Here is a 55,541-nt window from a genome sequence, read left to right as displayed (position 1 = left end):
TTTCAAAACTTAACATCTATTTTTTTCTCAAGTCTATGCATCTTATGTCGAGATGATCAATTTGATGATATTTTGGTATCAAGACAATCTCTTCTAGGGAAATTTTTGAGGTAGGCTCTAATTTGATTGTTTAGAGCCAAGGCTTTAAGTAAACTTTTCCCATTTCAAAATATATATATTATAGTTTTTAGTTTTAGAATTTATTTCTAAAGGTCTTTAGGTTTTTAGGAATTCTAGGGGTTTTATAGTTGTTTTATTTATTTTATGAGTAATATTCACAAGTACTACTCATGAGTACTATTCATGGGTACTACTCACAGGGGTAAATTTGTTATTATGAAAATTGAGTTTAAATTAAGATATATAGGTCATTTTAATTATTATATGGACATGTAATGTCTTTAAACATTGAATTACAATATGTGAGATGTGTGTGAGGTCTTTAGAGAGTCAATTACAAATGATTTTTTGAAATTGAAAGAGATAAAGCTTAGGTTTTTGGAACCCAAGCTTGTGTATGGAGAAGAAGCCCTAAGTTTCTTTAAATTATGTTTATATTTGGTTTTTTTCCTGCTGATTTTATTGTTCCCTCAAATTCTCTTGCATCAAACAACTAGAATTAATTTTAGGACTCCAAATTTTGGAGATGTAACCTCTTCAACCAATAGATTAACCTCAATAAAAAAAAAAATCATAATTGTAACCTCTATGCACTTGAAAAAATAAGGTTTGATAGAGACCTTCCTATTTTTAAATTGTGGTATCTAAGTATTAGAAAGTTTTTTTCTTTTTTAGGATAGTAGTAATTCTTAAGTTATAAATAAAATTTTATGCTGAAAAAATCCTCCCCACTAGGTCTTATGATAGAGGGAGTAAAGTATTCATTTTGACTTAGTATTTTACTTTGTGTCCACATTTATTATGGGACAATGTTTCTATGAGGCCAGCCCGCATATTGTAGAAATGCGGGCTTGACAATAATTATATTTTTTAAATATAATTTGATCCAAATTTTTAGAGAATATATAATCTTTAACATGGAGATCATGAATATGAAAAATAAAAAATAAAAATAAAATAATGAAAACTAGAAATATATTAATATTTTTTTGATCACTAGTTAAAATTTCATTTAGATGGACCACCTATTTACATCCATCTTTAAGATGGACGCTTTATACCTCTTGACCGTGCAAATTAGAGAAATGCGGTTCAGCTCGCATGAAACAATTTTCCTTTATTATGACAACAAAATAATTATTTTAATGGCGATCTTTTGCTAATTGGCACTAAATTGGTAGGAATATTAATGGCATCATATAATGCGAACTTATCCCTATGCCTTCGACTCTTAACAACATTAAATGGCTGGGATTTCATCTTATCGAATATAAAGGGTCTTTATTTAGACGACCGAGCAAATCAATTTCTAGTACATTTACTGAGGAAAAAGCTTTTATAGAGCCGAGGTTCTAAATAATCAAATTAAAGCCTGCATCAAAATTTTCATTAGAAAATATTGTTTTGATGTCTAAATACCCTCAAATTGATCAGCTCAACATCAAGATGCTTGATCATGGGACAAAAATGGATTTCAAGTTTCAGAAATAGTTCATCTTGTAACGCATTTTTAGACTGTCATTTTTCAAGATTTTCAAACTTTTATACATCTGCTTGACCTACAGTATTTTTGAAGTTTTAAATTTTATAATTAAAGATGAAAGTATATTTTAAGACTATCACTTAGATTTCTAATATTGAAACCACTTTATCGATGATATTTGAATGTGCGCTTTACTTTGATTGTTTATAGCATTGGCTCTATAGAAACATCACCCATTTACCAAAGGACACGGTTAGCGTGTGGCCAGGCCGCATATTCTATTTTTTAGAGTATATATAATCTTTAACATAGAGATCATGAGTATGAAAAATAATCTAGACCGTTAGTTACAATTATTTTTAGATGGACCACCTATTTGCATCTATATTTAATGTCAATGCTCTATAACTTGGTCCTAGAAATGCGGTCTAGCCCGCATGAAACAATTGTTCTTTACTAAAGGATGCGGTTTTGATTAGTCAACCGACTCACAAAAACATGTGCATCTCCTCATGCATCACGCGTCCATCGTAGATGGGCGTTAAAACAATGGTGCTTCTATTATACCTCAAAATAGATGGTAGAAAAATATATTAAAATAATATTATTATTATTTTTGAAAATTAAAAATTCTATACTCATAATCACTATAATAATTGGGATTACCGAATTCCAAAATTTTGGATCCAAAATCCATCATAAAGATGAGTTTTGAAGGGGCCGCACATCTACAGGTGAGTCGGCTAACTCACCAAATTCTTTTCTTTCACCAAATATTTATATCGATTCTAAATAGGTTTACCCTTGGCAATTTACGTAATTACTTTGCTCATCTTTGCTATTGAAAAAAAAGGGAGATACAGCTAACCTTGGCCCTACTTTCTAAGCATGTTCCCCCTCCCCCCTCTCTCTCTCTCGAAAAAAAAAAAAAAAAAATTATATAAATCACACGACTGACCCAAAAACTCTTTATTTTTCACCTCCCCTAAGTAAAAAAACTAGTTTCTTTTAGGATAAAAATACTTTTTTCATTAGGCATGTTTCTCTCACCGATCTTGTTTTTCTAAATGATGCCAGTCAGGTACAATGTATGTCAAACTGGCTTCAAGAAGCCCGTCTGGCACATTGTGTGCTGGCCCAATAAAATTTTAAAATATGTACCAGTCTGGCACATGATATGCCAGGCAAGCTTCATTTTAAACAATATGCCAGTCTGGAACACATTATATTGGACGAGCTTTAAAATAAAACCAGACCAGCACATTGTTTAAAAGAGAGCCGGTCCAGCACAAATTGTGTCAAATTGATTTTATTTTTAATATACATTGTAAGGGGGAACTTTTTTTCTAAATAAGATTATTTTTAAAAAATTGGTTTGTTGAAAAAAAATAAATAGTTTTAAGATTAGTAGTATGGTTTACAAAAATAAGTTGTTGTTTCTTTTGTGGTGGGGGCTGGGGTGTACATGCCTAGAAAGCACGATCAAGGGGCTATCTATTTGGAAACTTCTCGGCAGAAAAAAGATAAGATTAATTTCAACATTTGTATGCTAGAGATAGGTGTACTTAACATGCAAACAACCCCAATATGGTATGTATGAACTGGAATGCACCACACTTGTGCCTATAAAAGTACTTTACCTCTTCTTTACTTATCTGCTCTCCCTTCCATTTACAAGTAAATGGCCAAAACACTTACTTCTTCATTGCCTTTTTATCCAGCCCTAACCTTTCATATTGCATAGCCTTCCCATGGTTACTGTTAATATTGCATAGCCTTCCAATTAGAATCCCATGGGCAAAACACTTCTTCTTTGCCTTTTTATCCAGCCCGAACCTTTCATATTGCATAGCCATGTAGAAGTAAATGGCCAAAACCTTTCATATTGACCATCCATGGTTACTGTTAATTTTGGTGGGAGATAGTGGGATACTAGTTGTGCAATTCTCGGCATCTCAACCCTTCAATCACACCCTCAACTATCAATCACAGTTTCTTCTTTTCTCCCATTTCTGTCTATATGATTTGTGGTTTATTTATGCATTTATTTGATTGTTTTGTAGTTCTGAGTTGCTTTTATTTGATATATTGTAGACCCATGTCTCAAGAGCTCTCTTTGAATTTTAGGATCTTGACCTTAGTAGCACACTGCTTAGTGTAAGGCTTGTGACTGTAGTTGCTGCTCTTTCAAGTTATGGACTGGTTAAATTATGTAAATTACCTGGGCTTAAATAATTCATTTTGTAAAAGAACTAGCAATCAGGTATAGGTGGAATCGGAAAATAGGGGCGTGGTGGAATGCGTTTGGAGCTCGACATGCATCTGGACTCGGGGTGACTCGTGGATCGTCCGTCCAAAATCACCTTTAAAAGGGTTAGTTATCATTGTGGTTTGTGCGCATCCTTTGAATGCAGTTCTGGAATTGTGCCTTAGGCTGCTGCCGCATTGTGCTTCAGCTCAATGATCAGATCTGAGAAGCACGCTGAGCTTGACAACCTTTGCTTGTGCTCAACATCGGCCCAAAATTTTCATCGCCATCTCTGTCACTATGGTGGCTTCTTCACTGACCTGGAACTTCCAAATTACTCGGTGTATGCTCCTCATTTACCACCTACAGTCACCTAATGGTGTGCCATGGTCAGCTTAGGATCTGCTGTCGGAGCATTAACAGTAGCAGCCGATGAACTGAAAGAAGAATACAATAGTGTAAAAAGAACCATTTTGTCACATTCCATAAAAAGAAGAAATTGACCATGTTGTTGGCTTAGGATTTACTCCATTATATCACTACAGGTTTTTCTGTAATGTACCAATCTTTGAGAGGAGGAACATATAAATTTCTTGTAGCCTCTTTTAGTGGAATTAACCTCCCTATCTTCTCTTTTATTTTTCTACGCAATACATTTCTCTCCGGGGGTAGCAATGAGGTCTGGTCAACCCGCCAACCTGGTGGGTCAACCCAAACCGGTCCAGGTCCATGTGTTGGAATGAATCCGGGTATCAATTTAGCATCGACCCTATCGGGTCTAGTGACCCGGTATGAAATACATAAATTATATGTGCTAAAGTTAAAAGAAAAAAGAAAAAAACAATCTTTTAGGGAAAGAACCCCGGCTTGATTGGTTAGCGCTTGACGATTTGACGGCTATTTCCGTCAACTATATATATATATATATATATATATATATATATAAATAAGTCTTCCCAACGCCTATAGGTAAAAATGAACGTTCAAAGTTCATTGCACGGTCACTCGTCCAGTAGTGTTTTATTATTCATTTTTTTTCTACAAATTAGAATGATATGAAATTTGGAGCGTGTGTACATCTTAGTTAGGCGCACCTAATAAAAATATAAAACAAATAATTCACAAAAAATAACCAAAATACCCCCTAAACTTTTCGGGGTTATTTTGGTCACTTTTTTCAAGTAAAATATTTTTTGATATTTTTCATAAATTCGCCCCTTTTTATAAATTCGCCTATTTTTTATGAACCACGTTCCAAATTTTAGGTCACTCTGATTTGTAAAACAAAAATGAAATATGAAATACGAAATACTACCTAATAATTGTGGCCGTACGATAAACTTTAGATGGTGATGATGGTAGGTAAAATCACTGTTCATTTTCGTCTATAGGCATTTTGTAGTATCTTCATATATATATATATATATATATATATATATATATATATATATATATATATATATATATATATATATATATGAGAAATGATCGTATAGGACCCTCCCGCATCCATGCGTGTAGGACCTCAAAAGATCACTATTAAATTTGGCACGAATCTATAAAAAAGTCAAATCCCACATCCATGTGATAAATTTTTAGAGATCCGTGCCAATTTTAATGGTGATCCTTTGAGGTCCTGTACATATGAGTAGGGGAGGATCCTATAGGATCATTACTAGGCTCTAAACAATCAAATTCGAGCCTACCTCAAAAATTTCACTAGAAGTGTATGCCCAAATATCCTCAAATTCATCATCTCTACATCAAGATGCATGGGTATGAGAAAAAAATGGATTTCAAGTTTTGGAAATAGTGTCTTTTGTAAGGCACTTTTGGAGAGTAAATTTTCAAATCTTTATAGATATCTCGATCTACATTATTTTTGAAGCTTTAAACTTTATAAAATAAAGATGAAAATATATTTTAAGGCTATCAAAAAGATTTCCAATCTTGAAACCATATTTCTCGACCTTATTTGATGGTAGGCTCTAATTTGATTGTTTAGAGCCTAGGCTCTATGCAAACCGCACCCATATATATATATATATATATATATATATATATATATGGAGTACCTGCTGTACAGCCACTGTACACCCATACACGAATGGCCCAGATTGAATCTGAACCATTTTGTGGCAAATCTGATGCTTACGACCTCATTTCGTGTTTAAATTTTAATTTTTTTTTCTACAAATCCAAATCACTTGAAATTTTAGGTGTATGTTTTTCTCATCAAGACGCACCTAATAAAAATATAAAAACAAGTAATTCATGAAAAACAATTGACCAAAATATCTGTAAATGTTTTGGGGGTATTGTGGTCAATTTATTTAATATAAATTTTTTTTTGATATTTTTCGTGGATTCAGCTATTTTTGAATAACAGAGGCTTAAAATTTTAAATGATTTGGATTTATAAAAAAAAAGCTATAATTCAAATACTATCGAATATCAGTGATCGTCAGATCGGCCCAAATTCAATCTGGACCGTAAATGTTTACTATAGCAATATGTACCTAGGCGCACATAATCTTTTCCCCCATATATATATACTATAAAATTTTAAACTATTTAATTTCCGGACCCAAGTCCAGTCGTGATCCGGCTGACTTGGACTCGACCGGGTCGGTGTTAGGTATGGGCTCATGTACAACCTAGTCAGATTGTCAACTCGAACGGCACCCAACCCATTGCCCCCACTCTCTCTCTCTCTTGCAAAGATGGGTACGTACTTGTGTACCTTCAAATGGAAATATAGAGATCTATAACGTTTGTGTACCTTCAAATGGAAATATAGAGATCTATAACGTTTGATACAAATGGCTAGCTAGCTGGAAGAATTCTCATGGATGAAGGAGCTTTTGGTATTTGGGAAAATAAATGTTACAAATAATAATCGAACCACAATAGACTATAAGTGGAGAGAGAGAGGAGTACGCATATGATCATTTTTCAGTCCATAGAATTCCAATATTTATTACAGAGTAAAGCACACTTCCAATATTTTGCTGGAAAATACCTTTTGCTATTTCAAAATAATATCTCCATTGCTTCCTAAGGTTTTGAAAGTACAATTTATTGAAAATGGTATTTTGTTTTATTTGTAAAGACAGAAGTGCTCGGTTACATATCTTACATTGAAGGCCAGGTTCATGTGATTTGTTGAAATAAGTGGATAGCCTCTACGGTTGCATTCGAAGTACTCAAAAGAGAAAAGGCCTGTGTCGAGGATACAAGCACACAAATGCGTGTGTAAGGGTATAAAGACACTTGATGATGTACTTTGCATTTGGTACGTTATATGCCCCTCACCGGAAAACGCGTCCGGGTCTCGCTTTCCGGGTCTTGACTTGTATTTCTTTTTACCACGCCACACTTTTCCTCCAGCTGATTCAGACCCCTCCATTGGATTGGTGCCTAAAGGATGCCCACCTGTGCGGGTTTAGCTAGTGACTCGTCTTTCCTTTTACCACACCACATAAAGCCTCCCTCTAGTGGATTGGTGTCTAAAAGGCATTCAAATAAATTGGCTCCAGTGCTTCACTGCACACCAATGAAGAGTACCGTGCCAGTGAAGGCGCACATGCGATGTGTGTCCTCTAGTAGATTGGTGCACTCTGGTGATTTTGTTACTATTTGATATAAACCCGTTGGCAAAGCCCATGAGACACCGATTGACTTACGGGTCGTGCATAAAAAGTGTAACGAGTACTTACCCAAAACTCGAAGAGTTACTGCATAACTGTTGGATATACGTTGTGTGCCACGTTGCAAGTAGAAATTTCAAGAGACGTAATTCTTGACTTCCGGTGCACAAGGTGAAGGTGACAAGGCACTTTGTCTTGCTATAAATAACGCGTTATAACCTCCGATCCTCTATATAGAAGCAATATGATATCCTAAGCGTTTTGTGTGAACTCTCTCTCTCATAAATGCAATTCTAATAGTATTTTTTATTTTAAAAAGTACTTGTGTGTATTTCAAAAAAATAATATGGTTTTTGTGATTTTTTTTAAGCTGTTTTTTGTAGAGAAAAAAAGCTATGGTTTTTTGTCCCACGTTAACGAGGCAAGAGTTAATTGAATAGTATTTAAGAGTAGGCATTTCCATGCCTTATACTCTTAGTACAAGGTGAGAGAGATGGTACATGTGCCGACCACGTGAAGCTTGCAACACGCACACATAGGTGCGAAGGTGAAGGCGTAGGCCCGAGGGTACTTGATGGCGCACTTTGCACTCTCCCATCAATGCATGAGGGTACTCGAAGTTTTGCCTCACCAAAAGCTAATCCAATAAAAGAGTAAATTAAAAATGCTCCATTGTGTCTTAAAGTTTACAGAAGTATAAATGTGTAAAGTGTAAATGATGAATTCCATGTATAGAAAGTAGTACAAAACCAAAATACCACCGTACGTACCTTGACAAGTATAAAGAGAAGCACAAAAAGGCAATACCTACCTACTGTCACATGGGTCAAAAAGTCCAAAATAAAAAGATATAGATGGTTTTTGAAAAAATTAGAAAAAGAAAAAGTTTTACATTATCCCTCTACCATGTTTTTTATCACAACTTTTACCTTCAAACTGACTTTTTAGCAAAGACCCCCCAAGACAAAAATCATATTTAAAAGAAAAAAATACCTTTGTTGGACCGAGAGCCACTATTGCCGGATTGCTTGCTTTATGCACCGAACCTCATTTACGGTATGTCGGACCTCTTGGTCTATATACCTGACCATTTGTTCAAAAAGTACCTTCCTGCCACAATGGGTAGCTGGACTGCCACAATTCACTGTCAGCCACCACCATAAAGTGCTGGACCGTCTTTGATGAGTGAGAATCTGCAAGAATGTGACAACTTCATGTACGAGCACGAATATTTTTGTCCTTCAAAATATGACTTTTTGACTTGGAAGTGTTTTCTATAAAAGGTAATTTTGAGGTAACGTTACGATAAAAAAAGTTGAGTCATGGGGGTTTTTGTAATTTATTCATAATTTTTAAATTTAAAAGAACTATTAAAATACTTTTCACTACTATGCTCCTAACTCCAAGGCTTCAAAATTAGTAGTATTAACATATTATTTCAATTATTTTATTTAATATCAAATATAGTAATAGATTTATATATTATTATTTTGTATTTTTAAATAAAAATTATATTTTTATTTATTTTAAAATTAAAAAGAATCGAAATCTTTTCTCGAATCAGCCGAAGTACCGAATTGCTTTATTTTTTTAGACCAAATTGAAACAGGCTCTGAAACGAATCTAACCACATTGGTTGGTGGTGCTTGTAACCACAACTATAATAAGTATAGAACCTCCTTATAACTCTATAATATGGAGTCTTTCTCGCATACAAGATAGAGTTTTTTAATGCCTTTTACTTATCTCGCAATACATCTTTCTCTGTGATTATCCAGGGAGCATAACATAGCTGTCATATCTCTTTCTACTCGATTTTCTCTCTCTCTCTAAATCTTCATATGTCTCTCGTGTTTATTGTGGATTTTCATGCTCAAGTGTAGAGCTTTGGAACATCAAAAGAGACATATCTGTTTTTCCGTATCCTGATAACAAATTGCCCATCTTATTACACATCTTTTACAGTATTGAAGGTGGCAAATATCATTTTGAAATAGCACTCTTGTGTGCCCGAAAACAAAAAAGAATCGAACTTTGATTTTTTCAAATCGTGCTATTTTTTGCCCATTTTCACCCAACCCAATTTCCAACAACTCTAATACTCTAGTTCTCACATTACTTTGTGCTTTTGTATTGGCGAGATAGTTTCATCAATCATCAGCTCCCTTATATTTTAAGGATAGTTTTGCTTGGTAAAAACTAGTTACACAATGATTTATATTAGTAAATGACAAATATTATTTTGAGAAAGTGATATAACATGCATGGGATAAAAAAGATTGAAACTTCTTTTATCCTTACGTCATTTAAGTAGCATTTGATAACATTCTCTGCAGTTTCTTTAGTAAAAACCCTACAACTGATTTTCCTGAATTATGTGAGGAAGGTGACAGCTAGGAACCTTGTTTGGCATTGGGAAAGCTGGAAAATGCCTATCTTAACTATTCACTATATATTTCATTGATTTGATAAACGAAATGCATATTTTGAATCTTGTTGCATCCTATATAATACATTTCTTATAAAATATTAGTACAACATATGCCCAAGGCATAAATATAACCTCGGATTTCAGCCACTTACACAAAGAAAAAGACTTTGTAGGTTTGGGGTTTAACAAAAAGTGCAAGCAAAAAAAAAAAAGCACAAATATAACCCATCAATTATGATAACATGATGGGTGTGGTTTTTATATGGTTGAAACCATAAACAATCCAATCAAGCCGCACCTCCAAATTTTATCAAAACATGTAATTTTGGTTTAAAAATTCTTAGGATTTTTTTAAAACTATTTTCATAACTAATTATAAAATTTTAAACTCCAAAAATAGTTAAAATCAAGTAGATCTATAAATATATGAAAATATTGAAAATGGATGGTCTAGATAATGTGTTGCAAGATGCACTATTTTTGGGACTCAAACTCTTTTTTTTTCTGTCTTTTTCATATTCGTACATCTCAATGCCGAGATGATCAAGTAAAGCGGTTTTCATAAGTAAAACAACCTTTTTCGAAGGATTTTTAGGTGCATCTTTAGTTCCACATTTTGAGGTTACAACCATATATAAACTTTTTTCTAATATGATAGTTATACAAAAAAAATAGCAAAAAGAAAAGAAAAAAGAAAATATAAAATCATAGCAAAGTACCACCAAATCAGAAAAAAATCAATTAACATGGCAGTTTGAGATTATCTAAAAAAAAACAAAAATTAAATACAAAAAAAAAAAAAAAACCCTTTGAAGATTGGTTTTTTTTTTTTTTTCTGACAATCAATAAACAATCACAAAATGAGCATCTGTTTTAGAAAGCTCTAATTTTGTAACCTCATGAATGATCGTGATTAACAATGTGCATCAACATCTACTCGATAAGAAAGAATACTAATGCTGAATACAAATAAACAAACACTATGTTTTTATAGCAAATTGCTAAATAATTTATTTAATTTTTGCACCTATTTTGATGTTAGCAACATTGAACCGTCCATATTTTTTAATTACTCAATTTTCGTCATCTCTGTAGTATGAAACTACTAAAATCGAACCTCCATATCTATGGCGCAGTTCTACTATCAATATCAAACAGCTCTATACTTAGAATTTTTTTTATATGTGGAGTGGTTCTACACTAGCAATATCGAATCACTCTATTGAATTTTTTTTCTAAATATGGAGCGGTTTTACATTAGCAATATCACACAAATTCACACTTAAAAATAGTTTCCAAGTATGAAATGGTTCGATATTGCGTATATACTAGAAAAGTTTCTAAGTACAGAGCAGTTAAATATTGCTAACAAATATATTTTATTTCCACAAGAGTAGAATGTCTGTTTACTCCCTCGGATAAAACCCCAATTAGAATTAATTTTAATACTCTAAATTTTGGCGATATAACCTCTTCAACTCATAGGTTGAACTTCAATAAAAACAATTTCCTGATTGTAACCTCTATGCACTTGAAATAATAATGTATTGTGGTTGAATAGATATTATCCTATGTTTAGATTGTGGTATCTAAGTGTTTAAAAAACTTAATTTGTTTTTTTTGGGATAATCATCTAATAATTCTTATGTGATTACCAAAAAATTTTGTTGGAAAAATCCTCCCAAATTGGAGTATCTATTTTGACTTAGTATTTTACTTTGTGTCTATATTGATTATGACAGGAAAATAATTATTTTGATGGCAAGTAGGATTATTAATGGTATCATATAATGAGAACTTATCCTTTTGCCATCCACTCTGAACATTAAACGGCTGGGATTTCATCTTATCAAAATATAAAAGGTCTTTATTTAGGCTGCGGAGCAAATCTATTTTTACTTCATTTACTAAAAGACGCGGTTTTGGTTAGTCAACACACTCACCAAAACATGTGTGTCTCCTCATGCATCAGGCGTCCGTCTTAGAGATGGACGTTAAACAATGGTGCTTCTAATATACCTCAAAATGGATTGTTGTAAAACATATTCAAAAAATATTATTTTTATTTTTAAAAATTAAAACATCTAAATTTGATCGCTATCATAGTTGAGATTAACAAATCCCAACATTTTGGATCCAAAATTTCAACTTAAAGATGAGTTTTCTAGGGGGCTGCACATCGACAGATGAGTCGATTAACTCACCAAACCCTTTTCCTTCACTAAATATTCCTATCAATTCTAAATAAGTTTACCTTTAGCAATCTTATCGTAAGTACTTTGCTCATCTTTGCTACGTACTTACTTTGCTCATGTCCCCCCTAAAAAAAAAAAATCTTTGTAAACCACACCTCTAACTTTAGAACAATTTATTTTTTCACCCCCCTTAAGTAAAAAAACTAGTTTCTTTGATGATGAAAATACCTCTTTTATTGCGCATGTTTCTCTCACAGGTCATGTTTTTCTAAATGAAGCCAGTCTAGCATAATGTGTGTCAAACCGGCTTCTAGAAGTCAGTCTAGCATATTGTATGTTGGCAAAACATCATTTTAAATCATGTGCCAGTCTGGCACATGATGTGCCAGTCTGGCACACTAAAGTGCCAGGCAGATTTATTTTAAACAATGTGCTAGTCTGGCACACATTATGCTGGACCAGCTTTATTTTAAAAAATAAAACTAGATCAGCACATCGTTTAAAATAGAGCTATCCAGCACACATTGTGCCAAATTTATTTTATTTTTATCTTTTTTTCTTTAGATAAATATACATTGTAAGGTTGTATTTTTGTCCTAGATAAAAGCTTAAAAAGCTTTTTTTTTTGGGGGTCAAGGCTGGGGTGCAAGCACGGTCAAGGGGGTATCTATAATTTTCCGTTGAAGAAACTTTTTGAGGGTTAATTTTAGGACATTTCTACAAATGGCAGAAAAAAGATAAGATTAATTTCAATATTTGTATCCCAAAGATAATGTAATGACCATGCAACCAACCTTACTATAGTAAGTATGAACTGGAATGCACCACACTGTGCCTATAAACGTACCTCCCCTCTTCTTTACTCATCATCTGCTCTGCCTTCCTTTTAGAAGCAAATGGCCAAAACACTTACTTCTTCCTACCATTGCCTTGTTATCTAGCCCTAACCTTTCATGTTGCATAGTCTTCCCATGGTTTAGCTTTGCCTTTGCTTGGTCCTTAGTAGTTAGGATGCTTTTCATTGACCATCCATGGTTTCTTTTTTGTTTTGGTTGGAGATAGTGGGATACTAGTGGTACAATTCTCAACATCACAACCCTTCAATCACACCCCCAACTATCAATCACAGTTTCTTCTTATCTCCCATTTCTGTCTATATGTTTCTAGTTTATTTATGCATTTATGCGATTGCTTTTGTAGTTTTGAGTTGCTTTTATTTGATATACTGTAGACCCATGTCTCACAAGTTCTCTTTGAATTTTAGGATCTTGACCTTAGTAGCACACTGCTTAGTTTAAAGGTTGAAAGGCTTGTGAATGTAGATACTGCTTGAAATGGTTATGGAGTGATGTAAACTACTTGGGTTTACATAATTCATTTTGGAAAAGCACAAGCAATCAGGTATTGGCGGATTCGGAAAATAGGGGCATGGTAGATTGGGTTTGGAGGTTGACAAGCATTTGTACACACGGTCACTTGTTGGATTGTTCGTCCAAAATCAGGGTTAGTTATGTTAGTGGATTGTACCCCATCTTTTGAGCGTAGTTTGAAATGTGCATGAGAGACGGGTACAATCATGTTATGTGTTGCGAATAGCCTTCACTAGCGAAAGCAATGTCGTAAACCTCCTCTACCCAAAGGTTTGAGAATAAGGCTGCTGCAATTAGCACCCTCAAATTTCAGGCACGCCGAAGAATAAGAAATTGTGCCTTTGGCTGCTACAGCTTTGTCTTCCAGCTCAATGATCAGATCCGAGATGCATGCTGAGCCGGACAATCTTCGCTGGCATGTCACCTTCGCCAGTGCTGAACTTCGTCCCTGAATTTTCATCGCCATCGCCGTCACTATGCTGGCTTCTTCGCTGACCTGGCACCTCCAAATTACTCGATGTATGCTGCTCTTTTACCACCTACAGTCACCTAATGTTGTGTCATGGACAGCTTAGGATCTGCTGTCGGGGCATCAACAGTAGCAGCCCATGAACTGAAAGAAGAATACAAGAATGTAAAAATGACCATTTTGTGGCATTCCATAAAAAGAAAAAATTTGACCATGTTGTTAGTTGAGTATTTACTCCATTATATCACTACAGGTTTTTCTGTTATGTACAAATCTCTGAGAGGAAGAAACATATAAATTTCTTGTAGCCTCTTTTAGTGGAATTGATCTCCCGACCTTCTCTTTTATTTTTCTTATTTTTCTACTTAACACAACCCTCTCTATTGGTGGCAATGAGGTCTGGTCAACCTGCCAACACGGTGGCTCAACCCAAACCAGGTCCAGGTCCATGCGTTGGATCTGGTGGGTTGAATTTGGGTCCCAATCTAGCTTTGACCCTATCGGCTGTAGTGACCCACTATGAAAATACATAAAATACATGTACTAAAGTTTAAAAAAAAGACACTTTTGTAGGAAAAGTGGGGCTTGATTAGTTAGTGCTTAATAGTTTAATAATAAAAAATAACTAAATTGCCCTCACAAACAATGTATAATATTAGATAAGTCACCGGTGTAGCATAACAAATAAATTTTTAAAAGATCTAATTTCCAGACCTTAGTCTAGTCGGGGTAAAGTATGGATTCATGTACATCCTAGCCAGGTCGTCGACTCGGAAGGCACCCTACTCATTGCCATCTCTCTCTCTCTCTCTCTCTCTCTCTCTCTCTCGAGTATGGGTCTAGCATACCCGACTTGGGTATACTCGACATGTCAGGCCCGGGTCCAAAACTTGGATCCGAACACTATACATGTCTAGGTCCGGGTCCAACTGGACCTAACCTGTACCCAAAAATTGTTAGAGATAAAATAACATGGCTTGAAATATAACAACGGGTGATTGTAACCTTGTTGTCAATAATACGGGTACATGATGCTAAAAGAAAAGGGAAAAAAAAGAAAAGAAAAAAAGATGAGGGTGACAATGGAGCCGGGACCCGATGGGGTAGACCCAAGACCCGACGAGTACGGATATGGGTTGAATTTTTTAACCCGACGGGTTGGGGTCCAAGTCCAAAACTTGGACCCGAATCTATTCGGGTCTGGGTTTTAGTTTAGCGGGATCCAACCCATACCCGACCCGTTGCCACCGCTAGTGCGTACTTGTCTACCTTCGAATGGAAATATAGAGGTCTATAATGTTTGATACATATGGTTAACTAGCTGGAAGAATTCTAATACTCGTATATACTGTCTCATTGATGAAGGAGCTTTTGGTACTTTTGCACAGAAAAGTTTACAAATAATAATTGAACACGAAAAGACTATAGAGAGAGGGTATGCGTGTGGTAGTTTTACAGTCAATAGAAGTAAGTGTGCAGGTATTTTGCAATGAAAAATACCTCTTGCTGTTTCAAAATAATATCCTTATTGTTTAAGACCATTTTGAAAGCACAATCTTGAAATGTGTTTTGTCTTATTAGTAGGGAGAAGTATTAAGATAAATATCCTACAGTGACTGTTACGTCCGGGTGATTTGTTTAAATATATAGATATTCTCTTAACTTGTGTTTGAAGAACCCAAAGGAGAGAAGGCATACGGAGCATGCATAACGTGCAAATACGATCCTTCATGTGCAAGGGTGCAAGGGCAATTGATGACACACTTTTCATTTTGCATCGGTGCATGAGGCACCCCTCGACCAAGCACATATGTGGGTGTGGCTGGTCTTTTTTTTTACCGCGCCACACAAATTGAGATCCTCCACTGGTTTGGTGTCTACAGGGTCTCCACTTGTGAGGGTCGGGGTCATGGCTCACTTTGCATTTTGCATCGGTGCATGAGGCGCCCCTCGACCAAGCACATATGTGAGTGTGGCTGCTCTTTCTTTTTACTGCACCACACAAATTGAGATCCACTGGTTTGGTGTCTACGCGGTCTCCACTTGTAAGGGTCTGCCTCATGGCTCGTCTTTACTTTTACTATGCCACACAATGCCTCTGACATATTGACAACCGTCTTTTCTTTTACCACGCCACACAATCTTTCCTTTTACCATGCCACACAATGCCTCTGACATATTGAGATTAATGGTTTAAAAAGCAGATCGGTGATTCGGATTGGGCACTTCAAAAACCGATCTGGATCGGCGAATCGGTTATCCGGATCAGGAATCTGTTGAATCAATCGGATTAAAGTTTTAAAAAAATCCGAAAAAATTATTAAAATTCATTATAAATATTGTTTTTTAGGAATCCAATAAGAAATGAGGGTACTACATTATTAACTTTCATTTTTTTCATCAATTTGTGAATATTAAGATGCTCTTGTATTAACTTAAGTATTAAATTTACATCACATAAAAGAAAAATTATAACATTATAATGGATAAATATATAATTGTACATGGATTATAATCAAGAGTAGACTAAATCAATGAAAGAATGGCCATTAAAACCTCGTTTTGGTGAAAAACCCTAATCCGCTAAAAAAACCCAAATTATTATAGCCTAACTAACTATAATCCAAAATTATTATAACCTAACTAATTAAAATATTATATAGTAAAATTATAATTATTAATTTACATTTTATAATTATTTTATTAGATAAATAATAAAAAATTAAAAATATTTTATAATATTATCTAATTTAAAATGTATTATTGACAACTGTAAGAAAAATAGTGCATTACATGATTTATAATGTAAAATTTAATAAATAAAATAAAAGATTTGGTTATCAATGTAAAAATTAATAAAATACGTACAAATTTTGGAAATAACACTTCTATTTTTCAAAAATTTAGTTTTTTAGGTTTCTATAATAAATTTAGTGAAAGATATTGTTAGTAGAAAAATGGAGATTTCAAATAGAATAAACTTTTTATTTTTTTTATTTTTATTTTTTGTATGCCTTTCATATTATTTACAAAAATAATTATACCATTATATACAACAAAAATTAACTGCTATACAAAAAATTAACTTTTTTATTTTTGATTTTTTATGCCTTTTATGTTATTTACAAAAATATTTATACCACTATATACAACAAAAACTACTATCCAAAGTGAAGTAACAAAGATGGGTATTCAACTTTGGTATATAAATACCTATATAATATGAACTAAGGTATTCACATAGAAACATTGGGGCAACCTCACACGTGTCCGCTTGTCGCACGTGTCCGGTTGTTGCACGTGTCTGCCGGTTCTCTCTAAACATGGGTGGTTCCCGTTTTATGTGTGGAACCGGCCGGTTCTCTCTAAACACGGGCGGTTCCCATTTTATGTGTGGAACCGGCTCGTTTTGTGATGATTTTCGAGTCGAATCGGACGAGTCCAGTTTGACTCGGTGTTTTTTAAAGCCATGATGGAGACCCGTCTTTCCTTTTACCACGCCACGCAATGCCTCCGGTAGATTGAGACCCTCTGGTGTATTGGTGTCTAAAGGACATTCAAATGAATTGGATCCGGGTGTTTGGTGCATACTAATGAATAGTGCCATGCCAATGAAGACGCACATGTGATGTGTGTCCTTTGGTGCAGTGGTGCGCCTTTGATGATTTGTACCCCTCCAGTATAAGCATGACGGTTGATTTCATAGGCACCAAGTGACTTATGGGTCAGGCATAAAAAGTGTAGGGATTACTTTCCTGAAACCCGAAGAGTTGCTTTATAATTGGTGGATGTAAGTTGTGTGCCACAATGAAAGTTGAGATTTCAAGTGGTGCAATTCTCGACTTCTAGAGTCACAAGGTAAAGGTGCAAGGTACTTTATTTTTTTCTAAATAAGGACTTTTGTCCTTTAGTCCTATACACATAAGCAATACAATACCCTCAAGGAGCTATTTGGACACCTGAAAATATATTGTCAATGAAATATATTACTGACGTAATACATTACTCTGTAATACATTGCTTGTAAATAGATTGCTACTGTTTGGGTAGTATTTAGATGCAATTTGAGAAATACATACCCACTGTTTAGTTATGTCTGGAAGAAATATGGAAAATGCATTACTAACCGTTTACCAGCACTTGTCTATAAACTGTCATTTCTTTCTTTTTTTTTGTCACAAAATTTGATTAAAATACGGAATTAAAGTCATCATCACATCATTCCAAAAAGATTTTCTAATAATAACATAATCACCATTCCAAAAAAAAATTCTAATAATAACTTGTACCATTTTAAAGTCATCATCACACAATTTGTTACTTATTTTACATGCTGTTGGCACTTACATGGAATCACATGTCTTCTAACATTATTAGACTTTGGTTTCAACATAATAAGTCATTGTAATAATATGTTTTTATTGTGATAAGCTTTATTTTTTTTTTTTTTTTATAGAAGTCTTTCAAATGTTTATCTATATAATTTCAAATAAGCAATAAATTTATAATACCAAATTAAAAATCTTTATAGTACAAGTTAAAAAATGAGAAGAAGTTTGATTTAAAATGTTTGGTAATTGCAGTAGAAAATGTTGAGGTATCGGAGGAAACTAAAGATGTATCTTATTTCAATTGGGCTTTTACTAATATCTTAATGAGGATTATATTGGGTGAAATTTTTTATTATAATTGTGTTGTGTAATTTATTATGTTGGGTGAAATTTTTTATTATAATTATGCTATCTAATTTTTCATTGATTAGATATGCTAAGGAGAAAAGGGAGAATAGAATATGCTAAGGAGAATGGATCCTAAGGAGAAAGGGAGAACAGAAAAAGTCGAGATGAGAGAGTAAAGCGCTTAAAAAAAAAATGGAGATAAGAGGAAGGGGTTTAAAGATAAAAAGGGGCTTACAAAAAATACCGATAAGAAGAAGGGGCTTAACGAGGGACCACCTTATACAAACCAGTTATTAGGGTTCAAGAGAAGGACGGGTTTAGAGAAAGAGAATACCTATGCAAATCGAGTAGACGGGGTGGCATTTTATTAAGCTGGGATAGGGCAGAGAGACACACTAAAAAAGATTTCTAAAAATTACACGCCAAGCGCGTAATAGATTTTTAACCTTTCACCACGCATAATGTAATATGTGTTTTATGATTTTTGGGAAATATCGAGTAATCTCTCTCCATTCGCTTACTATAGAGTGTACCTAAATAGTAGAAATGTCATATTTCCTAGTAATCAATTGTCATGTAATAGATTTCCAAGTAACCAAACGGCTCCTAAGTGTTGTGTGTGAAACAGCGTTTTAAAAAACGCCGAGCCGAACCGGACTCGCCCGGTTCGACTCGGAATTCGCGAAAAGGGATCGGATCGGTTGAAAAATCGAAAATTGTCCGGTTCTAGAGAGAACCGGACGATTCCGTACAGTGACTCGCCGATTCACTGTACGGAATCGGCGAGTCCGTACGGTTTTTTTTTTTTTTTTTTTTTTTTTTTTTTTTTTTTTTTTTTTTGTAATCCATGATAGATTTATTTGTAATACTTGATCAATTTTTTTGTAATCCATGATCGAATTGTTTTTGTTTTTTTGTAATCCATGATCGAATTTTTTGGTTTTTTGTAACCCATAATAGAATTTTTTGTAATCCATGATCGAAATATTTGTTTTCTTTTCTTGTAATCCATGATCGCTTTTTTTGTTTTTTTTTTTTTTTTGTAACCCATGATAGAATTTTTTGTAATCCATGATCAAGTGTTTTGTAATACATGATCGAAGTGTTTGTTTTTTTTTTGTAATCCATGATCGAAATGTTTGTTTTTTTTTTTGTAATCCATGATTGAATTTTTTGTTTTTTGCTTTTTTTGTAACCCATGATAGAGTTTTTTGTAATCCATGATTGAATTTTTTGTAATCCATGATCGAACTGTTTTTTTCTTTTTTTGTAATCCACGATTGAATTTTTTGTTTTTTTTTGTTTGTTTTTTTTTGTAATCCACGATCGAATTTTATGTAATCCATGATCGAATTTTATGTAATCCATGATCGAATTTTATGTAATCCATGATTGAATTTTTTGAAAATTTGTGATTTTTTTTTTTAATCCATGATCGAATTTTTTTTTGTAATCCATGATAGAATTTTTTGAAAATTTGTGATTTTTTTTTTAATCCATGATCGATTTTTTTGAAAATTTGTTATTTTTTTTTTTAATCCATATTATTCAAAGAGAAAATGAGAGAGATGATGATTCTGAGGCCACCCTATCCCAGCCATATTATTCACATATCGAGTCCCAACAGCAACAGTGTAGGAATGAGCACGAAATACTGTAAATTAAATGCTGAATGGCGGTTCATGCAGGGAAAGAACATATCAATATTCGCATATTCATTCAAAAACATGAAAATTCTTAATGGAGTACCCTCATTTTTTATTGAATTCCTAAAAAAAAATATTTATAATGAATTTTAATAATTTTTTCGAATTTTTTTTAAGCTTTATTCTGACCGATTCACCCGATTCCCGATCCGGATAGCCGATTCGCCGATTTGGATCGGTTTTTTGGAAGCCCGATCCGGGTCACCTATCCGTTTTTTAAACCATTGGTGTGAAACTATCTCTATAATAGAGTCAACTTTAATACTTTAGTTCTTGCAATACTTGTGCATTTGTATTGGCGAGATAGTTTCATCAATCATCTACTCCCATGTATCATAAGGGCAAATTTTGCTGATAAAAATTTAAATGCACATTGATTCATATAAGTAAGCGGCAAATATTATTTTGAAAGATATATCATGCCTGAGATCATAAAGATTGAAACTTCTTGTATCCTCACATCCTTTAGGTGGCATTTGATAACATTCTCTATAGTTTCTCTAGGAACTTTGGTGGATTCTGGGAGGATAGTTCAAAGTTGGTAACCTAAAAGCTAGGAACCTTATTTAATAATTGACGGTGATAGTATTTTCACCCATTTGACATTAAAAAAGCTGGAAACTACGTATCGTAACCATTCATTAAATATTTTATTGATTTGATGAGCAAAATACGTTTTGAGGAAGATTTTCTTGCTTTTTTTTGGGTGAATAGTAAGATTTTCTTGCTAACCCATATAATGCATTTCTTATAAAATACTAGTGCAACGTATGTTCAATGCACGAACATAACCTCGGATTTCAGCCACTTCAAAAAAAAAAAAGCCGTTGAAACTTTGGAGTGTAACAAAAAGTGGTTGTTTTTAAGCAAAACAAAAAAAACAAAAACAAAAAACAGAGCAAAAACCACCAAAGCGATTAACAAGATACCCTACTATGAGATTAACCAGGAAAAAAAGACCATAAATAGGAAAAAATAGATTAACATTATAGTTTGAGATTACCCCAGAAAAAAAAGCAAGAAAATTGTAACTAAAAAAACCTTTGTAGATTTGGGTTTCTTTTTTTTTCTTTCTTTTTTTGACAATGTTTGAAACAATCACAAACGAACATCAGTTTTAAAAAGCTCGAATCTTGTAACCTCATGAATGATCAGGATTAAAAAATATACATCATCATCTGCCTGATAAGGAAGAATGCCAATGCCATATACAAAAATACAAACACTATGTTTTTCGCAAATTGCTAAATCTTCATTGCATTTTTCAGGTTCTATTACTGCGAATATTTCCTTGAGTATGTAGCTTCAAACCGATTTGATTGCTGTAAAAACAAAAACCAATTGTAAAGTTGCATACGGTGGTAATTGAAGCAAAACAGAGAGGATTAGAAGGTTGTCAAATGAATACTTGTGGAAAACAGAATTAGAGGGTGGCATCAGATGAAGCAAAACAAAGAGGATTGGAAGGCTGTATCAAATGAAGCAATACAGTGAGGAGAATTACACAGCTCGAAAAAAGTCAAATAATCGAAAAAATGCAAATAAAATCCAGTGTTGAGATGGAACAAACTGGCAAGAGGTTTTCCGAAGCCAAATGATAAGAGAAAATGTAGATGAACAAAATAGACAGATAAAAAAAAAACAAAATAGATTGATAATTGCACAAATACATGAAACCCTAGTTTTGCCCCGTTTCATCCTCCATTTCCAACAAGACTGGCACGCGGAGATTTTTCTTGCATGTGTTTATATAAACTAAAATGTGATAAACCTTTCTTTTCCTCAAACTTAGAGCATCGATATCGCATAGGACATATATGAGACCACCACCCGGGCATCCCATTTCATCTCATAATATGGTGTACGAAACCACAAATAATGAAAGGCAATTTATGGCTGAAACAAGCACCTTGCATGTGGTTTGCAGAGCTAAATTTTATTTTTCAAGGTGTGGATACCAGGAAAATCACAATGGCTACTTTTTATTTATTTCCTCAGTTTCCAAAAAAAAATATCTTTGTCGTGGTTTATGTTGATGATATCTTTGTCGTGGTTTATGTTGATGATATCTTAATTATATGAGATGATAATCAAGATATACAAGCCTTAAATTACGTATTTCTTAGGACCGGAAATCTCCCACTCATCTAATGGCTATTTGATCGGTCAAAGAAAGTACACCAACGACCTTATAATACTAGTGGGACTCACAAATAATAAGCAAGTGGATACACTTTTGGAGCTAAATATCAAATATGGAAAGGTTAATGGCGACCCAATAGCTGATCCAACTATGTATAAAAGGATTTTGATAGCTTTGTCTATCTTATCATGATACGGTTTGATATAACTCATGCAATCCAACTTGTCAGTCAGGTTGTTTCTGATCTTCGGATGCTTCATTTATGGCGGTTCATCATATTATTTGGCACCGCCAATCATATACAAGATTTCCTTCCAAAGCCAATATAAGGAAAGACCCTTCTCTCTAGTTGTTGACATCCATCTATCTATTTAATCATTTTATTGAGATCAATTCCTTGTTGGACCTCCCTATTATTGGATCGAAATTCACCTGGTCCAATAATAGTATTTCGAATTTAGCTATGTTAAAACTCGACAGATTTTTGACATCGACAGATTGGATGGAGAAGTTCCCTCTTACGTCTGTGAAAGCTTTACCCAAAATTTCTTTGGATCACTGACCCATCATGCTCAATACGGGATTGTTAAATGGAGGCTCGAGACCTTTTCGTCAGGATGTTGGATGGCTGGAAGAGAATGATATGATTGAATTGATAAAGGGTACCTGGGTTAACACTATTATGGAGGGCACATTGGACTTTCAATTACACAGAAAGCTTTTGAGTATCAAACATAAGTTGATTGCTTGGAAGAAAGAGAATAATTTTGATATCAAAACTAAAATTGATGGTGCCCTTGTTGATATAGAACGGTTAAATCTAAAGATCCAATTGAATGGTGTGTTCTCGGAGCAAGATGTGTTGGTTCACTGTTTGAAAATTAAGGACTTTGAGGAACTTCGCAGGTTGGAGGACGTCTATTGGAGATAGCGATCTAGAACTAAATGATTAAAGGAAAGTGACCTTAATACAAAATATTTTTATGTTATTGCTAGTGCAAGAAGAAGGCAAAATGACCTTTCTGGCCTGTCAATTTCCGGAGTTGACTCTGAAGATGAGAATGCGATTGAAGAGGCAGTTATTAATCATTTTAAAAGGGCTTTCACTTTTGAAGTGAAACTCTTGCTTTCTTTTAGCAGAGTTTCCTTTAAAGTGTTGTCTATTGAGATGAAAAGTGCATTGGAGAAGGAGGTTTCTATGGAGGAATTGTGTCAAGCTGTGTTTGCTTTGCCTGGAGATAAAGAACCAGGTCCTGACGGTTTTCCCTTGGTATTTTTTTATAGATTTTGGATTTGGTGAAGGGTGAACTGTTGGATTTTGTTCGAAGCTTCTTGTTTAAAGGAGATATATTCAAAGGGGTGAACTCTACGTTTCTGGCCCTTATCCCCAAGAGATCTTTGATATCCGATTTGTCTGATATAAGACCAATCAGTCTATTTACTAGCCTCTATAAAATTGTTGCGAAGGTCTTGGTTGAGAGGCAGAAAAATATTTTGCCATTTCTTATTTCTAGTACTCAATCAGCATTTGTCAAGGATCGCCAGATTACTGAGAGTGTTCTTTTAGCTCAAGAATGCATTCATTCTAGAGTTTTGAGTAATATGTCAGGTGTTGTTATCAAATGAGACAAGGAAAAAGCTTATGATCGCATTGAATGGGGTATTTTGTTGGGAATCATGAAGGCCACGGGTTTTGGTGATAGAGAAGCTGGATTTTTTGTTGTTTATCCGCTGCTCACTTTTCGGTAATTTTAAAGGCATCCCTGTTAGTTTCTTCAAAGCCTCTCGAGGTCTTCGTCAAGGGGATCCTCTCTCTCCCTTTTTATTTACTATTTATGCTGAGTGTTTTAGCTCAATGTTGAGTAGAGTGGAAAGGTTGGGCCATTTTTCAGGGTTTAATATTGTTAACTCTGGTATTATAGTCTCCCACCTACAATATGCTGATGACACCCTAATTTTTTGTTATGTTAATCCTCTTCATGTGAGGAATATTGCCAAGTTCTTGGAGGTTTGCGAGGTTACTATTGGGTTTAAAGTGAATTTTAACAAATCTTCCATGGTTGGTATTAACTGTTCTGAGGCACTGAGTGCTTCATTGGCTAGTGTTATGGAATGTAAAGTGGGGTCTTTTCCTCTCATTTATCTGGGGTTACCTATTCCTGATTCAAGGCTGACCATCGTTGTTTGAGACAAGGTATTAGAGAGAATCCAATTCAAACTGGACTTGTGGAAGAATAAGCATCTGTCATTGGGGGGGGGACGGTGACTTTGCTTAGGTCATGTCTGTCCAATCTTCTGGTCTATCGGATGTCTCTGATTAACATGCCGGCCTTGGTTGCAAGAAAAATAGAAAAAATGATGAGGGATTTTCTTTGAGATTCGCATGGGAACTCGAAAAAATTTCATCTCCTTAGATGGGAGAGACTTTGTACCCCAAAGAAAGAGGGCTGCTTGGGGATTATACGTATTAGATTTATCAATCGAGCTCTCTTATGCAAGTGGTGGTGGCGGAGTATTCATTTTAAGGATCATCTATGGTACCAAATCCTTCTCTCTAAGTATGGTTTGGATAGATCTGAGCTTTGGCTAGGTGGAGGTAGAGGTAGAAATACCTCTAAGATGTAGAGGTCTATTACTAATTGTAGGCCTATGATTTCAAGTTACTTCAGATGGAATGTAGGCTGTGAAGATAATGTTTATTTTTGGCATCATAAGTGGGTGGGCGAGTTTAATCTTAAGTCATTATTTCCTGAGCTTTTTGGGATAATTTCGAGACCAAATATGAAAATTAGCAAGACAGTTGAGCTGAGGGGTGTTAATATGTCTTGGGATATTTTTCTGGGTTATAATAAATTGAACGTATGCTCTGATGCAACTTTTGGATAAGGTCTATATTTCGCCGAATGCAGAGGATGAAATGGTATGGGAGATCGAATGCGATAGTATTTTTTTCGTCAAGTCTTGCTACAATCTCCTATTTCTTGATAGGTGACGGTGGTCTTGCCCCTAGATTCCTCAGGTTTGGAAATGGCGGATACCTCACAAGGTTCAGGTCTTTATTTGGTTGACTGCATTGAACAGGATTTTGACAACTGACAATTTAATCAAAATAGGCAAGATTCTACCCAATGTGTGCTTACTGTGTAAAGTTGATGGTGAGTCAATTGCACACCTTCTTATTCATTGTCCTTTTACAGTACACATTTGGTATTGGTTGATTGGTGTGCTTAGTATAAATTTGGTTCTTCCTCAACATGTGGAGGGGATTGTTACTCAAATGTCTTTACCTCACTTGCCGAAGGTTGGTAATGTTATTTGAAAAATAGCGAAATGAGTCATTCTATGGGAAGTCTGTAAAGAGAGAAATAGAAGGACATTTAAAGGGGTTTTTCTTCCCATGGATAGATTGATTCACTTTATTAAAGTCACAATTTCATCTTGGCTATCTGTGAATAAGGCGGGTTGGGGTATTCGAAGGATGATGTGATGGCAAATTTACGTAACTTTTTTCTTATGGGTATTTCTAGTAATAGACCGAAGTGTTGTTGGTCAGCGCCCCCTGCTGGTATTCTGAAACTTAATTTTGATAGCAGTTCTTTGGGCAATCCTAGTTTAGCAGGTTATGGTGGGGTCTTGCAGGACAGCTCTGGTAACATCGTTCTTTCTTATGCGAGTCCTTTAGGTTGTGGAACTTCAAATTTTGCTGAGCTTAGTGTGTTGTTCTATGGCTTAAAGATCCTTATTGATAAAAATTGTGGTAGCAATTATATGATAGAGGGTGATTCGCTGAATGTAATTAAATGGTATAAGAAGGAACAACGTATTTCTTGGGAGCTTCGGTCTTTATGGTTGCGGATTATGGATCTATCTTCCTCTCTGATTGTTTTTTTCTCTCATGTGTATCGAGAAGCTAATACTATGGCGGACGAAGCGGCCAAGAGTGGTGTTTTTTTATCTAATCTTGTTGTTGCTAATGATGTAATCTCTTTCTCGTAGTTTGAATTAAAATTAGTTATATTTGTCAAAAAAAAAGAACCCACTATTCCAAGTTCACTGTTTGTAGCTTAGTTCAGGGTCGTTTGGTAATTTTGTTGTGACTTTTATAAGAGGTTCTAGTGCTATTATGACTTTTAGTATCGCGATTTTTATGTGGGCTAGCCAGTAACCATTTACTTTGAGGGGCTGTTTGGATCCATAGAAAAAGACCACCTAGAAAAATCTATTTTTTTTAAAATGTATTTCAAGAAAATTATTTCCTATAAAATAGATATTTGTTGTTTGGAAGGTACATGGATCCATAACATTTTCATTTCTGTTTTTTTTTTTTACTTTCTTCGTTAAATATTTTTTATTGCATTATTCATTCGGAAAAATTACATATATATCCGTTATAGTTTCCGTTATTACAAAAATACCAAATTGTTTCCGTTATTATTGAAATGCCCGTTTTTTCACTTCATAACTAAAAATTTAAATAAATGTTTTTTACCTTTTTTGAGTTTTTGAACAACTGAAAATAAGCTAATTTTGGTTCTTGAACAATCGAAAACAGTATAGCTCATTTAAGCTTTTAGAATGCACAATTCTATTTGCGGTTGTTCAACATCTGAAATTGTTCTATTTTTTATTGTTCAACATCCGAAAATGTCTTATTTTCGGTTGTTCAACATCAGAAATATGTCTTATTTTCGGTTATTGAACAACCGAAAGTAAGAATGCAAATTCCAAGCTTTTGTCCTATTTTTGGTTGTTCAACAACGGAAAATAAAAATGCAAATTCCAAGCTTCTGCGGTTGTTCAAAAACCTAAAAAAGGTTAAAAAGTCTTTTTTAAAAAAATTTGTTATGAAGTGAAAGAAATGGACATTCCAGTAATAACGAACACTATTTGGTATCTTGGTAATAACGGAAACTACAACGGATATATATGTAATTTTCTCTATTCATTATAATGTCCATTTTTTTCATTAAATTTGAGATAGTTCCTTTCTCTAAATAATTGAGTTAATTCCTCTCTAAAAAATTTCTTTGTTTTTCTCTCTAAAATTTGTAGTTTTTTTACCTTAAATTTTAAGATATTTTCCCTCCCTAAAACTTAAAATTTGAGATAATTTCTCTCTAAACATTTTGAGAAAGTTTTTCTTTATAAATTTTGAGATAGTTTCTCCTTCTACAAATTTTAAAACTTTCTTCCTTTAAAATTTGATATAGTTTCTCTCTAACATTTGAAGATGTTTTTCTCTCTAAAACTTAAAATCTTAGATAGTTTCTCTTTTAAAAAACTTTGAGATAGTTTCCCTCTCTAAAATATTTTAGGTGGTTTCTCTCTAAATTTGATATATTTTCCATCTCTCTCTCTCTTAAATTTTAAGATACTCTCTATAAAAAAATAAAATTTGAAATCGTTCTCTCTCTAAAATTTAGAGACAGTTTCTTTCTCTAAAACTTTTCAAATACATTTTCTCTCTAAAACTTAAAATTTGATATAGTTTCTCGCTCTAAAATTTGATATAGTTTCTCTCTCTAAAAGTTTTGAAATAGTTTCTCTCTCCAAAAAAAATTTACATATTTTCTCTCTCTAAAACTTAAAATTTGGAATACTTTCTTTCTTTAAATATTTTTGTGATAGATTCTCTCTCTAAAACTTTTTAGGTACTTCTCTCTCTAAAGTTTGATATTGTTCATCTCTAAAATTTTAAGATATTTTGAGATGGTTTCTCTCTCAAAAATTTTTAGGAACTTTCTCTCCATAAAACTTAAAATTTGACATAGTTTTTCTCTCTAAGAATTTTCAGGTACTTTTTCTTTCTAAAAATTAAAATTTGATATAGTTTTTTTTATTAAAAAATTTGAAATAGCTTCTCTCTCTAAAAATTTCAAGTACTTTCTCTCTCTAAAACTTAAAATTTAAGATAGTTTCTCTCTCTAAAAATTTTGATATAGTTTTTTTCTCTAAAACGGTTTTAGATACTTCTCTCTCTAAAATTTGATATAGTTTCTCTCTCTAAAATTTTAAGATATTTTCTATCTCTCAAACTTTAAATTTGAAATAGTGTCTCTCTATAAACACTTTGAGATGATTTCTCTCTCTAAAAGTTTTTGATAGCTTCCCTCTTTAAAATTAGAAATAATTTCTCTCCTAAAATTTTAGAGACACTTTCTCTTTCTAAAACATAAAATTTTAGATAATTTCTCTCTCTAATTCGTGGCCGTATTTTGTGAAATTAATTGTATTTTATAAAGTTGACGTCTCCGTAACGAAATTTTCTACTTGAACTAGCCAAAAAGTTCACCAAAAATGTGTCATATCCAATGAAAAACATTTATTATGAAAATATGTATCCAAGTATCCAAATCACCCCTTAGTGTCAATCCATATTTATTATGGCAAAGTAATAGCCATTTTGATAGCATTCTTAGTTAATTACTAGTACTTTGCGAACTTATCCTTACACCATCCACTATGAATATTAAGTGGATGTCATTTCATCATCATCATAGCTTTTTTCTCAACTCATTAGGGTCAGCTATACAAATCATTGTCTATCACTTTGCTCTATTAAGTGTCGTACCTTCAATGAGGTCATAACTCCTCAAATTTTTTTTGCTATTTTTAAACATTTCCTTTTGGGTTTATCCCTGTCATTTTTTAGCTTTCTACTTGAACTAACTCACACTTCCTAACATGTGTTGTACTGGATCTATGCTGCACATGGCCAGTCTACCTCTCATCTTATCGCCTTTTGGTATCACACCTATCAAATTCTATCCGTTCTTGTCTTGTCACTCATCCATCTCAATATCTTCATCTCAACTACATACTCATTCTATAGTTATGTTGTTTCTTTACTGCCCAATATTCTGTTCTATAGAGCAAAGTTGGTCTCATAGCTCTTTTATAGAATTTGTCCTTCAATTTCATTGGTATGCGGTCCAGTTGCACATCTCCACTTCGTTCATCCAGCTCTAATTATATATGCAACATCTTTCTCAATCTCTTGATTTTTCTGGATTATCAACCTAAAATGCCAAAGTCTGATTTAGAGTGCCAAATTGAGATATTAAATGGACGGCATTTCTTTTCAGCCTTTTCTACAAAATGTAGAAAAAGGATATGGTTAATTTCAACATTTGTATACAAAAGAGGTTACTTTTCAGCCTTTTCTAAAAATGGTAGAAAAGGGGCAAGGTTAATTTCAACATTTGTATGCAAAAGGGGCCTATTTAACATGCAACCAACCCCAATATGGCATGTATGAACTGAAATTCATCGCTTTGTGCCTATAAAATGACTTTCCCTCAACCAACCCCAATATGGCATGTATGAACTGAAATTCATCGCTTCGTGCCTATAAAATGACTTTCCCTCTTCCTTCCTCATGGTTGTATCTTTCATTTTAGAAGTAACTGACAACAAGACTTCTTCTTCTCATTGCCTTTTCACCTATTCCTAACGTTTCATACTAGCCTTCCCAGGCCTTTGCTTATTCCTTAGTGGTTATGAAGTTCTTCACTCATTATTTACAATCTCTCTTCAAATTTTGTATTTTCCAAAGCTTTGGCTTTCCTCTTATATCTTCCACTTCTGTCTATATGTTTTGTGGTTTACTTTTGCATTTATTTGATTGCTGTTTTGGTTCTTAGTCGCTTCGATTTGAAGGTAAATACAGCTCTTTTGAATTATGGAGAGGTTCAATTATGTAAGCTTCCAGGGCTTACATAATTCATGTTCATCGTGGAAAAGAACAATTGGTCGGGTATAGGCGGAATCGGAAAATAGGGGTATGGTGGATAGCATTTGGAGTTTGACATGCATTTGCACTGAGCATGAGTTGATGGATCGTCACTCTCAGATGACCTTTATCAGGGTTAGGTGTTGGCATGAGATTTCTTCCCCATCACCTTAGCACAATTATGGAATGTGTACGAGGGATGGGAATAATCCTATTATATCATGCGTACAAAACACACTAGCCTTCATTAACAAAGGCAATGTCGTGAAACGCCCATATTGAAGTTCGGATGACAAGGTGCCATCATTGGCAGCATGAAATTTCATTCCAACCAAATAGTAAACAAACTGTCCTCTGCTACTACTGCTATGTCCTCCAGCTCGATGAGTAGATCCAAGAAGCACAGGCTGAATAAGACAATCTTGCTGTACAAAGCATTTCCTTGGACTTGACAAGCCCAAAATTTTCATTGCCTTCACTAGGGTGGCTTCTTCGTTGAATGGAGATCTGCATATTGTCAATGTATGCTCATCCTTGCTTGTAACCACCTATCGATGCCTTTTTTTGTCGCTTGGGGATCCACTGTCCGGCATCAACGACAGGATCAGCAGCTGATCGTTTTTCATAATGCCGGTCTCTCTCTCTCTAAGATCGCTGACTGCCCTCCTAACATCTAATGGAAAAACAGAGGTGTATATCATTTGATATGTATTCTAAATTTCAAGACTTGTATACATTATGTATCTGTGTAAGATATTCCACAATTGATAATTAAAGACTCACTTGGAGAGAGAGAGAGAGGTGGCATATCTTTCACCCTTCATTTCACCCGATCTCGATTCAATATCTGAATTTTTGAGAAGAAACCTCACACCCCCTCAGAGAAGATGTGCATATAATATGTCGCCTTCTGTGTTTAAACTACATCTTGGAACCAAGAAAAATAATAATTTGTTTGATGAAATGCCCAATCTTGGAATCAAAAGAGCGTTTTGATCAAATGATCAACAAATATTTGTTGGAAACCAATATAATTACCAAACAATAGGAACAGAGATGTTTGTGAAAGGAGTTCAATAATTTTCAAATTGGTTTCCAAATAATAGACGGCAGAAATCCAAGTAAAGAATAATTTACTCTCAAAATCATAGATTCTTAAAAATCTGTAAAATAACCCAGAGACAGTGAATTAATAATTGCAGACTCTTGTAAGGGTTAGACTTCTAAGCAATGTTGTGACTTTGTGAGGGCTTCGAGGACCTAAGCACATCCAACAAGATTTTATCCATATTATGCTAGGGGGCATGAAATATGGTCCCAAAGAAAGAAAAAGGTCATTTTATCAATAATGTATGGATAATCCTAATGGAATAGGCCATGAAATATGGTCCCAAAGAAAGAAAAAGGTCATTTTATCAATAATGTATGGATAATCCTAATGGAATAGGGCATGAAATATGGTCCCAAAGAAAGAAAAAGGTCATTTTATCAATAATGTATGGATAATCCTAATGGAATAGGGCATATCAAGGTTTTAAAAATTGGCGAACTACTGGAACTAGCGGATTGGGATCAGGAATCATTAAGGCCAGTCCGATTCTACTTAACTATTGTTCCGGCTAGTTCTGTTAGAGAACTAGTTTCACTTTATTTTTAAATATTTTTTTAATTTTTATGTTCTCTAATTTTTTAAATTTATGAAAAACACGTTAAACATATATCATTTTTAGGACTTGAAATCCTTTTTGTTTATTTTATTGGCGAAGTCAAGATGATAGATTTGTAGGGTTTGTAACGCTGGAATTGATGTTCTAGTTTCTAGCACTAGAAGATCATATGCTCCATGTGAGCATATAATCCATTATGTTCCGTGGATAAAATTCTACCTATATTTTATGACCTTAAATTTTTGGGATGAAACTTTTTCAATCTAGTAACAAATATAAATAAACTCAAATACCAACCCCTTATGGAGCAATTACATATAAAGTAAGACTAGCTTATAAACTATACTTTCATAGCACAAATTACATAAACTATGTCCCAAAGCTTAAATACATCATGCAACTAATCTAAACAAAATTCTAAAGAATAAAATCAACTAAATAGGGAATTAGAATGCCAAATTAAAATAGGGAAGTCATGTTTCGAACCCCTTGTGTCGGGGCCACGCAATAGGGCTCTATAAGGACTTAATTTTGTCCCTTCGGATTTTACAAAAGTGGTTCAATCTCACAAGAGTGTCTAATCCAAATGAGAAGAAATTACACACCTTAAAATAACTTCTTAATATCTCAACACATTGGCATTATCATCCAAAACATAATACAAAATATTTGAATCGAATTGGATAAAGAACAAGTGAGTTATGGCCAAACTACACACGGTGGTCCCTCGGACCACCAAAACATTCTTGTATGGAAAGATTATGAACCCCCATAGGTAAAAACGTGATGAAAAACTTTTAAAAATGGAGTAACATTCTGAGACTAAATTATTTGATGGGTTTGAAGCAAAGTAATTAAATGATACTATGCATGATCATGGATTCTCATGCATATAGGCTATAACTCATAAAGGACCACACTATGAATAAGCACGATGAAAAAGATGATCAAATAGGGATTCTAAGATCAATGAAGCTTTTCTAAATTCAAAACTCCAATAATTATAAATGCCAAGGATATGATCTTATGAGAAAAGAAAATTCAATAGAGTTTACCTTGATAAATGTACACCATGGACTTAGGCATAAGAAAGGAGGGCAACTATCAAGATCACCATTAATGGAACTCTAAAACTTTTCTCTCTTCAATTTTCTCTCACAAAACCTTAGAAGAAAGAGGGGAGTAATAATTTTCCAAAATGGTTCAAGAGTTTAGATAGTTAAGGTTTGAGATCTCATAATGTGCTTTTATAACATGGGTGTAACTTTGGATTCAGTCAACACCCTTGATGCACTAATCCAAAGGCACATGAGAGGCTAATATACCTAGTCATCCATCTCCATTCAACCACTAGGATGAAGGGATGGGATTTCACACCATTATCACTTACCCTAACCCTAAGTTATGCCACTTTACCATTTTATCGCTAGTCCATGTTTTTGTTCCAATTGTATCCAATATGGCCTTACAAAAATACCCTTAGTTTTTTTAATAATATATTAGAGTAGATAACCACAAAGGCTGAAGGGCAAAGAAGTAATTGGCAAAGCTCACACATGTGGAGATATTCTTCTTTATCAAAGCCAATCACTTTGTAGATCTAAAATTTCAAACCAATCAATTTAAAGATAATGTCCCTTTCACACATGTGTGTGAAGATATTTTTCAACTCAATTTTGAAAATGTATTTTCTCTTTAATATCAAATCAATTAATTAATTAAACTTCACATATGTCATGCATGACCCATGTGTGAGTTAATTAAGACATGTGATAAAAAGGTGGCATTAATTTACAATATTGTATAACAAAATATAACAATGGATAACAAGACATCATAACACAACCCCTTATGAAACAAGCAACCAAATGCCAATCTAGTCCCCCGCCTAGGGATCAATGCCCAGCTGGGCGGTGATCCTAGAGTGAGGTGTGGGGTGCCATGTGGCAACCGTATGGCCACTCGGACGCCACATGGTACTACCAAGTCAGAACTAAAATGGAATTCGAGCCAAACAATATAAAAAGCCTTATTTTTTTAGCAAATAAAATTCTGAAAAATTCTGAAAAGTTCTCTAAAATTCACAATAGATATTTAAAATATTTTTTTAATTGTTAGGTTTTTTTCATCATTATAAAATCGGATAAAATGTATAGTGAGATCTCAGGCTAATAACTATAGGTATCGGAGTACTCCATTGGGCTAGTCAAAAATGATATTCTACCGAATCTCAGATCAACCCAATTGATCCATGTTCCACAATCTAAAACACGAACACATAATTGGCCATATCAAAGCCTCTGAGTCAGAACTTTCGATCATTCGACTCTCAATGGATTACAGGTGTATTCTTATGGGACATGATCCAACTCATTTACATGGGTCATCTCAAAGCACATGTGCACCGGCTCTTCTAAACTCGGATAATGCATTTAGAAGAGTGGCTTCCCATACAAAATAAAAATGCACATGCCATGCAATGGTCTTGTGTCAAGATACGGACTTATGTCTCATAAGTCTTGACCATTCCATATAGTGCGAATACTCAATAAGTACTCGGGCTTCTATTTTTCTCTTTTGGATTCTCTAAGCCCTGGCTGATTTCAGCTAAACATGAGGATAACCTACAAAATCCTGACTAGGAGGTGACTCTCACACCTCCTTGAGAAATTGTGTTCTCAACATGTGAACTCTCGATACCTCATGTGCACTCGGGGTAAAAGAATCCGTGCTTCATTTCGCAAGACGTTAAGATTTCAATCTCTCAATTGCTCCCACTGAATGAGAGACTACTGGAATTTAAGCCTTAATAGGCCATATTTTTAACAAAAATGTATGGATATAAAAGGAAAAATAGATTTCAAATCCTAAAAATAGTATATCTACACATTATCTAGACCATCTATGTAAAGCTGCTTAATTTATACTATATTTAGAGCTTTGAATTTTATAATTAAGGGTCAAAGTAGATTTTTTGGCCATCGTAAGGGTTTCGAGACCAGAGCAACCTTTCGAGGTGGATTTTCTAGGTGCACCTTATTTCTACTGGATAATGTTAACACCTACAAATCACACACTTTAAGTAAGGAAAAAGTTTATATAAAGTTGCAACCTTAAATGTAGAATTACATATGCACCTCAAAAACCTATCCAAAAAGGTTGTTTTAATGTTGAAAAACCCTCTAATCGATCATCTCGACAACAATATGTACGAATATAAAAAAAAAAAAAAATTGACTCTTAAAAATAGTGCGTCTTACAACACATTATTTGTACCGTCTATTTTCAAGATTTTCATATGTTTATAGATCTTCTTGATTTTAACCATTTTTGGAGTTTAAAATTTTATAATTAGATATAAAAATAAATTTTGAGATAATCTTAATAAAATTCTACATCAAAATTATATGTTATGATAAAATTTGGAGATACGCCTTAATTGAATTGTTTAAGGTTTCAACCTTATAGAAACCACAACTTTTAAGTAATGTTTCCCTATAATTTATTGTCCATGTTATACCCTGGATCATGAATAAAAGTGTCATTATAAATATTATTTTTATTTAGACTTCCATTTTTAACTAAAATAAGGATTTCTTGAAGTCTAAATTCATTTATTATAAATAAGATTCTATGTAGAGAATTTAGAATAAAGTTAAATGTTGTTTTGCTTAAAGTATTGGTTTCACCTAAGGTAAACTTGGCTTGTAAGTCTCCCTTCTTCAAACAATTCATTTCTTTACTCATGTGAGAGGAGAGAGAGTTCGAAGGAAAGCACAAGGAAAGAGAGAGAGAGAGAGAGAGAAAGGAGAGGGCTGGAGAGGGAGAGAATGGTTTGAAGGTGAGGAAAGAAAGGAGAGAGAAGAGAGTGGGGAACATTGTCAGGAATGAAGGCAAGTTTAGATGGAGAAGATGGACATAGTTGCAGGCAAGAGGTATGAAAATTGAAGAGAAATTGAATATGGATCTCGTTTGAGGGGCACCCAATGGATCTCAATATGGTTGGGAAACCTAGCTTCCACATAATTGCTGCACTGGCATTTTGCGAAGAGCTTTTTAAGAGAAAATATATCTAAGATCTTCCCCCAATTTACTCTCTCTCTCTCTCTCTCTCAAATAGAGACATGGGGATGGAGATATCGCGCTTCTTGATCTTAAACTCAAGATACACGATCTCTGCAGAAAAAGATCTTATCAATTAAGAAGCCCTTCCACAAATCTGCTACTTTTTTTTTTCTTAATAAATCTCAATTATTATAGAGAGAAAACACAAACAGTAAGGGTTTCAAGACATTTCTTTGCTTATTAATCACAGCGGAAATCAAGATGTATCTGCAATATCTAGACCTCGAAATCCTTCCATAGTATCACACAACATAATCTTCAATGCATGGACTTGACATGCTTCATTGGATAGGTTACCGTGCAGCTTCCTGGTTCGTCTGTGAAGCTTCACGTTCAGCATTACGCTTCACTGTCCTCACATATATTTCATAGCAACAACCTGCCATGAAAAGCAGTTGCAGGTGCCAGTTAAAAAAGTGTCCATACTTCGATTAGAGTAAAAAAAGAAGAAGCCAGCAAGTTTATGCATGAGAAAATGCTCAGCTCTGAAACTAAGTTAAAATCCCGAGCAACAAAACACTGTGCAAGAAAGCAGCTTTGTTGCCCAGTAATAGCCCCAAATAGTTTTACCAGTAAATCAAACAAGAATGCATACATAATACACGATAATGATGAAAACTTCGAGATACAAAATTCCTGACAGCATGCAGCAAGCATGAGATTCAAAGAAGACCAGGATGGTTAAATTCATAACAGCAACCACTACTTAAGACACGTCACCATCACCAGAAATGTACATGAACCTAATATATTAAATGGACCAAATTTGTATTATGAAAGACGAGAAAGTGAGGCACAAACTCAGGATGTCTTGTTGAGAGGGATAACCCAGTGTCCTGAAATAAAATGGGATTTGTTCCTGCCCTCAAGTCTCAAATTTAAGCAAGTTCCCATATTATACCAAGAAGTATTTTGAATTTCCGAGTCATGTACAAGCGACAAAATGAAGGATTGCCCTACATTAATGAAAATATATGTATATGATCATGTCTAACAGTAACATGAGAAATGATAATTAATCTGGTGCAATATAGAGATCCACAGGAATGTTTATTGATTCAATGACAGAGAATTGACCTTGGATACCAGCAATCCTGCAACAGGTTTAATGTATATGGCATGGAATGAGGACAGCTTTGTAAGAATCCTTGACAAGTGATGACAGGTTTAGAAAGTAGCTACATACACATGCATGCACTAATAAATGTGCACATTGTAAGACCCAAGAAAGGCTACTCCAATTTGAGACAATGAGAACAAATCACAAAGATAATGAGAGCAGCCGGATTCAGTCAAACAGTATGAGGCATTCTAAACTTTGTCAGAACACAATCCCCTTGCTTGTCTATAGGAAAGAGGACATGGTGTTAACAACTTTGTCAATATTTGACCAGAGTGACAGCCTATGGAATATTTTAGCCATTGCCCTTTTTACGTGATTTGTAGAATAAGGATCAGATGAGAAAAATTAGGCTAAGGCACACAAGAATATTTCTTAGAACACTTGAAGAGGAAAAGCACTATTCATGTCCATATAAAATCTATCCGAAGGTTGGCAAGAGCCAAAACAGGTTAAATGGAAATGCCACTACGGTGAATGGGCCAAAGGTTTCTTCATACCATTAAAAAGAAAACATAAAAATCATATAGCCTATACCATGGTCCATATACATACTCCAAACAATATCCTTGAGCCTAAAATCAAGCCTTCTCCAACAACGAAACAATCAATGAGTTCAGGACAACCCTAGGTAAGACTCTCTGCATAGCAGTGGAGGGAGGTGGGCCCATGTGTGAAGGAAGAGGCTGGACCCACTGATGAGATTACACCCTCCACTGAACAGAGTTCTACTAGAACGCAACCCAACAAAGCTTCTGGGTGCGGCTTTTCTGTAATAGCTTGAACACCCAGCTGTTCCGGGTTCCTTGCTTCCTCAGATTTTGAAAAACATAACTTTTAATTTGATTATCTATGATGAGTCTAAGAAAACCAACCTAAATCTTTAGTAGCGATGACAAAGGAGAAAAGCCAGTAATAAGTATGCTACAGCCTAGGTCTGACCTTTCACCCCTCCAATCTAGCATCCGCCAACCACGGGCAACAGTTAAATCCATATCTAAAATATTCAACCACTATAGTTCAAAAGTCGCACATGGGTACATATTTCCAAAGTGTTATTAAACTGTTATAAACCAGACATCTTGAAATAGAGAAAAAACTGAGGCAATACTCTTCCCAATGAATTAACCATACGAATAAAATTCGGGGCTAACATTTTGACATGAAAAACATAACACCATGAGAAAAACAAGCACGTGCACAATTCACATCTAGAGACTCAAAGATAGCCTAAACAAGTTTTAGAATGTTGGAATGTGTGTGGCATTGATGTAGAGCGAATTTTGCAGGGAAGAAAATCCAATAATCTATTGATACCTACAAGCCACACTTCAATGGCTCTGCATGGTTAAACCAGAAAAAAGATCTCAAAATCTCTATTCCAAATTATCTACATAAACACCTTTAATAATTACAAACCTTACTTAGAGCCCAAGAAATCTTAACTCTAATTCAAATAGAAGTCTAATTAAAACAAAAATCATAATGACATTTTTACCCTTGATACAACAAATATTTCATAAGCACTCTAACTACTTTTCTAAACAACTCCTAAAATCCAATAATCTATTGATACCTACAAGCCAAGCTTCAATGGCTCTGCATGGTTAAACCAGAAAAAAGATCTCAAAATCCCTATTCAAATTATCTACATAAACACCTTTAATAATTAAAAACCTTACTTAGAGCCCAAGAAATCTTAACTCCAATTCAAATAGAAGTCTAATTAAAACAAAATTCATAATGACATTTTTACCCTTGATAAAACAAATATTCTATAAGCACTCTAACTACTTTTCTAAACAACTCCTAAAATCCTAAATTATAATAACAATAAAAAACAAAAATAAAAACTAGAATCCCTAAAAAAAATTAGAAACCTTGAAAATAAACCCTAAAATTAAAACTGAAATATACATACTTTGAAATTAAACAAAATTTAAATATTAGAATAATTTTGTCTTGCATTAGACTCCACTAGTTGGAGAAAGCTCGTCCTTGAGTTTTAAAGTGGTCTAAGATGAATTTTGCATTAGTCCTACAATCTTCTTCAACCAGAACATTATGCTTCAAATTTTTGGACCTATGGGTTATTGACCCAATCAAAATACAATGATTATATATTGAGACTGTGTATGGGTTATTGACCCAATCAAAATACAATGATATTATGCATTGAGACTGTGGCTTTCAAATCAGTGGACATGCACATAAACTCTTTTGAGAATACTTTGAGGAAAAGGTCACTATCTATAGATATAATCTTCTCAATCACACCAACTAGCTGAAATCGCATCAGTTCAGCAATATAACCTTGCTTAAATTTTCTTGGCTCAGCCCTAGACCAGATCAAGGGAGCATCTTCAAGAGGAGCACCAGATTCAATGGTCAAACCAACAACTTCACCTATTGATTCTCCTTGGGACCCTTGTTTTTTTTCTTCGAAAGACTAGATCAATCACAAAATCTTGTTCATCATCATGGATTGAATCTCCTACAAGTTCTTGTTCTTCATCTACGCATGTGTCAAAGATTGATGGCAAATCCCAATCTAAAACCTGCTGAAAAGCTGCTGAAAACCTGCTGAAAGATTGATGGCAAATCCCAATCTAATTCCCTATTTGCTGGCAAATCCCATGTTTGTCTTCTATCACGTTCCTCTTCACTCGACTCCTCATGCAAAGCACAACGATTACTCGACATCTTCTTGAGCCAAAAGATCATTGTCATGCCCATGATTGATGCCTGCAAATTGTTGTGCAAGCTGTTGAACCTATGATATCCTCAATCTCGTAATTTTTAGAATTACGAGGTAGGCCTATGAGAGCCCCCCTACCATGATCCCTCCTTGCTGTCATAGGTTCACCTAAATCACAAACCTTAGGCAGAAAATCAGCCACCCTAGCTGGAATCAGCAATTTCTAAGCTGAAATTAGTAAACTGTGGGCTGAAATAAAACAATTTCTTGACGGAAATCAGTAAACCGTGGGTTAAATTCAGTGAAACTTAGATTTGGCCAAAGATTTTCACCCTCGTCACTAAAGAATTATATGCTCTGATACCAATTGATGTAAAGATAATTTCAGAAGTAAGAAAATCCAATAATCTTTTGATTGAAAAATTGAAGGAAGCCTACAAGCCAGGCTTGATTTGGTTCTGCCTTGGCTAAACCAGAAACAAGACTTACAACTCAACTCCCTATAGTAGACACCTATTTATAATAAAAGACCTTAGTCAGAATGGCCAATTCTAGTTCCTGCAACTCGGTCATATTCCTCCATTACAAACCCGTTTCACCATTGTATTAATAAAGGGAGCCTGTGACACAATAACAATAAAACCCTACATCCGGCCCATCTCCACTGGATACTTTTAATGATTGGTTGAGTTCTTGTGTACATAACCATAAAAAACCAATCGGCGAAAAAAAAATGATAATCGAAACAATAGAAAAGTTGTATCAAACTAGAGTAAGTTAAACTTCAGAGTGAAAAGGATAATGGGGAGATGTCCAATATGGTATGGTTGGTTATAATTCATTGGGATCATTAAGCTCATCATTGGTAAAATAAAATCAAACAACGACCATGGATGCAATCGCAAACCCATAAAGGAAAGGATAACATTTGGAAACTGCAAGCATAACGTTCAAGGGATCACCCTCCAAAACATGAAATATAACAAATTTGGAACTTCCTGCTCCATATAAAGCATATCTAAGATCATTTCTCCTCATAAATTGCGACTAGTCCCAAGTCCAAAGAGGAAAGAAAAAGCCAGTGAATACAAATTGTTTAGTTAATTTAGAAGGTAAAATTAATGACATATTAATAATAAACTTCAGCTCTCAGTGGAAAATAAAACTTACCAGCAACGACAACGACGGTGAGGACATCTCCAACTCTCTTCAGGCGCCATACAGTCTTCTTATGTGACTTGAACCTCTTCAGAGCAGGATCCTCTTCCAATAGCTATAATATAAACATAAAAAGAACAACGCCCAAGTTAAAATGGACTGGAAAAATTGATCCTTGTACTCATAAATGAATGTTAGCAACTTGATTGGTTTCCAATATCACTGGTATCCAAACATCAACGCTACCCAGCCCATTTGGTTAAGGGTAAACTACAAAATACTGTAGTAACATCTACAGACCTCATGTCAAAGAAATTTGCTTAGTTATGGGGAGAGAATATACTGAAGCTATGTTAGGGAGAACCGGATATAGACAACAAACCACATCACACATAATAATCAAAATCAAGGTCAATAATCTTTGCCATGTACAATTTCCACAACCCTGATGGAAGTATTAGGTGAGTGATATTATACATTAAGGGGTTTCCTCATGGTTTTAAGTAGTCATTCATGAATATTTTCCATATCAAATTTAGAATGGATTTCAATAACTACCATGGAAGCTCTCTCTACATATAGGGGATGGTTAGAGAGGTACAGCACACTACTACTCTCTCTCTCTCTCTCTCTCTCTCTCTCTCTCTCTCTCTCTCTCTCTCTCTCTCTCTCTCACACACACACACACACACACACACACAAAAGCAAAAGTCACCAATTTCAAATGTGGCTTGGATTTAAGGGATGTTCTCTAGACCTTGCAAGAACACCCTGACCCTGATCACTGCACTTCTCATGTTTGCCACATCATTTATTGTCAATTTCTCTTTCTAACCTGCTGTGCACGGCAAATGTTGATACAGTTTTGGAGACAGCTGCTACAACCATTTTGCTCAGCTCTTCAATCAGTGCTTGTGCGCACCTCTTCAGCTTTCTTTGGGTGTTTGGTGCGGTTCTTTAGTGAGCTCATGCCCCTTAATTTTCATGTTATTTATGTCATGAGACCTAGGTAAAACAAGAAAATGTGGAAGCATAGTTGGTTCATTTGCATGTTTAGTTGGGAGGGGAAGGCCATAGTTTAGAGTATGGTAGTGTTGATAATATTCTTGGGAATTTTTGTGCTTGAAAATTCAGGATTAAGCTCAATTTTTGCTCGTCGGCAAAGCTTCCATAGCCTTGGTCATATTCAACAATAGGTATCAGAGAATCTTTAAGCTTATTGATATGGCCGAAGCAAAGAGTGTGTGCGCCAATTTGGTTAAGATTCAGAATCTTGAAGGGTCTAGCTTCTCTGTTTGGAAGGGTAAGCTAGTTTCCTTGTCGCATCCGTGGAAAAGCATCATGTAATTCAAGGAGATACACCACCCAAACCTGATGATGAATCTACTTTTAGAGAGAGAGAGAGAGAGAGAGATAAAGATATACTAAGTGGAAGAATGATAATTTTACTTGTAAAGATGCAATCCATAATTTCTCGAATGATGGGCTTCTTAAATATTTCAACTCTATGAAAATGCTGAGGAAGTGAGGATTTATGGAATGCTATAGAAGAGAGGCACATTTGACGACAATTATATGCCAAAATGTAACTTCTTGAGTGATAGGATTCTTAAATATTTCAACTCTATGAAAATGCTGAGGAAGTGAGGATTTATGGAATGCTATAGAAGAGAGGCACATTGATGACAATTATACGGCAAAATGTAAGTTGTATGAGATATAAAACAAGAACAAATGAGAGAGAATCAATTGATGATTGAGTACTTTGATGCATGAATGTGAAGGTCAATCTATTGGCCAAATATGGTGAACCCGTAAGTAAACAACAATAAATCATGAAAATTATTGGAAGCACCCTAATTCACGGAAGAACTAATAAAAAAAACTATGTAATGGAACTATCCACACCTTGGATGACCCTATAATGATGATGGAAGAAAATGATAGGATTAGGGAGAGAAAAAAAAAGGGGATCACAGCCAAGCCTCTCAGATACAAGCTATGAGAAGAGATATGAAACCCTATAATGATGATATACAAGACAAGAAACAAAAAAAATTCCAATGAAATATATTGAATGCTTTAATCATGATAAGCATGGTCATTTGGCCAAGTCTTGTGGAGCACTTACGAAAGATGTTGAACAAAGTAGAAAGAGAAAGGACGTTAACTTTGTTGTGGAGTCCTTGATCATCACGTCACGAGATAAGTGGTGGTTTGATGCAGGGACATAGTGGACTTCAAGGAGAAGAGTGATGGAGCAAACAAGCTCTACATGCAGAATACTACTAGCACCGACATCCTTGGTGAAGGCATCATCAAGCTCCCACTCCTAACCTATGGCACTCTCACCCTTGCAAATATTTTGTATGCATGATATTTGGAGAAACCTTGTTTGGAATTCTTGTACTGATAAGAGTGGGGATGAAGTGCATGGAAAAATGGGAAAATGATCTTTAAGAAAGACGGGGCACCTTTGTTGGCAAAGCCACTTTGGCTGGCAATATGTACAAGCTGGAAATAAATGAAGTAACCATTCGATTATGTCAGGTGTTTAAATATTTGACATGGAACACTTGGTCACATAGGCTATGTAAAATGAAATAAATTACTGAAAAAAATATCTTCACATACGAAAAAAACGACAATTTTAATTGTGAGAGTTGCATTAAAGGCAATTCACATTAAAAGGCAAAGAATTTCCGAAGGGAAAGAGAGTATAAAATCCATTAGAAATAATTCATAGTGAAATATGTGGAAAGTTACTACCGAAGGGCCATGGTGGGTGGGTATACTTTAGTACTTTAATTGATGACTACTCAAGATATCCTCACACATACTTGTTAACCTATAATCACAAAGCACCAGAAAAGTTTAACAAAAAAAAATCAGAAATAGAAAATCAATTAGAGAGAAATAAACTCTTAAAAGTGATATAGGAGGAGAATACACCTTCTATGAATCCGAAGAACTTTGTAGTAAGAATGGGATTATTAAGCAAACTCCCTTGCCTTATACCCCTGAACAAAATGGCATGGCTTAGAGGAAAAATAAATCCGAACCCAATAGGGTTAATTGTATAATTCAAGAAGCCAATGTAGGGCATCACTTTCGAGGAAGAGCCCCAATGGCAGCCTTCCAAACCAACCAATGTAATGCCCTTTGAACTAGACCTAGATCATATTAAAATAAGGGTCTCCATGACTTATGTTCGTATTCCTCGTATGAAAGAGATAGGCTAGGACCAAAAACAATCAAGTGTATATTTGTAGGATAGTTGGAGAAGTCTAAAAGGTATAAGATTATATGGTGAAGCAAATAAGGATATAATGAAAAGTAGGGAGGCTCATTTCTACAAGAACATAGGAACACATAAGGCTATGCAACCTAAAATTGTAGATGGAGAAAAAGATGATAAGCTCGTACAATAAATGAGATTAGTAGTTCTTCTACGTTTAATCCAACTCTTCAAAATATTGAACCTAGTAGAAGTATTAGGGAAAGTAAATCAGCTAGTTATCAAAATGAACACACCTCATCTAATGGATTACAAAATGTACCTTAAACCGATGGAGAAGAAATCTACTCACCCACACCATGAAGCCTTAAAGAAAGATAAATGGGTCTTTGCAAATTACCTAGAGATAGAAACGAAATTGGTTGTAAATGGGTTCATTCTAAGAAAATAGATGGAGCAAGGAAATTTGCAAAATATAAAGAAAGACAGAAACGAGGAAGTAGTTAAAATTGATGGCTAAAAAATACCAAAAAGAGCGCATTTTCAAATATCTTGGGCCAAGAAATGGAGAGATTGAAGAAGATGTTCCACATAGAATTAGAGCTGGGTGGGCAAAGTGGAGATGTGCAATCATAGTTTTATGTGATCGCCGCATAGTAATGAAGCGGAAGGGGAAGTTCTATAAGACAGTTGTGAGACCAGCTTTGCTTTATGGGTAGAATGTTAGGCGGTCGAGAAACAACATACCCATAGGATGAGTGTAGCTAAGATGAGGATGTAGAGATAGATGAGTGGCAAGACAAGAAAGGATAGAATTCGAAATAAATACATTTGGGAGAACTTAGGTGTGGCTCCAATAAGTGATTAGACAAAAGCAAGTAGACTTAGGTCGGCTGGCCATGTACAGTGCAAACTTAGTACCGCACATGTTAGGAGGTGCGAGTTGGTTTAAGTGGAAGGCTAAAAAAGAGCAAGAGGTAGGCCCAAAAGAACATGGTTGGAAGTAATGAGAAAAGATATGGGGACTTATGGCCTCAATGAAGGTATAATCCTTGATAGAGCAGAATGTTGGACCAGCATTCGTATAGCCGACCCCAAATAGTTGAAAAAAGGCTTTGATAATGGTGATGATGATTGATCACTAAACAAGTGAAAGGATGCTATTGACTGCTAAGAGACCGACTTACCAGTTACATGAAAATCATCCATAAGAATAGCGTCGAAAAGAGCTAATAATTACGATTTTGATGTTTATTAAATGGATGTCAAGATTGAGTTCCCTGGTGAGTTGGAAGACAAAATCCTATATGAACCAAATGAAGGTTTTTCTCAAGAAGGTCAAGAAACCAAAAATAATAAGTAAATTAAATCTTTCTTAGGAATTGGGCCAATCTTCTAGACAACGGTATTTAAATTTCCCAGAAGCTCTTATAGATTATAGTTTAAAATGCCAGTACTGACTATGGTGTGAAAACTCAAGATCGTGGGGGGTGTTCAGTTTTGGTCTTGTATGTAGATAACATAATCTAATCTCGTAATAATAGAAATGCCATTAAACAAAGTAAAGGATGGCCATCATCCAAATTTGCGATGAAAGATATGGGAGAAATAGATTAAAGAAACTAGGTATAGAAGAAAATAACTATTATACTTGACCCAAGAGCAATACACTTTAAAAGTTCTTGAGAAATTTAAAATGGAAGATTTTAAATTGAAAACACTCATAGAGAAACTTTCTGAAGTATCAAAACAAGCATGCCCTAGAACCAATAATGAGAAAGAAAATGCAAATAATATCCATATGCACAAGTGGCAAGATCATTTAATTATTTGATGAATTGTGTTAGACCGATTATAGCTTACGCAATACAGATAGTAAATTGAAATATGACTAATCATGGGATGGACCATTGAAAGTCAAGAAAGTACTTTGGCATCTTAAGAGGGCACATGACAATAGTTCATGCTTAGGCACCAAAGTTTAGTCCTTGAACGCTATAGTGCAAGGAACTTAGGAGGTGAGAGTGATAAGTAGAAGTCCACATCAAGATGGGTGTTTACTTGTTGTGTAGCTTGTGTTTCACGGGATAGCAAGATACAGAAGTACATATTCCACATTGCAATAGAGGCAGAGTATATTGCATCATCCCATGCTTCAAGAGAAGCAATAAATTTGAGACATTACGGGCAAGTTTGGCTCCTTGAAAATACAAGGAGAAATGATTGAGGGTTTGAAGAAGAGAGAGAGGGTATGGGATTTGTAGGAAAGAGAGATGATTGGGGGTGAAGATTTCATTTGCATAGATAAATTTTCCATCTATTTAGTTGGAAGATCAATTCCCCAAAAATGAGGTACAAACGGGGAAGACGGGCAGATTTCTCCCTCAATTTGGGCATTAATTATTGGAAATCATTGGAAATGCCTCATTCCAAGAAGAATATCCTAGAATACAACTTTCATGGAAGTGAGATGCCATTGGCAAAGTTTGCGCATGTGACTACAATGATCTATTGTGATAATCAAGCAGCTATAGCTATCTCAAAGCATTCGATGTACCATTCAAATCAAATATACAATTATAAAGAAGAAATATCACTCAAGAAGAAAATATGTTAGAGGATAAAAAGGTAGAAGCCTCTTACATTCCTAGTTACTTTTATATTAGCAGACTCAATAACAAAAGGAAGTAATAAATTCTATTTGAAAGCAAAATAGTAGCTAAGGTGGATTGCTGAATCATGAATAGTGATTAGACCTTAATGGTATTTTAGCATTATGGGGCATTAGTAGTCTTTGTGGCTTTTGGACCTTTGTGGTTACTATAAGATTATATCCCTTAAAGACCATTTTCTCAAGCAGCCTGTGTGGCTGGCCAAAGAAAAGTCCAGGCCAAAGATTCAGAATCTCAACTTTCAAATTTATTGATGAGGAGTGTCAACTGGCTTGAGCATCTCTTTTTGAGAAACACAAATACTGAAAGCCAGTTACTGAACTAGGCCACAGTACATCCCCTAGCACAAATAGTTTTCCAATTGCACAAATTTTTCATAGAGTTGTCATCACTAGGGGCATGAAGTCCACCTTCATCATGTTGATCCCTAATCACAAAGATAGAATGAAAAGAAGAGCTAAAAATTTTTACGCCAATAAGCCCAATCAGGAGCTCATATAAAATATTCTCCAACATCTTCACATCCCCCCACCAAGTTTTGAGCTAGGTCATTCCACCCCCCACCAAGGAGTACTGGTCCAAGATTGCCAAATACTTGATAGAGCTTTGATAGCCGACAAGTGTAATGAGGCCAGGCACCACTCAAACCTTCCCGGCATTATCCTTGAGCAAGATATGAGGAAAGCACACAAAGATTTCAATTGGGAGACTCTTCATCAAGTTATGGGTTTGATGGGTTTTGGTAACCGTGGATTGCAGGACGTATTTCCTTCCCACACTATTCCATACTCATTAATGGAAGCCGTCAGGGCTTTTTTCCCGCTTCATTAAGCCTCCACCAAGGGGATGCTCTCTCCCCTTTCCTTTTTGCTATAAGAGCAAAAATCTTTTGAAAGTCCTCTCCAACTCATATACCCACAGACTTCAAGGATTCTCCAGGTCTCGAAGGTGACCTCCCATCTCTCACCTCTGATATGCAGCACCACTTTTGTCTTCTGCGATGCCAATGGTCAACAAGTAGACAGCCTACGGTTGTTTCTCAGGTCTTTCCAATTCTCCACAGGCCTTAAAATCAACAAGATCAAGACTAAAACTATTGGGTTTAGGCATCACCCTTAAGAGAAGCCCAAGATTTAGCCAAAACAATAGGTAGTGCCACAGAAGCACTGCCCAACAGAAATTTGCATCTTCTGTTGCGCCGAGAGGAACTAAGGAAACTCCAATAGGACAATTGTGCCTAGAGGAACTAGGGAAACCCCAGTGGGGCAATGTAATAGAGCATTTTGACAGTAGATTGGCCAGACCATGGCTGGCCCGAGTAGGCCCCATTTTTTAGGAATAGACTCTAGCCCGAGCCAACTTTGTTTTTTGAGTTAATTCCAAGACCAGCTGATTTTATTTACTGAGACTCGAGCCTAGCCTGGCCAAAATGCCCCTCTCAACTGATTGACCCATAAAGAAAACGTGCTTTATTTTATTATTCCTCTCCACCTCTTCTATCTCTTGATCCTTGGGTGTAGGGCTAATTTTTCCCTTTAAGCAGAGAGAGAGAGAGAGAGGTTTCCTATCATGTTCGTTAATAACCCAGAAGTTGCTCTCCTAGCCCTAAAATAAATCAACAAATAAAGAAAAAATTGAGCCTTCTCAAATGCTCATCTCCCTAAACCTAGAAAAAAATCAACAAACGAATAAATTTTTTTGAGAAAAATGGCAAACAAAGAAGTTCAAAAAAGTGAGAAGGGAAAAAAAATCAATCTTCTTCTGCTTTTTATTAAAAGAAAACACTTCCACTGCTCCTTGAGAGTATATTGTGGAACCAATTTAACAGCCTCTCTATCTTTGTGTTCCCGATTTTTTTCTTCTTTGTCTCCTCATTACTCTCACTCTCATCTAATGAAACCTCACACACTTGCCAGCTGAGCTTCTCATCTGCTTTATCTATTTCCATCTCAAAACACATCTTCACTTTTGACACAGTTCCCATCACAAATGCATATTTCTTAAAACACGAACCTCCACCTATGACAAAAGACAGAAGAAGTCCTAAAGGTCCTTCATTTAGGGCTGTGCGAAATCAACTTACAATGAGAAGAGAAACCACTATTGTGCCAAAGAGCCTATCTTTCTCTCTCTTAACTTGCAGATATAAATACACTCAATCAAGCATAGTAATAGCTCTCTCTACCCCAAATTAAAGGGTTCACTTAAAGAGTAGAGCAGGAGGAGAGAGAGAGCTAGAGAGAAAAAAACGAAAGGGAATTGTTTGATGACTTTGATAGACTAATTGTTTGGGGTAGAGGGAGAGAGAGATGGGGGGGTTTTTGAGATCGTCATGATGAGGTGGGCTGTTGGGGCTGTATAGAGAAAGACATGGGGTGTGTAGAGAGAGAAAGAAAGAGGGTTTTGCGATGAGGGAAGAGAAGTGGCACATTAAACCAGCATCAATCTATCACGAGAAAGGAGACATGGTAAGAGACTATCAAAGATGGAGTAGGTTTTACATTATATTATATTTTATTATTTAGCAAATATTATCTAAATTATAAGTGATATGAATTTTTATATACAATACATAGAGGGCTAGGTTTGTATAAGATGCCCACCTTATACTATACAAGAAAGATGCATCTCTAAATTGTGTAAGAAGATGTAGTTTTGGTGTCGAAAACCTTACGATAGTTTGAAAATCCATGTTCAACTCTAATTATGAAACTTAAAATTCCAAAAACAATGAATATCAAGTAGATCAACTTAAAATTTCAAAAATGGTGCATATCAAGTAGATCTATAATCACTTGAAAATCTTGAAAATAGACAATCCCGATAACTTATTGCAAGATAAACTACTTTTAGGACTCAAAATTCCTTTTTACTTTATACCCCAATATTTTGAGGTTTAAATGATCAATTGGAATGTTTTACAACTTCGAAACACTCTTTTCTACTGGATTTTTGAGGTGCACCTTACTTCTATAGTATAAGGTTGCAACCTTATATAAGCTTTTTCCTTATATGTAATATACAAAAGTATATTATTTATATTTATATAATATATAAAAATTTTATGATAAAGTACCTCGATATTTAATTTGGGGGGTGTTGGAAAAGAAAGGAGTCTTCAAATGCTATATTGACTTGGTGAGATATATGTACAAGGGAGTGCTAACTAGTGTGCGAACAACTAATAGAGAGATGAGTGAGTTTTCAGTAACAATAGGTCAACATCAAGGGTAAGTGTTGAGCCCATATCTCTTTGTCTTAGTTAGGGATGACCTAACCAGGCACCTACAAGATGAAGTACCATGGTGTATGTTGTTCGTGGACGACATAGTTTTGATCGATGAGACCCGAAGCGGCGTCAACACAAAGTGAGAATTTTGAAGGGATGTTTTAAAATCAAAAGGTTTTAAAACTAACCGGACCAAGACAAAGTACATGGAATGCAAGTTTAGTAATAATAAGAGTAGAGACGAGGAAATAGTTAAGATTGATGCCAAGAAATACCAAAAAAGAACGCATTTTCGATATCTTAGGTCAATAATCAATGAAAATAGAGAGATTGAGGAAGATCTCACACATAGAATTAGAGCGGGGTGAGCGAAGTGGAGATGTATAACCGAAGTTTTATGTGCTCACCGCATACCACTAAAGCTGAAGGAGAAGTTCTATAGGACAATTGTGAGACCAGCTTTGTTTTATGCAACGGAATGTTGGGCGGTCAAGAAACAACATACCCATAAGATAAGTGTAGATAAGATGCGGATGTTGACATGAATGAGCGGTAAGATAAGAACGGATAGAATTCAAAATAAATACCTTCAAGAAAATTTAGGTGTAGCTTCAATATGTAATAAGATAAGAGAAACTAGACTTAGATGGGCCCGCCATGTGCAGCATAGACCCCGTACAGCTCCTATTAGGAGGTGCAATTTGGTTCAACTAGAAGGCCAAAAAGGGCAAAGGATAGGCCCAAACATGCATAGTTAGAAATAGTGAAAAAACATATGGGGACTTATAGCCTCACTGAGGGTATGGCTCTAGATAGAGCAGAATTGCGAACCAAGATTCATGTAGCCAACCCCAAATGGGAAAAGACTTTGATGATGATTTATATAAGATATCACAAAGATGTACTTTAAATATAAATATGAATAATCAGGCCTGGCTATGGTTGGCTGAAAAATTATTCAATTCGCCCCGGCCTATTGGCCGCCCTACATTGACTTGCAAGTTTCCATTGTTTGGTGGCAGGATCATTATGGACAAGTCCACCCTTTCCAATATCCAAGTGTTCCAGATGTCTTTATTTAGGATGTTAGCTGTCATAGCCAACTTGGAATGCATCATTAGGGACTTCCTCTAGCTCAAGGCTAGAGGAGCACCTTAATTCCATCTGGTAAGATGGCACATAGTCTGCAAACCTAAAAGAGCCAAGGGTTAGGCATTAGAAACCTTAATGACTGCAATACACACTCCTTGGAAGGTGGTGGTGGCACTTGGAGGCCTAAAAAAGCCACGCTCCCCAAGTTTTGGAAGGATATTGGCTTTGTGACTACTTGCTGAATAATGCCTTCCCAAGCTCGTTCCTTTAAGTCCCAGATCAGAACTTGGCCATCTCTTACTATCAAGTGATTGGGGATCAAACAATGTGGAACCCACTTTTCCGGAGGGACCTCCATGATTGCAAGACATCCAATGTAATTGCTTTGCCATAAAACCTCAGTAAAACAATCTTATTCCTCCCCAGGAAAGGGACAAAAATGGTGAGGATCCCTCTTACCTTCGAGTAGGTTCTCGGTATCCTCTTTTTATAATGCCCTCAACCCCAATCAAGTACAGGCCACTCACAGCCATGAGGGCCTGGTTCACTCCAGCCCCGCCTAGATTTTAGGCTTTCAACTAGTTAGTCATAGCCCAAAAGGCACTCACACTCACCCAAATAAAAAAAAGAGGCATGCCATTACCAAACTAGTGTGCCATGTGCAAAAACAAGGAGACCATCAATCACCTTTTTGATATAGTCTTTCATACTCGATCTATTTGGTAGGGAATCAGTGACCCCAAGTACAATCTTTTATCCTCTTCTTCGTATCCTCACACCCCCCTCCACTCTGACCTATTACTGTGGCAAGCTCCGGTTCCAGCTTCTCTCTAGCAAAACTGGCTAGAATGCAATAGACAAGTCTTTGAGGGAAAAATGACCCCCATCAATTCACCCAAAGACAGAATCAAATCGATTGTCACCTTCTGAACTCAGCAATAGAAAGAATCAAAGTTTATACATAGGATGATTTTGGCCAGCAATGGAAAAATATTATATAGCCAATCGGGACCGCATCAAGCTGTATTGCCACATCAAACCCTACTGCATCCTGCATTTTAGAACACTAGCCAAGACCAATGAAAATTTCTAAGAACCACAATGGGTCCTACCTGATCCAGGGGTTACCAAATTAATCTTCCCTCAATAACAATGAACCAGCACACATTGGGGGCATCTTCAGAAATAATTCAGCTGAAACATTGATTCAGGGCTCATAGGCTTGGTGGATGCCACTCCTACTTAAGCTCAGGTTCTGCTGTTTGGCCTATAACTTTTCAACAAGAGATGGAACATGCCAGTGTTGAATGAAGAGGACGATGACAATATTAAAAACTGAGCATATAAGACCTCCCCCTGCCTTGAAGATTGGAACCAATCTTGAACCAGATTTCTGATATTTACCAATCAACTCAAGTATCTTTCAGATACTCGTGGTGAGAGGTAAATGCTTCCACAGAATACTTTGCAAAGATGACACAGGAACCCCTCTTAAGAGGCATCTTTTTATTCAAGTACGTATATATCAGATATAGAGGTATATTTACACAGCTTTTGCTTTCCCAGTATTCCAGGGTAATGTGAAACCTTTAACTTGGTATAGAAAAACTCTTATTGGCCTAGAAGGGAAACAGAAAACACGACCATCTTCAAAGAATGAAAAGATGGGATTAGTCAAGGCTCTAACTGCAACAATTGCTGTCCTTGTTTATGTGAATCCAAACTCATAAGTAACTCATTCCTTCACTCAGTTGTGCTGATAGACTTCAGGACACCAGGATTTGACTATTGAATGCTTAGATCTTTGAAAATGGAGTCAAGTGCACCATAAAGACTGCTGAATTCCTAGTTCGCTAACAACAGATGGTGGTCTCCATGATTACAATTGCTCCCAATATATATCAAATATTAGCAAACACACATAACGTATTGAGGTAACTGCCAACAAATTTTCAAAAAAATTTACTCATATTTTCCATTAATCCAACTGAATACAGTGATAGTTCCCTCTACACAAACTGGTAGCCCAAACATGCAAATAGATATGCCATTTGGCTTCTTTTATCTAGGGCTGACTAGAAAACCCAAATGCTGCTTTCAGTTTCCTTATTTTATCAAGAAATGCTATTATCAGTACTCGAGCTACCAAATAGATCCGCAAGAAACCAAGGGTACAAGCAACTCTTTAATTCTACAACCCAGAGCCTCAGACCCAGGAACTCAGCAAAAGCAAAGGAATGCTAACTTGGCCTGGAAATATGGCAGTTGGCAGAACGTTACAATTTGCTTCTTTATCCTTCTCATAGGAATAAGTTACCCTATACTACCACATCAAAAGCACCAAGGAACTCTCCAAAGTTATAATCCATGACCCTTTGGTTGTAGAGAGGAATAAAGACTATCTCATGAGGGAACCCCGCACAAAAATTTTCCCTAAAAGGATAGCAAATGAATCTAGCACCTCAAAACACCAAACTGCAATCTCCTAATGATTACCCCCACAGCAAAGATTGAAAGAACAATTTTCGAACCATATGGGCCCTAATCATCCTTCTCACAATAAAAAACAAACTAGATCCATTTCTACCCTCAGAACACCAGTTAGCCCATGAAACTAGATTATGCATGCTACCACTGCCCATGAGTTGCATGTCTCATACAAGAAATGAGTCATATTTGAAGCCATACTCAAGGAATGGCATCAGAATCCTAGTGTACGATAACGCAGAAAGATCAGATTTCTAGTTACATAATTTGGATTTGCACCAGTGCAGAATGAATCAACCATCTATCATCAAGCTGAATGGATTATAGAGGTAGCTACGAGATCATAGTGCAAAACCAGTGCAATTAAACCTAATGATAACACAGTTTATCGACTTGAACGCATTTTGGAACAGGTAACCAACCCATCAATAAGCCCCCACTCTTATTTCAATCTGCGGAGAGAAAGGCCTTCACAAAATTAGATTAAAGGAACCCAAATTCAACAGAAATAATCATCTTCTCAGCTTCAATAGCAATCAAGATATGCAACCTCCATTTTTTTTTTCTTTTAATCCTTCTATAGAAATATAAATCAGAACTCTAGTTTCCTTCTAATGTTGCTCCCAAGATTTTCCTTTTAACTTTATAAATGCCATCTATTTCATTATGCTTTACAGAAGAAACACAAACCCAAAAATCTACGCATCAATAGAAGGCATTTCTCAGGCAAAGTCAATCCATTCCAAAAGAAAATACAAATGAAAGAGAAAAAACCACGATAGATTAACAATCAAATAAAGCAATGGAAAACCCAAAAAACAAATGAGCAGAGAGAGAGGGATGGGCGCTTGCGGCTCACCACTTTCTCACGAGGCCCTGGTTCAATATGGAAGCCACGTGTAACGCCAGACGGATCCCTTATTCCCTGAGGAAAAAAAAAACACAAAATCGTAATGAAGAGACAGAGAGAGAGAAGCCAAATGCGTAAGAGTGAAGGGAGGAGAAAACTGAGAACCCAAAAGTGAATGAGAGAGAACAATCGCTCAGCGACTTTTGCGGTTCTCGTGTCTACATATTTTTAGAGAGAGAAAAAACCTGGGGATTGAAGGAGGAGAGGATTCTGCTCGTGAATTGGGACATGGCCATCATTTTGATTAAAGACGAGATGGAAGGAGATGAAAATCGGAGTTATGTTTCAAGAGAGAAAGAGTCCCGCTGCAAACACAAATCATACAAGCACTCTACTGGAAGTTTGCAGCTGAGAGAGAGGTGCGATTGCAGCTCAAATCAAAATAAAAATAAAGCAAAATAAAGGAAGAGCGTGAATAGCTGCCTCCTCGGATCAGACTGTGCATTTAATCCATCGGCCGAAAGAGTTCGTGCTCCACAGCGATTATTGACTTTGAATTTAAGATCCACCTTTAGAATAGACTGTGCGGACTGCGGAGTATTTCAGAAAAAGAAAGTAAAGACCCAAACAATAGATGGTATTTGCTCATAAGGACAAGCTTTCTGTACCTTTCCTAACCTATGAAACTTGTATTCCCCCTATGGCCCCAATCACAATCTCACATCGTTATATTATTTTATTTTTAATACAAAATATTTTGATACTAAATTTTGGGCCTCTACTTCTCTCTTAGACTTACACCTATAAAAGAAATACAAAAATAATTTTCTCAATAAAGAATGATCTTAAAAGTTTTAAAGGTATTTTGATTATTTTATTTTATCAAAATATTTTTTTTATATTTTTTAAAGTGTGTCCTACTGAGATGAAGACACGTACCAATTTTTATATTCATATAATTTGTAAAAAAAATTAAAAA

General features: G+C 35.3%; 1 protein-coding gene, 3 long non-coding RNA genes and 1 other non-coding gene across 5 annotated transcripts; 1 reads left to right on the top strand and 4 right to left on the bottom strand.

Annotated features, from left to right (window-relative positions):
• Nucleotides 1-3,266: 3,266 nt before the first annotated feature.
• On the top strand, nucleotides 3,267-4,364 carry LOC148780195 (uncharacterized). Its single transcript, XR_016042926.1, has 2 exons — nucleotides 3,267-3,976; nucleotides 4,060-4,364. It is a non-coding gene; the product is annotated as an uncharacterized LOC148780195 (long non-coding RNA).
• Nucleotides 4,365-21,457: 17,093 nt separating this feature from the next.
• On the bottom strand, nucleotides 21,458-21,534 carry LOC148780194 (small nucleolar RNA SNORD36). Its single transcript, XR_016043465.1, has one exon. It is a non-coding gene; the product is annotated as a small nucleolar RNA SNORD36 (small nucleolar RNA).
• Nucleotides 21,535-29,749: 8,215 nt separating this feature from the next.
• On the bottom strand, nucleotides 29,750-31,152 carry LOC148780193 (uncharacterized). Its single transcript, XR_016042925.1, has 2 exons — nucleotides 31,010-31,152; nucleotides 29,750-30,899 (listed from the first exon to the last, which is right to left on the bottom strand). It is a non-coding gene; the product is annotated as an uncharacterized LOC148780193 (long non-coding RNA).
• Nucleotides 31,153-35,909: 4,757 nt separating this feature from the next.
• LOC18427623 (succinate dehydrogenase subunit 7A, mitochondrial) lies at nucleotides 35,910-55,000 on the bottom strand. The gene is made up of 4 exons (XM_006836672.4): nucleotides 54,808-55,000; nucleotides 54,572-54,637; nucleotides 41,007-41,109; nucleotides 35,910-36,397 (listed from the first exon to the last, which is right to left on the bottom strand). Exons 1-4 carry the CDS (start codon nucleotides 54,859-54,861, stop codon nucleotides 36,312-36,314), a joined length of 309 nt encoding a protein of 102 aa, XP_006836735.2. The 5' UTR covers nucleotides 54,862-55,000; the 3' UTR covers nucleotides 35,910-36,311.
• Nucleotides 43,122-44,015, bottom strand: LOC148780192 (uncharacterized). The gene is made up of 3 exons (XR_016042923.1): nucleotides 43,947-44,015; nucleotides 43,764-43,842; nucleotides 43,122-43,508 (listed from the first exon to the last, which is right to left on the bottom strand). It is a non-coding gene; the product is annotated as an uncharacterized LOC148780192 (long non-coding RNA).
• Nucleotides 55,001-55,541: the final 541 nt, after the last annotated feature.

Source organism: Amborella trichopoda, chromosome 10 (genome assembly GCF_054954075.1).
Source record: "Amborella trichopoda isolate Santa Cruz 75 chromosome 10, AtrichopodaSantaCruz75HAP2 v2.0, whole genome shotgun sequence".
Classification (NCBI taxonomy): domain Eukaryota; kingdom Viridiplantae; phylum Streptophyta; class Magnoliopsida; order Amborellales; family Amborellaceae; genus Amborella; species Amborella trichopoda.
This window is presented reverse-complemented; position numbering and strand designations above follow the sequence as displayed.

Coding starts and splice junctions, on each gene's coding strand:
- LOC18427623 (XM_006836672.4), bottom strand. CDS start 54,861: ATGATGGCCATGTCCCAATTCACGAGCAGAATCCTCTCCTCCTTCAAT. Junction 41,110..54,571: donor CAGGGCCTCGTGAGAAAGTG/GTGAGCCGCAAG, acceptor TTTATATTATAG/CTATTGGAAGAGGATCCTGC. Junction 36,398..41,006: donor CACCGTCGTTGTCGTTGCTG/GTAAGTTTTATT, acceptor TTTTCATGGCAG/GTTGTTGCTATGAAATATAT.